This window comes from Pseudophryne corroboree, chromosome 6, assembly GCF_028390025.1.
Source record: "Pseudophryne corroboree isolate aPseCor3 chromosome 6, aPseCor3.hap2, whole genome shotgun sequence".
NCBI classification, from domain to species: domain Eukaryota; kingdom Metazoa; phylum Chordata; class Amphibia; order Anura; family Myobatrachidae; genus Pseudophryne; species Pseudophryne corroboree.
In genome coordinates, this window is record NC_086449.1 from 275523115 (window position 1) to 275595203 (window position 72089).

The following is a 72089-nucleotide window of genomic DNA, read 5'->3' on the forward strand; positions in this document are numbered from 1 at the left end:
AACTGAATTAAGAAAAAAAAGTGTCCTAGACACTAGAGATGAGCGGGTTCGGTTTCTCTGAATCCGAACCCGCCAGAACTTCATGGTTTTTTTCACGGGTCCGAGCAGACTCGGATCTTCCCGCCTTGCTCGGTTAACCCGAGCGCGCCCGAACGTCATCATGACGCTGTCGGATTCTCGCGAGGCTCGGATTCTATCGCGAGACTCGGATTCTATATAAGGAGCCGCGCGTCGCCGCCATTTTCACACGTGCATTGAGATTGATAGGGAGAGGACGTGGCTGGCGTCCTCTCCATTTAGATTATAAGAGACTGAGAGAGATTTACTGGAGCTGACTAGGAGGAGTACTGTTACTGTAGAAGTGTAGAGACTGAGTGGAGAGAGTTTACTAGTGAGGACAGTGCAGTTTACTTTATAATCCGTTCTCTGCCTGAAAAAAGCGATACACAGCACACAGTGACTCAGTCACATACCATATCTGTGTGCACTGCTCAGGCTCAGGCCAGTGTGCTGCATCATCTATTATCTATATATAATATTATATATATCTGTCTGACTGCTCAGCTCACACAGCTTATAATTGTGGGGGAGACTGGGGAGCACTACTGCAGTGCCAGTTATAGGTTATAGCAGGAGCCAGGAGTACATAATATATTATATAGTGAGTGACCACCAGACACACAGTGCAGTTTATTTAATATATCCGTTCTCTGCCTGAAAAAAGCGATACACACAGTGACTCAGTCAGTCACATACCATATCTGTGTGCACTGCTCAGGCTCAGGCCAGTGTGCTGCATCATCTATTATCTATATATAATATTATATATATCTGTCTGACTGCTCAGCTCACACAGCTTATAATTGTGGGGGAGACTGGGGAGCACTACTGCAGTGCCAGTTATAGGTTATAGCAGGAGCCAGGAGTACATAATATATTATATAGTGAGTGACCACCAGACACACAGTGCAGTTTATTTAATATATCCGTTCTCTGCCTGAAAAAAGCGATACACACAGTGACTCAGTCAGTCACATACCATATCTGTGTGCACTGCTCAGGCTCAGGCCAGTGTGCTGCATCATCTATTATCTATATATAATATTATATATATCTGTCTGACTGCTCAGCTCACACAGCTTATAATTGTGGGGGAGACTGGGGAGCACTACTGCAGTGCCAGTTATAGGTTATAGCAGGAGCCAGGAGTACATAATATATTATATAGTGAGTGACCACCAGACACACAGTGCAGTTTATTTAATATATCCGTTCTCTGCCTGAAAAAAGCGATACACACAGTGACTCAGTCAGTCACATACCATATCTGTGTGCACTGCTCAGGCTCAGGCCAGTGTGCTGCATCATCTATATATATTATATATCTGTCTGACTGCTCAGCTCACACAGCTTATAATTGTGGGGGAGACTGGGGAGCACTACTGCAGTGCCAGTTATAGGTTATAGCAGGAGCCAGGAGTACATATTATATTAAAATTAAACAGTGCACACTTTTGCTGCAGGAGTGCCACTGCCAGTGTGACTGACCAGTGACCTGACCACACTGACCACCAGTATAGTTAGTAGTATACTTATATTGTGATTGCCTGAAAAAGTTAAACACTCGTCGTGTGACTTCACTTGTGTGTTTTTTTTTTTTTTATTCTATAAAAATAAAACTCATTCTGCTGACAGACAGTGTCCAGCAGGTCCGTCATTATATAATATATAATATATACCTGTCCGGCTGCAGTAGTGATATATATATATTTTTTATATCATTTATCATCCAGTCGCAGCAGACACAGTACGGTAGTTCACGGCTGTGGCTACCTCTGTGTCTCTGCACTCGGCAGGCAGTCCGTCCATAATTGTAATACCACCTAACCGTGGATTTTTTTCATTCTTCTTTATACATACATAGTTACATAGACATCTTCTCTTTATCAACCAGTCTATATTAGCTGCAGACACAGTACAGTACGGTAGTTCACGGCTGTGGCTACCTCTGTGTCTGCACTCGGCAGGCAGTCCGTCCATAATTGTATACCACCTAACCGTGGTTTTTTTTCATTCTTCTTTATACATACATAGTTACATAGACATCTTCTCTTTATCAACCAGTCTATATTAGCTGCAGACACAGTACAGTACGGTAGTTCACGGCTGTGGCTACCTCTGTGTCTGCACTCGGCAGGCAGTCCGTCCATAATTGTATACCACCTAACCGTGGATTTTTTTCAGTCTTCTTTATACATACATAGTTACATAGACATCTTCTCTTTATCAACCAGTCTATATTAGCTGCAGACACAGTACAGTACGGTAGTTCACGGCTGTGGCTACCTCTGTGTCTGCAGTCGGCAGGCAGTCCATAATTGTATACTAGTATCCATCTCCATTGTTTACCTGAGGTGCCTTTTAGTTGTGCCTATTAAAATATGGAGAACAAAAATGTTGAGGTTCCAAAATTAGGGAAAGATCAAGATCCACTTCCACCTCGTGCTGAAGCTGCTGCCACTAGTCATGGCCGAGACGATGAAATGCCAGCAACGTCGTCTGCCAAGGCCGATGCCCAATGTCATAGTACAGAGCATGTCAAATCCAAAACACCAAATATCAGAAAAAAAAGGACTCCAAAACCTAAAATAAAATTGTCGGAGGAGAAGCGTAAACTTGCCAATATGCCATTTACCACACGGAGTGGCAAGGAACGGCTGAGGCCCTGGCCTATGTTCATGGCTAGTGGTTCAGCTTCACATGAGGATGGAAGCACTCAGCCTCTCGCTAGAAAAATGAAAAGACTCAAGCTGGCAAAAGCAGCACAGCAAAGAACTGGGCATTCTTCGAAATCCCAAATCCACAAGGAGAGTCCAATTGTGTCGGTTGCGATGCCTGACCTTCCCAACACTGGACGTGAAGAGCATGCGCCTTCCACCATTTGCACGCCCCCTGCAAGTGCTGGAAGGAGCACCCGCAGTCCAGTTCCTGATAGTCAGATTGAAGATGTCAGTGTTGAAGTACACCAGGATGAGGAGGATATGGGTGTTGCTGGCGCTGGGGAGGAAATTGACCAGGAGGATTCTGATGGTGAGGTGGTTTGTTTAAGTCAGGCACCCGGGGAGACACCTGTTGTCCGTGGGAGGAATATGGCCGTTGACATGCCAGGTGAAAATACCAAAAAAATCAGCTCTTCGGTGTGGAGGTATTTCACCAGAAATGCGGACAACAGGTGTCAAGCCGTGTGTTCCCTTTGTCAAGCTGTAATAAGTAGGGGTAAGGACGTTAACCACCTCGGAACATCCTCCCTTATACGTCACCTGCAGCGCATTCATAATAAGTCAGTGACAAGTTCAAAAACTTTGGGTGACAGCGGAAGCAGTCCACTGACCAGTAAATCCCTTCCTCTTGTAACCAAGCTCACGCAAACCACCCCACCAACTCCCTCAGTGTCAATTTCCTCCTTCCCCAGGAATGCCAATAGTCCTGCAGGCCATGTCACTGGCAATTCTGACGAGTCCTCTCCTGCCTGGGATTCCTCCGATGCATCCTTGCGTGTAACGCCTACTGCTGCTGGCGCTGCTGTTGTTGCCGCTGGGAGTCGATGGTCATCCCAGAGGGGAAGTCGTAAGCCCACTTGTACTACTTCCAGTAAGCAATTGACTGTTCAACAGTCCTTTGCGAGGAAGATGAAATATCACAGCAGTCATCCTACTGCAAAGCGGATAACTGAGGCCTTGACAACTATGTTGGTGTTAGACGTGCGTCCGGTATCCGCCGTTAGTTCACAAGGAACTAGACAATTTATTGAGGCAGTGTGCCCCCGTTACCAAATACCATCTAGGTTCCACTTCTCTAGGCAGGCGATACCGAGAATGTACACGGACGTCAGAAAAAGACTCACCAGTGTCCTAAAAAATGCAGTTGTACCCAATGTCCACTTAACCACGGACATGTGGACAAGTGGAGCAGGGCAGGGTCAGGACTATATGACTGTGACAGCCCACTGGGTAGATGTATGGACTCCCGCCGCAAGAACAGCAGCGGCGGCACCAGTAGCAGCATCTCGCAAACGCCAACTCTTTCCTAGGCAGGCTACGCTTTGTATCACCGCTTTCCAGAATACGCACACAGCTGAAAACCTCTTACGGCAACTGAGGAAGATCATCGCGGAATGGCTTACCCCAATTGGACTCTCCTGTGGATTTGTGGCATCGGACAACGCCAGCAATATTGTGTGTGCATTAAATATGGGCAAATTCCAGCACGTCCCATGTTTTGCACATACCTTGAATTTGGTGGTGCAGAATTTTTTAAAAAACGACAGGGGCGTGCAAGAGATGCTGTCGGTGGCCAGAAGAATTGCGGGACACTTTCGGCGTACAGGCACCACGTACAGAAGACTGGAGCACCACCAAAAACTACTGAACCTGCCCTGCCATCATCTGAAGCAAGAAGTGGTAACGAGGTGGAATTCAAACCTCTATATGCTTCAGAGGTTGGAGGAGCAGCAAAAGGCCATTCAAGCCTATACAATTGAGCACGATATAGGAGGTGGAATGCACCTGTCTCAAGTGCAGTGGAGAATGATTTCAACGTTGTGCAAGGTTCTGATGCCCTTTGAACTTGCCACACGTGAAGTCAGTTCAGACACTGCCAGCCTGAGTCAGGTCATTCCACTCATCAGGCTTTTGCAGAAGAAGCTGGAGGCATTGAAGAAGGAGCTAAAAGGGAGCGATTCCGCTAGGCATGTGGGACTTGTGGATGCAGCCCTTAATTCGCTTAACAAGGATTCACGGGTGGTCAATCTGTTGAAATCAGAGCACTACATTTTGGCCACCGTGCTCGATCCTAGATTTAAAGCCTACCTTGGATCTCTCTTTCCGGCAGACACAAGTCTGCTGGGGTTGAAAGACCTGCTGGTGACAAAATTGTCAAGTCAAGCGGAACGCGACCTGTCAACATCTCCTCCTTCACATTCTCCCGCAACTGGGGGTGCGAGGAAAAGGCTCAGAATTCCGAGCCCACCCGCTGGCGGTGATGCAGGGCAGTCTGGAGCGACTGCTGATGCTGACATCTGGTCCGGACTGAAGGACCTGACAACGATTACGGACATGTCGTCTACTGTCACTGCATATGATTCTCTCAACATTGATAGAATGGTGGAGGATTATATGAGTGACCGCATCCAAGTAGGCACGTCACACAGTCCGTACTTATACTGGCAGGAAAAAGAGGCAATTTGGAGGCCCTTGCACAAACTGGCTTTATTCTACCTAAGTTGCCCTCCCACAAGTGTGTACTCCGAAAGAGTGTTTAGTGCCGCCGCTCACCTTGTCAGCAATCGGCGTACGAGGTTACATCAAGAAAATGTGGAGAAGATGATGTTCATTAAAATGAATTATAATCAATTCCTCCGCGGAGACATTGACCAGCAGCAATTGCCTCCACAAAGTACACAGGGAGCTGAGATGGTGGATTCCAGTGGGGACGAATTGATAATCTGTGAGGAGGGGGATGTACACGGTGATATATCGGAGGGTGAAGATGAGGTGGACATCTTGCCTCTGTAGAGCCAGTTTGTGCAAGGAGAGATTAATTGCTTCTTTTTTGGGGGGGGTCCAAACCAACCCGTCATATCAGTCACAGTCGTGTGGCAGACCCTGTCACTGAAATGATGGGTTGGTTAAAGTGTGCATGTCCTGTTTTGTCTATACAACATAAGGGTGGGTGGGAGGGCCCAAGGACAATTCCATCTTGCACCTCTTTTTTCTTTTCTTTTTCTTTGCATCATGTGCTGATTGGGGAGGGTTTTTTGGAAGGGACATCCTGCGTGACACTGCAGTGCCACTCCTAGATGGGCCCGGTGTTTGTGTCGGCCACTAGGGTCGCTAATCTTACTCACACAGTCAGCTACCTCATTGCGCCTCTTTTTTTCTTTGCGTCATGTGCTGTTTGGGGAGGGTTTTTTGGAAGGGACATCCTGCGTGACACTGCAGTGCCACTCCTAGATGGGCCCGGTGTTTGTGTCGGCCACTAGGGTCGCTAATCTTAGTCACACAGCTACCTCATTGCGCCTCTTTTTTTCTTTGCGTCATGTGCTGTTTGGGGAGGGTTTTTTGGAAGGGACATCCTGCGTGACACTGCAGTGCCACTCCTAGATGGGCCCGGTGTTTGTGTCGGCCACTAGGGTCGCTAATCTTACTCACACAGCTACCTCATTGCGCCTCTTTTTTTCTTTGCGTCATGTGCTGTTTGGGGAGGGTTTTTTGGAAGGGCCATCCTGCGTGACACTGCAGTGCCACTCCTAGATGGGCCCGGTGTTTGTGTCGGCCACTAGGGTCGCTAATCTTACTCACACAGCTACCTCATTGCGCCTCTTTTTTTCTTTGCGTCATGTGCTGTTTGGGGAGGGTTTTTTGGAAGGGACATCCTGCGTGACACTGCAGTGCCACTCCTAGATGGGCCCGGTGTTTGTGTCGGCCACTAGGGTCGCTTATCTTACTCACACAGCGACCTCGGTGCAAATTTTAGGACTAAAAATAATATTGTGAGGTGTGAGGTATTCAGAATAGACTGAAAATGAGTGTAAATTATGGTTTTTGAGGTTAATAATACTTTGGGATCAAAATGACCCCCAAATTCTATGATTTAAGCTGTTTTTTAGTGTTTTTTGAAAAAAACACCCGAATCCAAAACACACCCGAATCCGACAAAAAAAATTCGGTGAGGTTTTGCCAAAACGCGTTCGAACCCAAAACACGGCCGCGGAACCGAACCCAAAACCAAAACACAAAACCCGAAAAATTTCAGGCGCTCATCTCTAGACACACAAGGGCTCAAGTACAATTCAATTATTGATCGCAACAGAACATCCAACAAACCAACAATCAACCAACCGCAAATAATCTACCTATTGCCTTCTAAAACCCTCAAAGTGAAATCCCCATAAATTGAAGTTTATATAGGGCTAATGAGGTAAAACTCTCGTAACTTTAAGCAGCCAATGTTTACAATGGTTTCAGATAAACACTGCCCTATGTAATGAAAGTTGCCGTCGGATTAGAGAGATTTTCACATGTTTCAACTTCTAGCTAATCGAAGGAAGTCACAGTAGTATTACGCCTTTAGCTTCTAACTCGCCTCCTACTAGACCAAGTTCCAGACCAAATTTGCCAAAATTCATGCAGTGGTAGGGGCCCATGTTAGGGGTGTGGCCAGTCTGCAGAGGAGGTGTGGCTTGCCATTTCATTGGTTTGAATAACCATTAGAGAGTGCAACGTCTGGGCCCGTCATAAATATATACAGTAAATTCAGCTGCTGCATGCATGATAATGTACCAGACTAGTAACAGCAATGCACTGTAGAAAATACACCATAATCCAGTATAAGGTAACATATGTATAATGTATAATTCAAGTGCACAGTCTGGAATCTGATCCTTAGAGCAGGAGGTGGGTCTCCAGGCAGTAGAGGCCACCGGTGGTTTCCCCTGTACCCCTGTGGTCCAGTCCAAGCCTGGCAACAGATATTCAGTCTATTACCCCCAGCCCCAACACACAAACGCACGCGCGTGCACGCACACACACACGCATGCGCACGCACGCGCACACACACACACACACACACACACACACACACACACACGCACGCACGCACGCACGCACACACACACACACACACACACACACACACTATGCTGTTTATCTTGTACAGTTTTGGTAAAGAATCAAACATCTTATATGTCTGTCTATCTATCTATCTATCTATCTATCTATCTATCTATCTATCTATCTATCTATCTATCTATCTATCTATCTATATACATACACTGCTCAAAAAAATAAAGGGAACACTAAAATAACACATCCTATATCTGAATGAATGAAATATTCTTATTAAATACTTTGTTCTTTACATAGTTGAATGTGCTGACAACAAAATCACACAAAAATTATCAATGGAAATCAAATTTATTAACCCACGGAGGTCTGGATTTGGAGTCACACTCAAAATTAAAGTGGAAAAACACACTACAGGCTGATCCAACTTTGATGTAATGTCCTTAAAACAAGTCAAAAGGAGGCTCAGTAGTGTGTGTAGCCTCCACGTGTCTGTATGACCTCCCTACAACGCCTGGGCATGCTCCTGATGAGGTGGCGGATGGTCTCCTGAGGGATCTCCTCCCAGACCTGGACTAAAGCATCCGCCAACTCCTGGACAGTCTGTGGTGCAACGTGGCGTTGGTGGATGGAGCGAGACATGATGTCCCAGATGTGCTCAATTGGATTCAGGTCTGGGGAACGGGCAGGCCAGTCCATAGCATCAATGCCTTCGTCTTGCAGGAACTGCTGACACACTCCAGCCACATGAGGTCTAGCATTGTCTTGCATTAGGAGGAACCCAGGGCCAGCCACACCAGCATATGGTCTCACAAGGGGTCTGAGGATCTCATCTCGGTACCTAATGGCAGTCAGGCTACCTCTGGCGAGCACATGGAGGGCTGTGCGGCCCCCCAAAGAAATGCCACCCCGCACCATTACTGACCCACTGCCAAACCGGTCATGCTGGAGGATGTTGCAGGCATCAGAACGTTCTCCTTGGTGTCTCCAGACTCTGTCACATCTGTCACATGTGCTCAGTGAGAACCTGCTTTCATCTGTGAAGTGCAGTGGTGAATTTGCCAATCTTGGTGTTCTCTGGCAAATGTCAAACGTCCTGCACGGTGTTGGGCTGTAAGCACAACCCCCACCTGTGGAAGTCGGGCCCTCATACCACCCTCATGGAGCCTGTTTCTGATCGTTTGAGTAGACACATGCACATTTGTGGCTTGCTGGAGGTCATTTTGCAGGGCTCTGGCAGTGCTCCTCCTGTTCCTCCTTGCACAAAGGCGGAGGTAGCGGTCCTCCTGCTGGGTTGTTGCCCTCCTACGGCCTCCTCCACATCTCCTGATGTACTGGCCTGTCTCCTGGTAGTGCCTCCATGCTCTGGATACTACGCTGACAGACGCAGCAAACCTTCTTGACACAGCTCGCATTGATGTGCCATCCTGGATGAGCTGCACTACCTGAGCCACTTGTGTGGGTTGTAGACTCCGTCTCATGCTACCACTAGAGTGAAAGCACCACCAGCTTTCAAAAGTGACCAAAACATCAGCCAGAAAGCATAGGAGCTGAGAAGTGGTGTGTGGTCACCACCTGCAGAACAACTCCTTTATTGGGGTGTCTTGCTAATTGCCTATAATTTCCACCTGTTGTCTATTCCATTTGCACATCAGCATGTGAAATTGATTGTCAATCAGTGTTGCTTCCTAAGTGGACAGTTTGATTTCACAGAAGTGTGATTGACTTGGAGTTACATTGTGTTGTTTAAGTGTTCCCTTTATTTTTTTGAGCAGTGTATATAGTCCCTTTCATTCCATGTATTTATATGCCATATGATCAAAGACAGCTCCCTCATCATGTGTCATGTGCCAATGCCCTTATGCTAACCCTGAGCCCTCTCAAGACATGTCTCTGTAATCTTTATATGCCTTCACAGCCCCAGTCACCTTTCTTTACCTTACCACATTGTGTCACCAAACCAGTAGCCAGTGTTTGTAGTTTACCATACCTGAGTCAAAACAATCTACCAGTGCCACTGCAGCCAGTACTAATTCAACCACTCACTGACTAATGAGTGTCTAATCACTGCCACTCCCCACTCCCTGACTGCAGTCACATGGCAGCTGGAAGGTCAGAGTCAGAGAAGGCGGACCGCAGGGTGGGCAGAGGCAGAGGCAGAGCTAGAGCTGTCATGATTTCCGCATGCTGCATGTAGGAGTTTGCATAGCCTCCAGACTCCGGACAGACATTGTGATTTCTGGACTGTCTGGAGTAATCCCGAACAGGTAGTGACCCTGCCCCCATTGTGTTCACTGCTTGTGCATTGCCAAGAAATGGTTGCAAAAATGATACAGTCATTTATACAGACACAGCAGGAACTTTAGCAAAAATAAATCTGTTAGAAAAAAATGCATAAATGTTTTTGAATTTGTTTTCTTTTCAAAACCTCTGAGATGTCAAGAAAGTCAGTAATTCTTTAAAAAAAAATGCAGTATTCTTTATTTCTCTTCAGCAGACTATTAACTATATTTAGATATCTGTAGTACAGGTTGAGTATCCCATATCCAAATATTCCGAAATACGGAATATTCCGAAATACGGACTATTTTGAGTGAGAGTGAGATAGTGAAACCTTTGTTTTTTGATGGCTCAATGTACACAAACTTTGTTTAATACACAAAGTTATTAAAAATATTGTATTAAATGACTTTCAGACTGTGTGTATAAGGTGTATATGAAACATAAATGAATTGTGTGAATGTATACACACTTTATTTAATGCACAAAGTTATAAAAAATATTGGCTAAAATTACCCTCAGGCTGTGTGTATAAGGTGTATATGATACATAAATGCATTCTGTGCTTAGATTTAGGTCCTATCACCATGATATCTCATTATGGTATGCAATTATTCCAAAATACGGAAAAATCCCATATCCAAAATACCTCTGGTCCCAAGCATTTTGGATAAGGGATACTCAACCTGTATTTTGAAAGGGGTACAGTAGAAACTTCTGCGCCTTATGGGGTAAATTTAATAAAGCTTCTAAAACAGAGAATATGGAGATGCTTCCCATAGGAACCAATCAGAGGCTGTCTATCCTTTCTCTATTGTCTTTTAGAAAAATATAGACAGCATATGATTGGTTGCTATGGGCAACATCACCAATTCATTGATTTAGAAACCTTAGTAAATTTACCCCTATGTGTCTCTGGTTGCAGTCAAGAGGATGTGGAAGGCCACACTGGATTTCAAAGAGTCATTGGGCTGAATGGATTCATTCAGAATGTATTGTAGATTATTGATTAGCCTAATGTGGCACAGCCTGGATCATGTATGTGCACATAGGCTCTCTCTAAATAGTGAGCAGCCTTTACAGATTCTTCTCACCAAAATATATCCATTCGTAGCAAAGACAGCAAACAGTCAAACACAGAGAATTGACATTATCTGCTATTATACTAGAAAGAGATAGAAACATACCCTGGGTATCCATTACATAAGAGCACACATGTACCTGCTGCCCACTGTGATATTGGTTACATCACGCTACGCCTATCTATTAACCTGATCTATAATATGTAGGACTTGAGCACCTTGTAGACAGCAAACTATTCTTCATTCCTAGTCCTGGACACAGATTTAAGCAAAATAGAAACCCTGCTGGGAGATTTTCGCCCGGTGAAACATCAATGTGAATAAATGAAAAGTGTTTATGTCAATAACCAGTCAGAGCAGCTTGCCTCTGATTGGCTGGAGAGTGAGAAAAGTGTTCTGCTATCTGTTTTGAAAAGTCTTCATTGATATAGTTTAGTTCATTTATAACCCATGTGGGATTTGTAAGCAAATTAGAGCAATTAACTTACATCCCAGTCAATCAAATTCAAGATAAGCTGCTCTTATCTGTTCACGGGCAGGCCCTTTCTCATTCATTTCATCATGGCTCCTCTACCATCAAGTCCCCAATAGGGTTTCTTTGTTTGTTTAACCATTGGAGTATTTCTTTATGGATTTGGGAGTACAGCAAATATCGTAAAGGAGGAAATGAGGAGTCTTTATTTTTATTAAAGCAGTTTGTATGGTGCATGTGGTTGTTTACTATAGGGAAGTAAGGACTTAGATAAGGTTTACTGTATGTGGGGCTACTGGTCTGGGTATGCCTTGGCTGCCAGAGCATACTGGTGTTTGTAGGTCTCCAAACATCAACAAAAATCTGGAAGCCACTGAGTACCATGGGCATGCTGGTGTTTGCAGTCCTACATGTGCAGTTAAGGGCTGCCATGGTTTGCTATAATTACTCTTAGTAAAATAATGTTATTTTCACATATCATAAACCCCACCAGCCTAGTATAGTGGGTTCATTTTCAGATCCCTGGACATGATTCAGGCCTGCACATGCCCCTTTATATGTAGTCGGCTCCACATGTACCTTTGTCTGCCATCAGAGCCACCTCATGCAGCTTATATACCATCAGACCTCACCACATCCCCTTTTATACCCCTTTTCCACTGACATGAGAATCCTGGGTTTTTTCACATGAACATGCACCTACCCAAGATTTTAGTCAGTGGAAACAGCTACAAGTCAAAAATCCTGGGTAAAGTGAACTAGGATTTTTACCCTGGTCACAAGCAGGGCTTTTAGCGGGTATTTCCTGGGTGAGCTGCAGTGGAAACAGTTTTTATCCGGGATTTTAGACCCAGGAATTTCCAAAAAGCTGCTGATTGGTCCCTTATGGCCCTGACAGCTGATGTCATCGCCCAGGGAGCAGAAGAGATGCTGGGAAAGGCTTGTGTACATGCTGGTCACTGTTGGGAGAGCTGGGCACACAGGCTTCAATTTGGCAATGGGCGCTGGAGAGCCTGGTTTACATGCTGGTTGCTGTTGGGAGAGCTGGGCACAGAGCTGGGCTCACTCAGTCTACAGATAGGGTGCTGGGCATAGGTGACAGAGCACAGAGAGGGTGCGGGTCACAAAGAGAGAAGGCAGAAGGAGAGTTGCTATGACAACACAGGTTTTATTGTGCTTTCCCGGGGTTTTCCTTATTCAGTGGAAACGGTGTCTACCCCGGGAAAAACCCGGGGCTACAGTGCAGTGGAAATGGGAACATTGGAGAGTGAGACCCGGGCAGAATGGCGGGTAAAAAATCTGGGTCAGACCCAGGATTTTGGTGGAAAAGCAGTATCATATGCCATCAGTTCCACTTTCCCCTGTATCTGCCATCAAAGCCACCTCATGCAGTTTATAGTCAGACCACTTCATGTGCCCCTTTATATGCCATCTGCTCCATATAACCCTTGATATACCAGAGCCCCCTCATACTCCTTGGTATGCAATTCCTCTCCTCCACATGTCCCTAGATTATTGTACATCTTTGAAAACTAATGTTACATAGAAAATATAATCTTTTGCACATGATTATTATGCAGCATCTGAACAGCCATTGGTTAGCCCTTTCAGTGTAAAGGCCTCTTTATAGCGTAGCATTATATAATAATATATAGTAATACACAATATATATATTTAACCTTCTGTCACTAAACCAGCCCAGACAGCAGCCAGTTTTTACCATCTTTTTCCAGATTAACCTCTAACACTAGAGATGTGTGCTGAGTGCTCTTTCACAGACCGCTCAGCACACATCTCTCCCCCCGCTCAGCACAATGCAATGTGTTCTGAGAGAGGGGGGGCGGGGGGGCCACTCACTTCACACAGCGCTGAAGTGAGTGACCTGCTAGATTGAGCCTGCATGCCGGCTCAATCTAGCACCGGCGATAGCGATGCGTGGGGCCGCGCATCGCTATCGCTGGGGGGCATACACACGAGAGATCCGTGCTTAAATTCTAGTCAGATTGCTTAGATTTTAAGCACGGATCTCTCCGTGTGTACCCCCCTAAAGACGGGCCCACCAGTATTCTGCACAGTGCCATTCTGGGATTAGGCAGCCTCCTGACTATCTCACAACCCTTAGGTTGGTGGTCTCTGTGAGTAGCCCAGTTAAACACAATATAGTATTGTTAGAAATTTTGGCAGGAGGATGCTTCATTTTTCCATGCATTAGCAATTACCAGCCCTTGCTATAAGAAACTGGAAGATAGGCTGTGTAAACCTCTCCTAAATTATGCAAATGCATCTCTAAAATTCACTTTGTGAGTCCCACGCAGAGTGGCCGTTGTTATGGGCATTCGTGGAAGTTAGATTTACTATTACTACCTCATGCTGGGATATGGTCAAGATCCCGGCGGCCGCAATCCCAGCAGTCGAAATAGCGATGCCAGGATTCTGACACTAATTGGATTGCCAGTACTGGCATCCCAAATAGGATCACCTGCGCTGCCCCGGAATCCCAACTGCTGGGATCCCGAACGACCAAGTGCCGGGACTCTGGACATGTAAGCCGTGGGGAGGAAGGGGGGTGTTAGGTTTAGGCTGACGGGGGAGGGTTAGGTTTAGGCTGTGGGGGTCAGGGTTAGCTTTAGGCTGCTGGAAGGGGGGTTAGATTCAGGCGCCACCATGGAGAGTGTTAGGGTTAGGCTATGGAGGGGGGGAGAGGTTAGGTTTAGGGAGCTGGGAGGAAGGTTTAGGGTTAGTGGGGTATGTGGAGAAGGTAAGTATACTTACCTTCCCCTGTTGGGATCTGATCATGGGATGCTGCGTGTGGTATTCTGACTGTCGGCATCCCGACCGCCGACATTCCCTACCGAACCCCTCATGCTAATGTGACAAACCGTAGGGCTAATGCAGGGTTTGTGCATCAGTAAGGGGATACCCATGCGGCCCACTGCTTTACTGCAGTCACTGCAACCTCTTGTGACAAAGTTTACAAGTCTATTTTGAATAACAGGAAATCAGTTGAATTATCCAACATTTACATATACAGTATTATGGTCATATCATTTTATCACAGGATACCAGAAGAGGATTCCAGTATCCTATCTATATCATTAGATGTTAATATGAAATATCCGTCCACTGGACTGGAACATGAAACACAGGACAAACAGTAAAACAAACTCCTTCACTTCCATTCAGATTGATAATTGATTTATTGATCCCACTGTCTCTTAAAGTTTCACCTGTCTTTATTTAAATGTAAAACATATGGCGAAACATGGGTAATTATGATGCATGGACTTCAGAAATGATAGACACATATAACACAAACACCTGTGCAGGATTAGTGCATAAGCCCCTATCTATTGCTCACCAATCATCCCTCATGGCTATACAGTACATGACTTGTCTTCCACACTACTCTAGTGATAGTGTATATCGGCGTTTACGCACCCGCAGGGATCGGTGACCTCATGGCCCACGCCGAGTGGTCCGGGTTTTGCGCAATGGGAAGGTTCTTACTCCAGTGGTTTTACCCCAGGGGCCCTCGGCCAGACGCCTTACTGGGCGTCGCCGTTTTCACAGGCTCCGTCCACTTGGCACGCTGGTTTTACTTCCCCGGGCACGGTTCCTCCAGCGTCTGGCGCTGCGTTTGAAATGACGGGCGTCGCGACACCGGGGTTGCCCGCACTCGGTTCGCGGCCCCCGCTTGCGGCTCCCCCTCCCCCGCTACCTCCGGTTCCCCCCCCGGAGGTGGCTGCTTTTGTGCCTCCCCTCCCCCCCCCTTCTGTTTCCCCAACAGGTGCAGGTACGGCGAGGGGGTCTCTCCCCCGGCCGGATTGTCGGGGGCCACGACGACAGCAACATCCAGCGAGGCACAGACAGGAGCGGTGAAGCAGGCTGAACATGTGGAGATGGGGGGATCTCGGGTCCCTGAAGAGGTTCCATCCGGCCCCGCCATCGCAGCAGTGGACGCGGGGGGTCCTCCGGGAACGGGTGAGACAGTTAATCCTTCTTCTGATAGCTCTTCTTCCAGCTCCTCTTCTGATACTAGGTCTTCCGGGTCCCCCAGGCGCCCGCGTAAGTTAGCTAGGCTCATTGCGCATCGCTTGCACAAGAAAGAGAGGAAGGCTAAGGGCGCAGCTGCGGCAGCCACGCCTGACCCTCCGCGTTTTACGGAAATGGTGCACTGCGCTAACACTGCGGTCACCAGGGGTTTACGAAAACGGATGAGGGAGAAGATTAAGAGAGGTAAATACGTCGACATGTTCACCCTTACGGATGACATGCGGAAGGCTTTCGATAAGGCCAAGAAGGTTGGTGGCATTGGCGAGAATGCATTTCGCAATTTTCACCAGTGGCTCCGGGGGTTTTTAGTGTTCACGGCGTGCTACGCCGAGACGAGGCCTAAGGAATATCACAACACGGTCAAGTATTTGTACCTGGTGCATGAAATGTACTTGACATCCAAGGGTTACGCGTGGAGGGATTACGATGAGAAATTCCGTCGTAACCAAGACGGTAACCCGACACTACCCTTGGGTTTCAAGGACGTGGAAGTTTGGTTAGAGTTCACTCATCAGAATAGGCCCCTTTATGAATCCCAGGGCGGTAAGCCGGGTTTAAATGTCCGGCCGAGCCCGCCCACGGGGAATAAAGGGAAATGCTTTGCCTTCAACGAGGGCAAGTGTTCCCGGGGGGCTAACTGCCGTTTTCGCCACTCCTGCAAGGCGTGCGGCGGGGGGCACCCGGCCAAAGATTGCCAGTCCCCTTCCGGGTCCAGGCCCTCTGATGCTGCCGAGGTGCCCGGAAGTGGAAAGTAAGGCGTTTTCCCCCATCAACGTCCCCGAATTGGCTAAATGGTTGGGCAGTTTCCCCGACGTCACTTCGGGGTTGTTTTTGTTGGAAGGTTTTCGTAGCGGTTTCAGGCTTCCCATCCCGGATTCGGTCCTTGTGGTCTCCAGGCGCAATTTAAAATCCGCACGGGATTTCCCCTCCGTGGTCGCCCGTAAGGTTCGGGTGGAAATCGATTTGGGGCGCATGAGCGGCCCTTCCCCCCCCCCCCTGCCCCGGCTGTGCATTTCACCGTTAGGGGTGGTCCCCAAGACAGCTCAGGGTAAATTCCGCCTCATCCAGCATTTGTCACCCCCCCGTGGCGGCTCGGTCAACGACTCCATCCCGGAGGAAGCTTGCAGGGTGCGATATCAATTGTTTGATGAGGCCCTGCGGTTAGTCCAAAGGGCGGGTCCCGGCGCCCTCATGGCCAAGCTGGACATTGAGTCCGCTTTCCGCCTCCTGCCCATCCACCCCGACTCCCTGCGTTTCCTTGGTTTCAGGTTAAGGGGTGGGTATTATGTAGACAGGTGCTTGCCCATGGGGTGTTCCATTTCTTGTGCCTATTTTGAGAAATTCTGCTAATTTTTGCATTGGTGCATAGTGTCGGCCTCCGGCCACCCGGGGGTCGCCCACTACCTAGACGATTTTCTCTTTGTGGGTCCAAGGGTGGGGTCGGCGTGCGGGGATGTACTGGGTTTAGCTCAGAGTTTATTCGGTCGCCTGGGCGTTCCCGTGGCCTCGGATAAGACCGAGGGGCTTACGGCATGCCTCAGTTACTTGGGCATTGAAATCGATTCGGAAGCCGGCTATTGCCGGCTTCCGGCCGATAAAGGTGCTCAAATTGTTGGGTCTCATAGAGCAGTGCCTCCTCTCGCGCAGGGTCAGACTACAACGGGTTCAGTCGTTGCTCGGGTCATTTAATTTTGCGTGCAGGATCATACCCATGGGCCGGGTTTTCTGCCGTAAACTTGAGAGATCCATAGCGGGGGTACGGAAACCTCACCATACGGTTTATATTTCGCGCGAGGTCAGGGAGAACTTGAGAACCTGGTCCACTTTCTTGGTTTCTTTTAACCGGGAGGTGTTGTGGCCAGCGAAACGCTGTTCCAACGCTGCGTTACAACTTTTCACCGACGCTGCTGGTGGTTCGGGCTTTGGGGCTTTTTTCAGAACACAGTGGTGCGCCGCGCCTTGGCCCACAGCATGGGTGACCCGAGGGTTTACAAAGAACTTGCTCCTGCTGGAGTTATTCCCCTTGATAGTGGCGGTTGAGTTGTGGGCACCCAGCTTGTCGGATCGGAGTATTGTATTTCGCTGCGACAATCTGGGCGTCGTGCACGCCGTTAATAACCAGCGCTCGTCCTCTCCTGAGGCTCTGCGCTTGTTGCGTTATCTTGTGCTCAAGTGCTTGAGGCATAACATTCATTTCACGGCTGCGCATGTCCCAGGGGTTGACAACAGAATTGCTGACGCACTGTCGCGTTTTGAGTTTGACAAGTTTAGGGAGCTGGTACCTGATGGGGAGGTTGGGGGTCTATTGGTGCCGCCCTTCCTGTGGAGAATCGTTGACTAAGGCCCTCCCCGGTGAGTGGGTCTTGCCCCTGCGGGCGGGATACCGTTTGGGTTTGGGCAACCGGTATTCAGTTGGCTAGGCTTGCGCCTAGTATAAGGATCCGTTAAGTATTGTTGTTATTGCGCCTGTTGCGCGAACCCGGAAACGTGTTTTACTCGTCGGTTTTTGAACGGCTAGCGTTCAGAAATGGAGGGTGTGAAGTGAATTTTTTAATTTTCCTCCGAGGGGACCGAATTACAATTGGCATTCACACACTGTTCACGGGAGGTTTTTTGAGTTTTCTCCTTCACTCGGGTTCTTACTTGCATGTTTAAGTTAATTTGTTTTGATCTTTATAATGTCTGACGGTAAGGAATTTTCTTTTTGCAGCTACTTTGGACATCTCGGATCAGATTTGGCTCATTGGCCATTCTTTTATTTTTTGGGCGGAGAGGCATCCAATGGCAGGACGAACGGGCGAACTATTTGGGGACAAGGTAGTTAGATGGTTAGGAGTTAGAGGTTTACGTTGGATGGGTTTACTTCGCTTGCTGTTTCGCCATGAGCGGAGGTGGGGGCGGCCCGGCTGGGTTGTCATTCACCTCGGGGGGAATGATATGGGGAGGGTCAAAGGCATTGATCTCATCTTGAGTATCAAAGCGGACTTAGTGGCGTTACGGGCATCTTGGCCACGGGTGATAGTGGTGTGGTCCGACATAGTGCCCCGTTTCCATTGGCGGGGTGCCATTCGTTTCTCTGCTATAGAAAAAGCTAGGAAGAAAGTTAATTCCGCAGTGTCAGTATACGTGCAGGCAATAGGAGGTTTAGTGGTTAGGCATCCGCTTTTGGTGCTGCACAATGTGCAGTTTTATAGGGAAGATGGTATTCACCTTTCCCCTGCGGGTATTGGTGTGTTCTTGAACAGTATTTTTAGAGTACTGTCCGGTTGAATCTCTGTTGTTGGTGGATGGCGGTCTGCGTTTTTTTGTTAAAATCCTTGTTGTGTCGGAAAGTCGCTACCAGCCAGCGGTCAAATAGTTACATAAGTGGTCACTGTGGGGCACCCCCTTTTGAATGAACAGCGAGTATGCCCTCCCCTTGCGGGTGGACTACGGATGTTCCCGTGCGGGTTCGTCCACGGCTCTGCTAAAGTAAGGGGGGTGAGCCTGAGCAGTGCAGGTTATGTTAAGGAGGCGGTTGTGAGGCCCCTCCTATTTTATGGTTTATTATAGTTGACTGGTGCTGGTGAGTTGGTAGCGCCTTTTTCTTGCCATCCTCCAATATTCTTAGTTTAAACGACAGGTCACCAAACAATAAATATCTGTTTGACCTTTTAAATCTAGCAGTTGGTGTCCGTGTGTTTATTTCTTAGTGATAAGCTAGCTAGTTATAAATGTTAAGTTTGTCGGAATAAAGTCATGGGTGATTTAGGCAGGCAGAGATCCGCATAGGCTCGAAGCCACATAAGCTCCCTGAATTTTTCTGACATGTGTTGAGGATAGGCAGGGCTAGCCTTAGTGATTGACAGTGGTGGTCAGGTGACAGATGGGTGCCTATTAGGGATAGGTAGGAGGAGTTTGCACAGGGGTATATAGTTCAGGGTTTTGGCAGCCATCTTCCTCTTGCCAGTTTTTCTTGGATGCCCTCCCACCCTCCCTATAAGGTTGCTTGAGGCTCGCTTTTCGGGCCTCTAATTCCATTTCTCAACAGGCTTTGATAGCCAGATGGGCGGAAAGTCGCTACCAGCCAGCGGTCAAATAGTTACATAAGTGGTCACTGTGGGGCACCCCCTTTTGAATGAACAGCGAGTATGCCCTCCCCTTGCGGGTGGACTACGGATGTTCCCGTGCGGGTTCATCCACGGCTCTGCTAAAGAAAGGGGGGTGAGCCTGCGCAGTGCAGGTTATGTTAAGGAGGCGGTTGTGAGGCCCCTCCTATTTTATGGTTTATTATAGTTGACTGGTGCTGGTGAGTTGGTAGCGCCTTTTTCTTGCCATCCTCCAATATTCTTAGTTTAAACGACAGGTCACCAAACAATAAATATCTGTTTGACCTTTTAAATCTAGCAGTTGGTGTCCGTGTGTTTATTTCTTAGTGATAAGCTAGCTAGTTATAAATGTTAAGTTCGTCGGAATAAAGTCATGGGTGATTTATTAAGATCAATTTATTGATTTGTAGTTTACCTGAGGTATTTTTATAGTACCCTGTTGTTGATAAGATGTGTTGCGAACAGCATAAAGAGCGGGGGGTTTTATAGCATAAAATCTGTTTACACATTTCTACACATTTTTTATATTTTTTATTGTTTTATTAATAATTCTTATTGACTATCACTGTTAAGTGAGTTGCACTGTTATACCTAGCACTGCTGTGAAATATCTATATATGTTTAATGTATGTTTTGTTAGTGGTTTATCTACTAAATTTGTCTCCATGGTTTCCATGGTTACAGAACGTGTGCACGTCCACAGCCGTTACAGGATGACGTCCGGGGGCATGACGGCGACACTTCCAAGTGAGACAGGGAGACGCGTCCGGAAGTGCGGGATCCGGGGCTCCGGCCGGCGTCGCCGCAACGGGGGTTGGTGCTTCTAGATTTGGTAAGGTATTTAATGTCATTCTCACACTGTTTGCACTTGTGTTTGGTTTGTCCTGAGGAAGGGGGTACGTCCCCCGAAACGTTGACGTGATTAAACACTGATTGGTTTTGTTTCACCAAATTCGTCAGTCTCCAAGTGCCGCCTTTCTTTCCTGCATTTATTGAGGTAGCAACAACCTCTAAGGAGGGCACCGGAGCAAGTAACCTGCTGGGAGCGGTGAGTGCCGGACCACACAGAGGATTGTGTATATATATATATATATATATATATATATATATATATATCTCTCTGCCTCTCTCTCATATGTATAGAGACCCCGCTCCACCCTGAAAACCCTGTGTTTGCCCCTGGGCCCTGTCATATTATTAGAAGGGGGGGGGGGTGAGAGGAGACACATTGAGAGGCATGGGGGTGGGGAGAGACACTGACAGACATAGAAGAGGGGGCAGAGACAGTGAGAGACATGGGGGGGTTGAGATACTGGGAGACATGAGGGAGAGAGAGAGACACTGAAAGACATAGAAGGGGGGAGAGAGAGACACTGAAAGACATTGAAGGGTGGGAGAGACACTGAGAGGCATAGAAGGGGGAGAGAGACACTGAAAGACATTGAAGGGGAGAGAGACACTAAGAGACATAGAAGGGGGAGAGACACTGAGAGACATAGAAGGGGGAGAGAGAGACACTGAGAGACATAGAAGGGGGAGACAGATAGACACTGAAAGACACAGAAGGGGGGGAAAGACACAGTGGGGCATTTTTATTAAGCCTGGAGAAGTGATAAAGTGGAAGGTGATAATGCACCAGCCAGTCAGCTCCTGTCATTTTTCAAACCAAGCCTGTAACATGGTAGTTAGGAGCTGATTGGCTACTGCATACTTCCACCCCACCGTTTGGTATTCCTGTGAGGTGTACCTCCACTGGTTGCACACCCTGCCAGCAGCATCTAACACAGTGCACCCCAAATGGTGGACTCTGATGGTTCCTCTGTGGGCAGGTTGTGCCTCACGTGGATTGTTCATGCAGGTTATTATATCATACGACTACACAAGTGCCCGTTCTCCCATGTATGCATTGGGCCCATGTATGGCTTAACTCCCAGTGTAACTTCCGTAGTGCGTCCAACATGGCTACCTCATCTGGTACGCTTGTGGATGGGATGTAAATACATGGACCTGATAGTTTTGTTGGTACCCTACTCTGAACGTTAGGTCGCTGCAATCACCCCCATTTTGTGTAATCTCTTCTAGGGGTGGACTATTCCACCCAGGGTAATCCTACGCAGTGCGCCCAAGATGGCTGACGCACCTGGTACCCTGTAAGGGTGGAATACACAGCCCATGGAAGTTATTACCCAAAATGCCTACACCAATCCTGCATTATGATTACTCTATGCATTCTAGGTTTTCATTTTTATGTCTGTGTGTATTGCTGTATTAATCTTTTGTATTATGGGGGTCATTCCGAGTTGATCGCTCGCTAGCAGTTTTTTGCAGCCGTGCAAATGCTATGCCGCCGCCCACTGGGAGTGTATTTTAGCTTAGCAGAAGTGTGAACAAATGTATCGCTGAGCGGCTACAAAGTTTTTTTGTGCAGTTTCAGAGTAGCTCAAAACCTACTCAGCGCTTGCGATCACTTCAGACTGTTTAGTTCCTGTTTTGACATCACAAACCCGTCCAGCGTTCGCCCAGCCACAATTGCGTTTTTCCTGACACTAACTGAAAACGGTCAGTTGCCACCCAGAAATGCCCACTTCATGTTAATAACACTGCAGCCACCAGTGTGACTGAAATGCTTCGCTAGACCCTGTGCAAAACTACATTGTTCATTGTGCCCGTACGAAGCGCGTGCGCATTGCGCCGCATACGCATGCGTAGACTGCCGTTTTTTTAGCCTGCGCTGCGAACAAATGCAGCTAGCGATCAACTCAGAATGACCCCCACTGTGCATTGTTTTGATGTCTGTAAAGCGCCTTGAGTCCTGTTTGGAGAAAAAGCGCTATATAAATAAAATTATTATTATTATTATTATTATTATTATTACCCCAAATGCCTACACCAATCATCCATTATGCTTTCTGTGTGCTCATGGTTTTTCTTTTTTTTTTTATGTCTGTGTGGTTTATCTTTTGATGTGTTGCTTAAATCTTCTGTGTTATATGCATTGTTTGAGTTCAAGATGGCACCGCGGATGGCTGCCTCGGTGCTGCTCTGCCAAGCAGCCCTCTTTTTTAGTTTTACATGTATAATATGTCTAATATGTTGAGTCTATCGTACATTTGCAATGTGCAGTATCAACTCATACGTGTAATATTTGTAATGTATTCTACGATTTTCCCCCTTCTTATGCTATGTATTCCCCCTACATGTTGCTGCTTGGCAATGCATTGTACCACAAAAAAATTCCTAGTGTACGTGAGTACACCTGGCCAATAAAGCTGATTCTGAGAGACGATGCAGAGGGAGGTGATGGGGTGCTGAGAGACGATGCAGAGGGAGGTGATGGGGTGCTGAGAGACGATGCAGAGGGAGGTGATGGGGTGCTGAGAGACGATGCAGAGGGAGGTGATGGGGTGCTGAGAGACGATGCAGAGGGAGGTGATGGGGTGCTGAGTGACGATGCAGGGGGAGGTGATGGTGTGCTGAGAGCTGATGGTGGGGTAAGGGGATGGCATGCTGAGAGACGCAGGGCGAGATGGTGTGGCTGAGAGACGCAGGGGGCAGGATGTGACACAGGGGGCAGAATGTGAGTCTGGTTGAACCGCTGTTGTATGATGCTGACCTTGTTAATATTCTGCCTTGTTGACACCCAGGCATCTTCTGGATGGGATCTCCTACATGAATAGAGAATACCAATTGAAGTCACCGTCTGCCCTAGAGGATACATTTCTTCAGAGGTTCCACAGTGTGAGAAACCAGCATACAGGTAAGGTGCATGTGAAATTGAAAAGAATGAGGCCAGGATGATGTGACTCAGGTGGCGTGTCACACATAGTTGGTTTTCCGTTCTTTGGGGGGGCGCCACTCTTCATCTTGCCCTAGGCTCCAAAAACCCTAGTTACGCCTCTGACTCTTTTGCTCATATATTGCGTGTGAATCTGGCTCTGGTACTAGTCAGTGCCTCCTGAGCAATTTACCTCACCGCACGTCCCTGGAGTGCAGGTATTTAACATTCTTGAGATCTCTTTGTTTCCTAATTTTTCTTTACATATATAAATTAGTATCAAATGATATTGTTCACTGAGCCAATAGGACACTTTGTATTTTAGGGTGTGGATCATTAGGTTGACCAATATTAGGTCAACATCACTAGGTCAACCCCTTATGGTCGACATGCACATAGTCGACAAGGTCACAAGGTAGACGGGGTAAAAAGGATGACAGTGTAAAGATAGACACCTAAAAAGGTCAATAGGTATAAAAGGTCAACACAATGAAAAGGACATCATGGAAATAGTTGACACAAAAAAGTCGATATAGGTGTTTTTTTTACATTTTTGGGCGTCATTTTGCATGTTTAACAACATGTGAACCCAATTAGTGTACCACGTCTCCTTGCATGGCTTGCTTCATAGTCCAAATAAATGTTAAAGTATGAAAAAGTTGTTAAAAATTGAAAAAAAAAAATAATGTGTGTCACCCATATGTGTTGACCATTGGCATGTCGGCCATTTGAACCTGTCTACCTTTTGTACATGTTGACTTTAAGCATAGCTGACCTTTTACAAGTCGGCCATGTTGATCCTTTGTACCTGTCGAGGATATTGGATCGCCCTTTGCCTGTTGAACTTATTACTGTCGACCTATCATCCAGACACTGTATTTTGTTTATAGAATGCTCTCATAAAACGTATGTGATGATGCTGCTGTCCAAGCATCCATTGATATGTATCAATCTTTGTCAGCATTGCTCTCTCATAGCATTGGCCCACAGTTTACTGCATCTTGATTAGTTTTCCAATACCTATCTTTTTTCTGTTCAACAATTGTGCAGACACTGCAGCTGACAGCTACAGTATGCAAGTGTTGAACCTGGTACTAACAACTAGTCCTGGGAAGGTAAGAGCTGGTGAAAGAATACCTCAAAAAAGCAATAGGTGGTCCAGTCCTTAAAAACAATTGTCACAGCATTTAGAAAATAGATAACATTAATAGAATAAGAAGCTTATGTAACACCTAATCTGAATAGCAATGTATGCTTCTAGTTGGCAATGCAATCGGGAGCTGTTAGGAAAAAATCTCTGCCTTTCTGAAAACTTTCCCTTTAAGCATCTTTTTTTTTTTTTTTTTTAATATTTGAACTAAAAACAATATATTTTTCTTAATATCAATTGATGTAGATGTATAGTAGCACAAAGGGTAGACTTAAAGTTTCTGCTGCCCTAGATCATTTTTTCACTGTCATCTTGGGTTAGATAATGTTGTATTCTTGCAATTTTTCAAGGTGGCGGTGACAGGACTGTAAGCTAGACTGTATGTAAAGAGTAAAGCAGAGAACAGGTCAAGGGTGACACTATAGCAGCAAACTAGAGGAAATTTTGATGTTGTTACAGGCAATCAGAGGGGAGACAGTGACTATGGATATAGTGAAGACAATTACAGTGTACCTTTGTTTTGGGCGGATTGGGTATGGGTGACTGGCGGTTTGGATTGCCGACAGGGGGGAGGGGTGAGCGCAACAAAGCAGCTCGCCACAGGTTCTATTGCCACTCTATGGGTGTCGTGGACACCCACAAGTGGGAATAGTCCCAGTCAGTTGGCATGACGACTGGCTGTACACCGGTCAGGATCCTGGCGTTGGTATAGTGACCAGCGGTCTCCTGACCGCCGGTGACATAACTACATCCTGTTCTGGACAAATGAGCTTTAGCTACTTAGCATTCATACATCAATGTGGAAATAGCAGAAAGACTGTAGATCACATGAGATAGTAGAAAAGGGCAGAGATAGCAAGGGAGAAGTAGGGCATTGTCAGGGTATAGATGGTACTGACGGCTAAATGTGTTATATCGGTACCATGCAAAAAGCAGTGGGCTAAGAATAGAGTCTTGTAGGGTAGTGTGATTGTTATGGAAGATGTGTTAGAGGTAAAGACAGGAGAAGATGCATAGGAACGTTGTAAACCAAGAAAGAAATGTATCACGACAGCCAATGGACTAAATAGTATGAAGATGGGACTCTCAGGTCCACAAGTAGATTGCTGATAAATTTTGTGAGGGCAGTCTAAGTGAAATATACAAAATCAAGAAGGGCATGAAGGAACAGGCGCATAGGCAATGGTAAGAGAGTTGGAGAGACATAGGACAGTAGTTGGAGGGAGAAGCTAGCTAAAGAGATTGGACTAGATGCATCATCGCTTGGAGAGTTATAACATGGAGAAAGAAAAAGTACCAGCCATTCAGGTACTAACTGCCATATCTCAGACTGTGTTTGAAAAATGGCAGTTACTTTTTCTCTCTCCATTTTATCACTTTCCAAGTGATAATGCATCTGGCCCATAGTCTTTTAGATTTCTGAGATGAGTACATGTTTAAAGGTGGATAAGAGTGTGCCAGTGAAGAGAGAAACTTTGGAGAGGTAGTGCAGTGCAAGATATGCAACAGGGTAGTGGGAGAGTAAAGATTGGAGGAGAGATGTATAAAACCTTTGGAAGAGATAAAGTAGAGAATTTACCCATATTAGCAACCAATCAGCTTCTAGCTATCATTTATCTAGAACAGTCTATACAATGATAGAGGATGAATAGTTGGGCATGTGAAGTTTGGCATGAATGTTATTGAATTTGTCTTTTAAATACTGTAGGGTACAAAATCAGACTGTGAATGAGGAAAGCAGAGGTGTGCAAAGAAGTCCATTGAAGGTAGGAAATATTGGCAGATGCCTACAAGGTAGGTGCATAGCGGATATGAGCAAAGTTAGCCTGCATGTTGACTCCAAAACAGAATGAAGAAAGAGAAAAAAGGGACTGTATTGTTGGTGCACAAAAGGAAGAGTAACCTGGTTGTTACGTCGACCTGGAAATTCATAAAATTTAACTTTTATTATTATTGATTTAAAAAGATGTGAAATTCACTAATACGAGTATAGGCGAAACATAGAGGTTAAAAATTGTTTTGACATATACAAGACATACAAGGAGTGCAATAAGAATAATAGATGTGATTAAAGATTAAAAAAAAGGTGTGTCCGCGTGTTTATTCCAAATGCCCAAACACATATAATAATGTTCTCGTTTAATGCCAGTATGTTAGTTTATCTAATTGTCAGCAATTTATCTCTAATTGTCTTCTTAGCCACTTGTACCAATACTGATAGTACTAATGATACAATAGGTTGCTGTAAACACTATGTAAATAAATATGTTTCTCAATAATATTAAACCTTCTTGGTCCCAAGTAGCCACTTGTCACAGTTTAGTATAACTATTACTCTTCTTTGTCTAGATGAGGCTCTTGTATGGATATGTATTAGGGATGAGCGGGTTCGGTTCCTCGGAATCCGAACCCGCCCGAACTTCATGTTTTTTTACACGGGGCCGAGCAACTCGGATCTTCCCGCCTTGCTCGGTTAACCCGAGCGCGCCCGAACGTCATCATCCCGCTGTCGGATTCTCGCGAGGCTCGGATTCTATCGCGAGACTCGGATTCTATATAAGGAGCCGCGCGTCGCCGCCATTTTCACACGTGCATTGAGATTCATAGGGAGAGGACGTGGCTGGCGTCCTCTCCGTTTATAGAGAAGAGAGTGAGACAGTAGAGAGAGACACAGTAGTAATTTTGGGGAGCATTAGGAGGAGTACTAGTTACTTGCTGAAGTGATAGATAGTGTGACTGTATATTATCTGACTTGTGGGGGAGACACTGACAGTGGGGAGCAGTTAGAGTCTGAGAGCAGGACTCAGGAGTACATATAACGTACAGTGCACACTTTTGCTGCCAGAGTGCCACATTGCCATTGTGACCACACTGACCACCAGTATAATATATATTGTGATTGTCTGCTTAGGAGTACTACTTGCAAGTTGCTGATAGTGTGACCAGTGACCTGACCACCAGTCACCACCAGTTTAATATATATATATATATATATATATATATATATATAATTGTATATAATATATATATATATATATATAATATTGTATACCACCTACCCGTGGTTTTTTTTTTTTCTTTCTTCTTTATACATACTACTATAGTAGCTTACTGTAGCAGTCTGCGGTGCTGCTGAGCTGACTGTGTCCAGCAGGTCCGTCATCAGTCATTACATAATAAATATATATACCTGTCCGGCTGCAGTACTAGTGATATTATATATATATATATATATATATTGATTTCATCTCATTATCATCCAGTCTATATTAGCAGCAGACACAGTACGGTAGTCCACGGCTGTAGCTACCTCTGTGTCGGCAGTCGCTCGTCCATCCATAATTGTATACCACCTACCCGTGGTTTTTTTCTTTTCTTTCTTCTTTATACATACTACTATAGTAGCTTACTGTAGCAGTCTGCGGTGCTGCTGAGCTGACAGTGTCCAGCAGGTCCGTCATCAGTCATTACATAATAAATATATATACCTGTCCGGCTGCAGTACTAGTGATATTATATATATATATATATATTGATTTCATCTCATTATCATCCAGTCTATATTAGCAGCAGACACAGTACGGTAGTCCACGGCTGTAGCTACCTCTGTGTCGGCAGTCGCTCGTCCATCCATAATTGTATACCACCTACCCGTGGTTTTTTTTTTCTTTCTTCTTTATACATACTACTATAGTAGCTTACTGTAGCAGTCTGCGGTGCTGCTGAGCTGACAGTGTCCAGCAGGTCCGTCATCAGTCATTACATAATAAATATATCTACCTGTCCGGCTGCAGTACTAGTGTGATATAATATATATTGATTTCATCTCATTATCATCCAGTCTATATTAGCAGCAGACACAGTACGGTAGTCCACGGCTGTAGCTACCTCTGTGTCGGCAGTCGCTCGTCCATCCATAATTGTATACCACCTACCCGTGGTTTTTTTCTTTTCTTTCTTCTTTATACATACTACTATAGTAGCTTACTGTAGCAGTCTGCGGTGCTGCTGAGCTGACAGTGTCCAGCAGGTCCGTCATCAGTCATTACATAATAAATATATATACCTGTCCGGCTGCAGTACTAGTGATATTATATATATATATATTGATTTCATCTCATTATCATCCAGTCTATATTAGCAGCAGACACAGTACGGTAGTCCACGGCTGTAGCTACCTCTGTGTCGGCAGTCGCTCGTCCATCCATAAGTATACTAGTATCCATCCATCTCCATTGTTTACCTGAGGTGCCTTTTAGTTGTGCCTATTAAAATATGGAGAACAAAAATGTTGAGGTTCCAAAATTAGGGAAAGATCAAGATCCACTTCCACCTCGTGCTGAAGCTGCTGCCACTAGTCATGGCCGAGACGATGAAATGCCAGCAACGTCGTCTGCCAAGGCCGATGCCCAATGTCATAGTACAGAGCATGTAAAATCCAAAACACCAAATATCAGTAAAAAAAGGACTCCAAAATCTAAAATAAAATTGTCGGAGGAGAAGCGTAAACTTGCCAATATGCCATTTTCCACACGGAGTGGCAAGGAACGGCTGAGGCCCTGGCCTATGTTCATGGCTAGTGGTTCAGCTTCACATGAGGATGGAAGCACTCAGCCTCTCGCTAGAAAACTGAAAAGACTCAAGCTGGCAAAAGCACCGCAAAGAACTGTGCGTTCTTCGAAATCCCAAATCCACAAGGAGAGTCCAATTGTGTCGGTTGCGATGCCTGACCTTCCCAACACTGGACGTGAAGAGCATGCGCCTTCCACCATTTGCACGCCCCCTGCAAGTGCTGGAAGGAGCACCCGCAGTCCAGTTCCTGATAGTCAGATTGAAGATGTCAGTGTTGAAGTACACCAGGATGAGGAGGATATGGGTGTTGCTGGCGCTGGGGAGGAAATTGACAAAGAGGATTCTGATGGTGAGGTGGTTTGTTTAAGTCAGGCACCCGGGGAGTCACCTGTTGTCCGTGGGAGGAATAGGGCCGTTGACATGCCTGGTGAAAATACCAAAAAAATCAGCTCTTCGGTGTGGAAGTATTTCACCAGAAATGCGGACAACATTTGTCAAGCCGTGTGTTGCCTTTGTCAAGCTGTAATAAGTAGGGGTAAGGACGTTAACCACCTCGGAACATCCTCCCTTATACGTCACCTGCAGCGCATTCATAATAAGTCAGTGACAAGTTCAAAAACTTTGGGCGACAGCGGAAGCAGTCCACTGACCAGTAAATCCCTTCCTCTTGTAACCAAGCTCACGCAAACCACCCCACCAACTCCCTCAGTGTCAATTTCCTCCTTCCCCAGGAATGCCAATAGTCCTGCATGCCATGTCACTGGCAATTCTGACGAGTCCTCTCCTGCCTGGGATTCCTCTGATGCATCCTTGCGTGTAACGCCTACTGCTGCTGGCGCTGCTGTTGTTGCTGCTGGGAGTCGATGGTCATCCCAGAGGGGAAGTCGTAAGCCCACTTTTACTACTTCCACCAAGCAATTGACTGTCCAACAGTCCTTTGCGAGGAAGATGAAATATCACAGCAGTCATCCTGTTGCAAAGCGGATAACTGAGGCCTTGACAACTATGTTGGTGTTAGACGTGCGTCCGGTATCCGCCGTTAGTTCACAGGGAACTAGACAATTTATTGAGGCAGTGTGCCCCCGTTACCAAATACCATCTAGGTTCCACTTCTCTAGGCAGGCGATACCGAGAATGTACACGGACGTCAGAAAAAGACTCACCAGTGTCCTAAAAAATGCAGTTGTACCCAATGTCCACTTAACCACGGACATGTGGACAAGTGGAGCAGGGCAGGGTCAGGACTATATGACTGTTACAGCCCACTGGGTAGATGTATGGACTCCCGCCGCAAGAACAGCAGCGGCGGCACCAGTAGCAGCATCTCGCAAACGCCAACTCTTTCCTAGGCAGGCTACGCTTTGTATCACCGGTTTCCAGAATACGCACACAGCTGAAAACCTCTTACGGCAACTGAGGAAGATCATCGCGGAATGGCTTACCCCAATTGGACTCTCCTGTGGATTTGTGGCATCGGACAACGCCAGCAATATTGTGTGTGCATTAAATATGGGCAAATTCCAGCACGTCCCATGTTTTGCACATACCTTGAATTTGGTGGTGCAGAATTTTTTTAAAAACGACAGGGGCGTGCAAGAGATGCTGTCGGTGGCCAGAAGAATTGCGGGACACTTTCGGCGTACAGGCACCACGTACAGAAGACTGGAGCACCACCAAAAACGCCTGAACCTGCCCTGCCATCATCTGAAGCAAGAAGTGGTAACGAGGTGGAATTCAACCCTCTATATGCTTCAGAGGTTGGAGGAGCAGCAAAAGGCCATTCAAGCCTATACAATTGAGCACGATATAGGAGGTGGAATGTACCTGTCTCAAGCGCAGTGGAGAATGATTTCAACGTTGTGCAAGGTTCTGCAACCTTTTGAACTTGCCACACGTGAAGTCAGTTCAGACACTGCCAGCCTGAGTCAGGTCATTCCCCTCATCAGGCTTTTGCAGAAGAAGCTGGAGGCATTGAAGGAGGAGCTAAAAGGGAGCGATTCCGCTAGGCATGTGGGACTTGTGGATGGAGCCCTTAATTCGCTTAACAAGGATTCACAGGTGGTCAATCTGTTGAAATCAGAGCACTACATTTTGGCCACCGTGCTCGATCCTAGATTTAAAACCTACCTTGGATCTCTCTTTCCGGCAGACACAAGTCTGCTGGGGTTCAAAGACCTGCTGGTGAGAAAATTGTCAAGTCAAGCGGAACGCGACCTGTCAACATCTCCTCCTTCACATTCTCCCGCAACTGGGGGTGCGAGGAAAAGGCTCAGAATTCCGAGCCCACCCGCTGGCGGTGATGCAGGGCAGTCTGGAGCGACTGCTGATGCTGACATCTGGTCCGGACTGAAGGACCTGACAACGATTACGGACATGTCGTCTACTGTCACTGCATATGATTCTCTCACCATTGAAAGAATGGTGGAGGATTATATGAGTGACCGCATCCAAGTAGGCACGTCACACAGTCCGTACTTATACTGGCAGGAAAAAGAGGCAATTTGGAGGCCCTTGCACAAACTGGCTTTATTCTACCTAAGTTGCCCTCCCACAAGTGTGTACTCCGAAAGAGTGTTTAGTGCCGCCGCTCACCTTGTCAGCAATCTGCGTACGAGGTTACTTCCAGAAAATGTGGAGAAGATGATGTTCATTAAAATGAATTATAATCAATTCCTCCGCGGAGACATTGACCAGCAGCAATTGCCTCCACAAAGTACACAGGGAGCTGAGATGGTGGATTCCAGTGGGGACGAATTGATAATCTGTGAGGAGCGGGATGTACACGGTGATATATCGGAGGATGATGATGAGGTGGACATCTTGCCTCTGTAGAGCCAGTTTGTGCAAGGAGAGATTAATTGCTTCTTTTTCGGTGGGGGTCCAAACCAACCCGTCATTTCAGTCACAGTCGTGTGGCAGACCCTGTCACTGAAATGATGGGTTGGTTAAAGTGTGCATGTCCTGTTTATACAACATAAGGGTGGGTGGGAGGGCCCAAGGACAATTCCATCTTGCACCTCTTTTTTCTTTCATTTTTATTTGCGTCATGTGCTGTTTGGGGAGTGTTTTTTGGAAGGGCCATCCTGCGTGACACTGCAGTGCCACTCCTAGATGGGCCAGGTGTTTGTGTCGGCCACTAGGGTCGCTTAGCTTACTCACACAGCTACCTCATTGCGCCTCTTTTTTTCTTCTTTGCGTCATGTGCTGTTTGGGGAGTGTTTTTTGGAAGGGCCATCCTGCGTGACACTGCAGTGCCACTCCTAGATGGGCCAGGTGTTTGTGTCGGCCACTAGGGTCGCTTAGCTTACTCACACAGCTACCTCATTGCGCCTCTTTTTTTCTTCTTTGCGTCGTGCTGTTTGGGGAGTGTTTTTTGGAAGGGCCATCCTGCGTGACACTGCAGTGCCACTCCTAGATGGGCCAGGTGTTTGTGTCGGCCACTAGGGTCGCTTATCTTGCTCACACAGCTACCTCATTGCGCCTCTTTTTTTCTTCTTTGCATCATGTGCTGTTTGGGGAGTGTTTTTTGGAAGGGTCATCCTGCGTGACACTGCAGTGCCACTCCTAGATGGGCCAGGTGTTTGTGTCGGCCACTAGGGTCGCTTAGCTTACTCACACAGCTACCTCATTGCGCCTCTTTTTTTCTTCTTTGCGTCATGTGCTGTTTGGGGAGTGTTTTTTGGAAGGGCCATCCTGCGTGACACTGCAGTGCCACTCCTAGATGGGCCAGGTGTTTGTGTCGGCCACTAGGGTCGCTTAGCTTACTCACACAGCTACCTCATTGCGCCTCTTTTTTTCTTCTTTGCGTCATGTGCTGTTTGGGGAGTGTTTTTTGGAAGGGCCATCCTGCGTGACACTGCAGTGCCACTCCTAGATGGGCCAGGTGTTTGTGTCGGCCACTAGGGTCGCTTAGCTTACTCACACAGCTACCTCATTGCGCCTCTTTTTTTCTTCTTTGCATCATGTGCTGTTTGGGGAGTGTTTTTTGGAAGGGCCATCCTGCGTGACACTGCAGTGCCACTCCTAGATGGGCCAGGTGTTTGTGTCGGCCACTAGGGTCGCTTATCTTACTCACACAGCTACCTCATTGCGCCTCTTTTTTTCTTCTTTGCGTCATGTGCTGTTTGGGGAGTGTTTTTTGGAAGGGCCATCCTGCGTGACACTGCAGTGCCACTCCTAGATGGGCCAGGTGTTTGTGTCGGCCACTAGGGTCGCTTAGCTTACTCACACAGCTACCTCATTGCGCCTCTTTTTTTCTTCTTTGCGTCATGTGCTGTTTGGGGAGTGTTTTTTGGAAGGGCCATCCTGCGTGACACTGCAGTGCCACTCCTAGATGGGCCAGGTGTTTGTGTCGGCCACTAGGGTCGCTTATCTTACTCACACAGCTACCTCATTGCGCCTCTTTTTTTCTTCTTTGCGTCATGTGCTGTTTGGGGAGTGTTTTTTGGAAGGGCCATCCTGCGTGACACTGCAGTGCCTCTCCTAGATGGGCCAGGTGTTTGTGTCGGCCACTAGGGTCGCTTAGCTTACTCACACAGCTACCTCATTGCGCCTCTTTTTTTCTTCTTTGCGTCATGTGCTGTTTGGGGAGTGTTTTTTGGAAGGGCCATCCTGCGTGACACTGCAGTGCCACTCCTAGATGGGCCAGGTGTTTGTGTCGGCCACTAGGGTCGCTTAGCTTACTCACACAGCTACCTCATTGCGCCTCTTTTTTTCTTCTTTGCGTCATGTGCTGTTTGGGGAGTGTTTTTTGGAAGGGCCATCCTGCGTGACACTGCAGTGCCACTCCTAGATGGGCCAGGTGTTTGTGTCGGCCACTAGGGTCGCTTAGCTTAGTCATCCAGCGACCTCGGTGCAAATTTTAGGACTAAAAATAATATTGTGAGGTGTGAGGTATTCAGAATAGACTGAAAATGAGTGGAAATTATGGTTTTTGAGGTTAATAATACTTTGGGATCAAAATGACCCCCAAATTCTATGATTTAAGCTGTTTTTTAGGGTTTTTTGAAAAAAACACCCGAATCCAAAACACACCCGAATCCGACAAAAAAAATTCGGTGAGGTTTTGCCAAAACGCGGTCGAACCCAAAACACGGCCGCGGAACCGAACCCAAAACCAAAACACAAAACCCGAAAAATTTCATGTGCAGATCCCTAATATGTATACTATATCACTGGATTAATATGGTGATGAATATTATGGGTGTACATACACGTAATTTTCCCTGCCTAAGAAATGTCACATTCACTATAATAGTTTGTGACTATGGACAGTATCAGTCAGTTATATAAGCATATCTCCAAGAGATTTCAGTTATTGTATGCATGGCTTTCATGAGATTCCCTGCAGATATATATAGCATCCTTGTCAGGCATCATACAAAATTCAATAGTGACTTACGACAACTTAATTTAACTAGTAGTAAGCACAATGTGTAAATTTGGTTAAATTCAAAGCAAATGCAGTTCTGATATATAATACACAGCAGGGGGTAAATATCTCCCTTGCTTCCCCGATATTCGTGTATGATAGATAGATTGCTGTTATGGTCAGCTAATCACAGCGATCATATCTCTGCGAGGAGAAACCCCTCCAATAATGAAATATTCATCATTTTTCCACGTCACTGGCTATAATGCCATGGTTAAAGGTAGATATGTTTATTTAATCTGTATTATATATTCTCAATTGTGACGGTCTTGAATACAGATTTTATTATTGTATTCCAAATAAAACCTTACAAGACCAATACATTCACTGTGTAGCTACAAAAAAAAATTTGCTGAAAAATATGTTGTATTTATGTTCACCAGACTGTATCATAAATGTGTCCTTATAGCACAAGGTGGCTTAAAGTGTTAGCTTTGGAACATTTATTGCATTCATGCCTATTGATTATTGTCACAAGTGCCACATACCACTCCTCAGATAGAAATTTTATTATTCTATTTCAAATAATCCTTATGAGACCAGTACATTCACTGTGTAGCTATATAGGATACTGAAACATATGATGTGTCTAGATTCCTCAGACTGTATCATAAATGTATCTCTATGATCACTGATACCCCTTTCACATCGCACAAATAACCCGGTACCGACACGGCATATTGCCGTGTCGAACTGGGTCAGTGTGCGATGTGAGAGCACACTGGCCGATTTAGCGGGTCGCCTGACCCGGTAAATCAACCCGGTAAAAAAGAAGGGTTTTACCCGGGTTGATTACCAGGTCAGGTGCGGTGTGAATGGGAGCCGTGTCGATGCGACACGGTTCCCATTCACAAGATAGGGAGAGGCGGCGCTGGAGATGAGCTCATCTCCTGACGCCGCCTCCACCCCCGCCCCTGCTGCTGCTGCGCGCTCCGTTGTTATGGCAACCGACCCGGTATATTGCCGGGTCGGAAAGCCAGCAGCGGAGTGCAAATGCCGGATCCCACCCGGTAAGTACACGTTTGTCTTACCTGGTAGGATCCGGCATTTGCAGTCTGAATGCAGCATTAGTGGCTTGAGGAGAAAACTTTGAAACATTTGTTGCATTCGTGCTTATTGATTGTTGCCACTGATGCCTAATATCACTCCTAAATCACTGACATGAATGCACAGTGCATATTTAAAAAATCTATGCTGCTTCTATCCCTGTGTACTATAGTATCAGAGCGGCTGACAGTTAATATAGCATTAGTTATATTCTCCCTCAGATAGCTGCCCAACCTACAGGAATACAGATCTCTCTCATTTGAAATGATCATCTGCCTGCTATTTGGTGCTCATAATTATAGAAGTTAGCTATATTTGAAAGTCAGGACTGGCTATACATGCAGTAATAACATGAGATAAGGGCATGGAGAACACGCGGACACACACTGCCCACACGCATGTTCCGCCGTTACTCTGACAGCTTCGTCAGGGCTGAACCCGATTGCCTCTCCTGGAGGGGAATTTGAGCTCTCCCTGTCATCCAATCAGTGTGGATCAATCAGTCACATGCGGTTATTAGCCAATCACTGTGCCGCCTTCGTGGTCACATGACCCGTGTAGCCAATCACGGAGTGTTATGATCCCCATGGCAACGGCTATTGACAGCGCCGCGTTCCCGGACACTGCTGAACGCTGGTGCCCCTTCATCTGCATATACAAATAAGTACATACTGATTCTATTCAGGATATTGATCCTGAAATCAATTCTCCGGTGCTCCTAATCTTATTTGGTTAATGTGCACGCCAAAGACTCGGGTGCTGTTCATTTGGTATAGTAGATAATTGTTTTTACCGATAATACTATTATAAATATACCTGTTCGGCGTCAGTATCACCCTGTATCTGTACAAAACAGAGAAGGTTTTATTGAATAAAACATGTGATAAAAGACAAACAGCAGTCAATATGATAAGGTATCAATCTCTCTTGGGCTAAGTACTGTACAGCCGTACAACACTGTGGTACTCCAATAACACAGTGAGAGTCTTGTGCACATGCATATACTTTTACAGAGTAAAAAAGTCTTGCACTGGAGTCTAGATAGTCTGACCTTTTAGTTTGGTAAATACTATTTACTTAGACATGTGATGTTATTTAGACAGATGAGTCATTCACAATAAAACACAGTTAAGAGACAGCACTTAGCAATTAACCATTTAACTACATATCAACAGGAAAGAGTTGTGTGGTGAATATTACAGCAGGAAGGAAGGTTTCCTTGGGAAAAGAATAAGCAGTTTTGTTAGATGAAAGGACAAGTGTTCTATGTAAGAGTAGTTTTAAAGTGGGAATACATTAAGGTGCAGGGAGTGGAGCATGAGGTAAGGTGAGGCTGAAGGATATGATTTTTATGTCAGAGTTGGAGAAAAAAGAGGGAGGATGCATCATGAGTGGGAGGTAGATCACTGAACTCTCTGTGCAAAGTAAGCAAGAAAAAGATGTTTTGTAGTGACAGTGAGTCTGTTAATGGAAACGGTTAAATCACCTAGTATGAGTGGGTGGAATTCAAATGTTATTTTTGCTGATAGTCACTAGATGGCGTTGAATGGAGCTATTCAAATGTATCTAAGTATGGGTGAGATCGGCTGCAGGTATCTATATTTCAGCTCGTACCCGCCGAGGGTGGTGAGCTGAAATGTGTGAAGAGTGATCCGCTTTTCACCCAAATGGCACTTTTTTTCAATCACGCCCATTAGTTAAGTTGGGTTTAGCTGCTTTACGTGGATAAACCCGACACTAATGGGCGCGATCAGGGTGATCCATTTAAAAATATTCTTTATTAAGAGGTAAATCCGGGTAGAGAGAATTTTGTCACTCCTGGAATAGGTAATGTTGGGAAGCATGCGCAATCTAATATACTCCCCCCCCCTCCACTGGGCCCCCCTGTATTAAGTGCCCTGGGTCCCCAAGGCTTAATCCGGCCCTGATTTCTGAGTGGGGCTTGTGGCCAATCTGCTCCTGAGTGTATATGGCAGAGGGAATTTACAGGTCTCAGCGTGTTTTATGAGGATTCAGGTGCAGGGAGAGGAGCATGAGGTAAGGTTCAGTGGTTCTAGCAGTCAAACAGCAATAGCAACAGCAATATAAGGTGACTTTGTGGGTCCACCATCTTAATACTTTACCACCACCAGCAGGGCCAGATAAATATGGGACTGATGGGACTACACTCCCAAGTATCCACATAAAAACAGGCCCATCATCATGTCAGTATGATAATGACCAGCTGCCCAACAGACCACACAGTTGGCCATGAATCATAAATACTAAAATAGTATTTCTATTTTCCTCACAAAATAATTCCATTTATATACTTTTTGCTATTAGGGAGACTTTGGGACTGATAGTGTAGGTGGTGTACACGCCCACATGGCACTGGCCACACCCACACAGCATTGTCACACCTCATCTACTTCTCATAATAGGCCCTTGACCATTTTTAACCCCTAGGCCCTTGTGGCCCTTAATTCGGCCCTGGCAACCATCTTACACAGATTTAAGATGTTTAATGAGAAAAACGTTATGAGGGAGGTAAGGAATGCACTTGAATTAACCTTGTGCTATGGCAGTCATAAGAAATAACAATGAAGCTGTTAACAAAATGTCAACCTATGTTTTTGCTTTATACATATGTAAGCCTATCAAAAAATGCCTATATACACAAAACAATATTGTCAAATATTTAATACCATCAAATACATTGCTCAGGGCAATACATTCAAATTCTAGAAATTAAAGGGGTAATATTTCTTGCAATTACAGATTTTATTCTCTCAAATGTGTCTTTTTCTGGACAAGTATTTCTAATGATTCATGGCTGATTAAAATATTTTGATGGAGCTGGCACATTTATTTCTCTACGCAGCAAGCTAGATGAAAAGAGCAGTCAGTGTTTATGATGAAACCAGAAGAAAACATAACAGCAATCTGTGCTCTGCCGCTTCCCATGAGCCAGGAATATGTATGCAATGGAATAAAGAGTAAGCCGAAAGTCCACAGCTTTGTAGTTTAGGGAATATATGATTCAGTGACCATAACAGTCTAATTACATTTTGGTCTGCTTGATTGGGATGCAGCTACTGTAGAAGTATGAAATTTGAACAATTATTATATAGCAGGTTTAAAGACTTTAAGAGCTACACGGTTGATGTAGGGAAAATAAAACAATGTAATAAAATGTGACAGCGGATAAGGACCGTCAGTTCTTTTTCATGGTCAGTCTTAGAAACTTGGGTTAATAAAGAGACCTGCAGACAGTGTAAAGTCAAACAGGAGCAGATTTAGTATTTTTGATTATATAGAAATGTAAAAAGTTTTGGTTTCAATTTTCTTAAGTACTTTTATTCAGTATTCACTAATCTAGAGAAGAACTAAAAATTGTTCTGCAGAATATTTGCCACGTTGTGCATTTAGGCATATAATTATGTATGTTCAGAGCTATTGTAATATGTAGAAACACTGGACAGCTGCCCAAGGATCCACAATTCTGCAGGCATTCAAGCAGGGGAGGATGGTGGCTACACAATCAGGGCAGTGAGGCAGCATTCTCTACCTGCCTCCCAGCCTACAGCAAGACAATGATTGGCTGTCAATATCCTCATTGGTGGATGGCTGGAGCTAGAGTGTTGGCAGCCATTCACTGTATGGAAGCATGTGGAGAGATGGAGCAGGACTGCAGGAGGGGTATGTTATGATTTTTTTCAACTGGTTCCCGTGAATGGGTGGTTAGGGGTCCCAGTGCATTGGTTTGCCCAGGGCCTAAATGGTGTTAAGATGGCCCTTTGTATGCTTGGACAGCGGGATTTGGCCTATGTTTCCTGTGCATACATTATACACCATTGAGCTCTGTTTATATACTATCCTGCTATCCCATGGGACAGCTAGGAAAAAATGGAAGATTGTATCACCTAAACTCAGGTAAAGATGCATGTTCCTGCTGCAAAATTCTAATTGAAATCTCACTGCAACTTCACTTTTCTCTATTCCTATGTAACTGTATATTGCTTAGTAAAATTGCAATATTATAAGCTAATTGGAAGACATTTTTGAAGAAAAAGAATGGGATTTACATTTATGCAGATGGAAGACAGAGAGAAGAACTTTCAGGCTCTTGGTTCTAGGTCCGAAAACTTTTGCAGTCAATGTTGGAAGCACTGACTTCTTTCACTACCTTAGTCTCTTAATTACATTATTTCTTATTCTTCATACGTTAATGAGTCATCCTGTAAAAAAAAAAAAAAGTGAAACATTCAACATCAGATTTATTTATACAGTATCTGATTCAAATTCCTCTGACTCATGACACAAATCATTGTAAAGTAATTTTAGCAGCACAGATCTATAAATACATTGGTTTAATCTTCTTCTGAGAAGAAACATAATACCTGAAATATCAGGTTGATTTAAATTCTGAATGGAGCTTTGTATAGCCGTTCTGTACCAGCCGTTCTCACTATGCTGCCCTCCTTCCCGTTTTTGTAACCTCTCAGTTAGGGGTTGCTGGTAGGATCTGACTAGACCAGCGGGGGATTGGGGATATAACCAGTGGACCCCAAACTCTAGAGTGACCCATTGCTGGAAAATAAGAATGTGATCAGCTGTGACACATTCTACCTAAGGTGGTCCTGTTTGCGTGTGTGTGTGTGTGTGTGTGTGTGTGTGTGTTTTATTTCCCTGTATAAAGATGACGGTACAGCCATATGACTAGATGGTGGTTGAATGCTGTGCTGAGTAGAGATGAGCGGGTTCGGTTTCTCTGAATCCGAACCCGCCAGAACTTCATGTTTTTTTTCACGGGTCCGAGCGACTCGGATCTTCCCGCCTTGCTCGGTTAACCCGAGCGCGCCCGAACGTCAACATGACGCTGTCGGATTCTCGCGAGGCTCGGATTCTATCGCGAGACTCGGATTCTATATAAGGAGCCGCGCGTCGCCGCCATTTTCACACGTGCATTGAGATTGATAGGGAGAGGACGTGGCTGGCGTCCTCTCCGTTTAGAATAGATTAGAGAGACACTTGATTTACTAATTTTGGGGAGCATTAGGAGTACTCAGTACAGTGCAGAGTTTTGCTGATAGTGACCAGTGACCACCAGTTTTATTTATAATCCGTTCTCTGCCTGAAAAAAGCGATACACAGCACACAGTGACTCAGTCACATACCATATCTGTGTGCACTGCTCAGGCTCAGGCCAGTGTGCTGCATCATCTATTATCTATATATAATATTATATATATCTGTCTGACTGCTCAGCTCACACAGCTTATAATTGTGGGGGAGACTGGGGAGCACTACTGCAGTGCCAGTTATAGGTTATAGCAGGAGCCAGGAGTACATAATATATTATATAGTGAGTGACCACCAGACACACAGTGCAGTTTATTTAATATATCCGTTCTCTGCCAGAAAAAAGCGATACACACAGTGACTCAGTCAGTCACATACCATATCTGTGTGCACTGCTCAGGCTCAGGCCAGTGTGCTGCATCATCTATATATATTATATATCTGTCTGACTGCTCAGCTCACACAGCTTATAATTGTGGGGGAGACTGGGGAGCACTACTGCAGTGCCAGTTATAGGTTATAGCAGGAGCCAGGAGTACATAATATTATATTAAAATTAAACAGTGCACACTTTTGCTGCAGGAGTGCCACTGCCAGTGTGACTAGTGACCAGTGACCTGACCACCAGTATATATAATATTAGTAGTATACTATCTCTTTATCAACCAGTCTATATTAGCAGCAGACACAGTACAGTGCGGTAGTTCACGGCTGTGGCTACCTCTGTGTCGGCACTCGGCAGCCCGTCCATAATTGTATATACCACCTAACCGTGGTTTTTTTTTCTTTCTTTATACATACATACTAGTTACGAGTATACTATCTCTTTATCAACCAGTCTATATATTAGCAGCAGACACAGTACAGTGCGGTAGTTCACGGCTGTGGCTACCTCTGTGTCGGCACTCGGCAGCCCGTCCATAATTGTATATACCACCTAACCGTGGTTTTTTTTTCTTTCTTTATACATACATACTAGTTACGAGTATACTATCTCTTTATCAACCAGTCTATATATTAGCAGCAGACACAGTACAGTGCGGTAGTTCACGGCTGTGGCTACCTCTGTGTCGGCACTCGGCAGCCCGTCCATAATTGTATATACCACCTAACCGTGGTTTTTTTTTCTTTCTTTATACATACATACTAGTTACGAGTATACTATCTCTTTATCAACCAGTCTATATATTAGCAGCAGACACAGTACAGTGCGGTAGTTCACGGCTGTGGCTACCTCTGTGTCGGCACTCGGCAGCCCGTCCATAATTGTATATACCACCTAACCGTGGTTTTTTTTTCTTTCTTTATACATACATACTAGTTACGAGTATACTATCTCTTTATCAACCAGTCTATATATTAGCAGCAGACACAGTACAGTGCGGTAGTTCACGGCTGTGGCTACCTCTGTGTCGGCACTCGGCAGCCCGTCCATAATTGTATATACCACCTAACCGTGGTTTTTTTTTCATTCTTTATACATACATACTAGTTACGAGTATACTATCTCTTTATCAACCAGTCTATATTAGCAGCAGACACAGTACAGTGCGGTAGTTCACGGCTGTGGCTACCTCTGTGTCGGCACTCGGCAGCCCGTCCATAATTGTATATACCACCTAACCGTGGTTTTTTTTTCTTTCTTTATACATACATACTAGTTACGAGTATACTATCTCTTTATCAACCAGTCTATATATTAGCAGCAGACACAGTACAGTGCGGTAGTTCACGGCTGTGGCTACCTCTGTGTCGGCACTCGGCAGCCCGTCCATAATTGTATATACCACCTAACCGTGGTTTTTTTTTCTTTCTTTATACATACATACTAGTTACGAGTATACTATCTCTTTATCAACCAGTCTATATATTAGCAGCAGACACAGTACAGTGCGGTAGTTCACGGCTGTGGCTACCTCTGTGTCGGCACTCGGCAGCCCGTCCATAATTGTATACTAGTATCCAATCCATCCATCTCCATTGTTTACCTGAGGTGCCTTTTAGTTGTGCCTATTAAAATATGGAGAACAAAAATGTTGAGGTTCCAAAATTAGGGAAAGATCAAGATCCACTTCCACCTCGTGCTGAAGCTGCTGCCACTAGTCATGGCCGAGACGATGAAATGCCAGCAACGTCGTCTGCCAAGGCCGATGCCCAATGTCATAGTACAGAGCATGTCAAATCCAAAACACCAAATATCAGTAAAAAAAGTACTCCAAAACCTAAAATAAAATTGTCGGAGGAGAAGCGTAAACTTGCCAATATGCCATTTACCACACGGAGTGGCAAGGAACGGCTGAGGCCCTGGCCTATGTTCATGGCTAGTGGTTCAGCTTCACATGAGGATGGAAGCACTCAGCCTCTCGCTAGAAAAATGAAAAGACTCAAGCTGGCAAAAGCAGCACAGCAAAGAACTGTGCATTCTTCGAAATCCCAAATCCACAAGGAGAGTCCAATTGTGTCGGTTGCGATGCCTGACCTTCCCAACACTGGACGTGAAGAGCATGCGCCTTCCACCATTTGCACGCCCCCTGCAAGTGCTGGAAGGAGCACCCGCAGTCCAGTTCCTGATAGTCAGATTGAAGATGTCAGTGTTGAAGTACACCAGGATGAGGAGGATATGGGTGTTGCTGGCGCTGGGGAGGAAATTGACCAGGAGGATTCTGATGGTGAGGTGGTTTGTTTAAGTCAGGCACCCGGGGAGACACCTGTTGTCCGTGGGAGGAATATGGCCGTTGACATGCCAGGTGAAAATACCAAAAAAATCAGCTCTTCGGTGTGGAGGTATTTCACCAGAAATGCGGACAACAGGTGTCAAGCCGTGTGTTCCCTTTGTCAAGCTGTAATAAGTAGGGGTAAGGACGTTAACCACCTCGGAACATCCTCCCTTATACGTCACCTGCAGCGCATTCATAATAAGTCAGTGACAAGTTCAAAAACTTTGGGTGACAGCGGAAGCAGTCCACTGACCAGTAAATCCCTTCCTCTTGTAACCAAGCTCACGCAAACCACCCCACCAACTCCCTCAGTGTCAATTTCCTCCTTCCCCAGGAATGCCAATAGTCCTGCAGGCAATGTCACTGGCAATTCTGACGAGTCCTCTCCTGCCTGGGATTCCTCCGATGCATCCTTGCGTGTAACGCCTACTGCTGCTGGCGCTGCTGTTGTTGCCGCTGGGAGTCGATGGTCATCCCAGAGGGGAAGTCGTAAGCCCACTTGTACTACTTCCAGTAAGCAATTGACTGTTCAACAGTCCTTTGCGAGGAAGATGAAATATCACAGCAGTCATCCTACTGCAAAGCGGATAACTGAGTCCTTGACAACTATGTTGGTGTTAGACGTGCGTCCGGTATCCGCCGTTAGTTCACAGGGAACTAGACAATTTATTGAGGCAGTGTGCCCCCGTTACCAAATACCATCTAGGTTCCACTTCTCTAGGCAGGCGATACCGAGAATGTACACGGACGTCAGAAAAAGACTCACCAGTGTCCTAAAAAATGCAGTTGTACCCAATGTCCACTTAACCACGGACATGTGGACAAGTGGAGCAGGGCAGGGTCAGGACTATATGACTGTGACAGCCCACTGGGTAGATGTATGGACTCCCGCCGCAAGAACAGCAGCGGCGGCACCAGTAGCAGCATCTCGCAAACGCCAACTCTTTCCTAGGCAGGCTACGCTTTGTATCACCGCTTTCCAGAATACGCACACAGCTGAAAACCTCTTACGGCAACTGAGGAAGATCATCGCGGAATGGCTTACCCCAATTGGACTCTCCTGTGGATTTGTGGCATCGGACAACGCCAGCAATATTGTGTGTGCATTAAATATGGGCAAATTCCAGCACGTCCCATGTTTTGCACATACCTTGAATTTGGTGGTGCAGAATTTTTTAAAAAACGACAGGGGCGTGCAAGAGATGCTGTCGGTGGCCAGAAAAATTGCGGGACACTTTCGGCGTACAGGCACCACGTACAGAAGACTGGAGCACCACCAAAAACTACTGAACCTGCCCTGCCATCATCTGAAGCAAGAAGTGGTAACGAGGTGGAATTCAACCCTCTATATGCTTCAGAGGTTGGAGGAGCAGCAAAAGGCCATTCAAGCCTATACAATTGAGCACGATATAGTAGGTGGAATGCACCTGTCTCAAGTGCAGTGGAGAATGATTTCAACGTTGTGCAAGGTTCTGATGCCCTTTGAACTTGCCACACGTGAAGTCAGTTCAGACACTGCCAGCCTGAGTCAGGTCATTCCCCTCATCAGGCTTTTGCAGAAGAAGCTGGAGGCATTGAAGAAGGAGCTAAAAGGGAGCGATTCCGCTAGGCATGTGGGACTTGTGGATGGAGCCCTTAATTCGCTTAACAAGGATTCACGGGTGGTCAATCTGTTGAAATCAGAGCACTACATTTTGGCCACCGTGCTCGATCCTAGATTTAAAGCCTACCTTTGATCTCTCTTTCCGGCAGACACAGGTCTGCTGGGGTTGAAAGACCTGCTGGTGACAAAATTGTCAAGTCAAGCGGAACGCGACCTGTCAACATCTCCTCCTTCACATTCTCCCGCAACTGGGGGTGCGAGGAAAAGGCTCAGAATTCCGAGCCCACCCGCTGGCGGTGATGCAGGGCAGTCTGGAGCGACTGCTGATGCTGACATCTGGTCCGGACTGAAGGACCTGACAACGATTACGGACATGTCGTCTACTGTCACTGCATATGATTCTCTCAACATTGATAGAATGGTGGAGGATTATATGAGTGACCGCATCCAAGTAGGCACGTCACACAGTCCGTACTTATACTGGCAGGAAAAAGAGGCAATTTGGAGGCCCTTGCACAAACTGGCTTTATTCTACCTAAGTTGCCCTCCCACAAGTGTGTACTCCGAAAGAGTGTTTAGTGCCGCCGCTCACCTTGTCAGCAATCGGCGTACGAGGTTACATCCAGAAAATGTGGAGAAGATGATGTTCATTAAAATGAATTATAATCAATTCCTCCGCGGAGACATTGACCAGCAGCAATTGCCTCCACAAAGTACACAGGGAGCTGAGATGGTGGATTCCAGTGGGGACGAATTGATAATCTGTGAGGAGGGGGATGTACACGGTGATATATCGGAGGGTGAAGATGAGGTGGACATCTTGCCTCTGTAGAGCCAGTTTGTGCAAGGAGAGATTAATTGCTTCTTTTTTGGGGGGGGTCCAAACCAACCCGTCATATCAGTCACAGTCGTGTGGCAGACCCTGTCACTGAAATGATGGGTTGGTTAAAGTGTGCATGTCCTGTTTTGTTTATACAACATAAGGGTGGGTGGGAGGGCCCAAGGACAATTCCATCTTGCACCTCTTTTTTCTTTTCTTTTTCTTTGCATCATGTGCTGATTGGGGAGGGTTTTTTGGAAGGGACATCCTGCGTGACACTGCAGTGCCACTCCTAGATGGGCCCGGTGTTTGTGTCGGCCACTAGGGTCGCTAATCTTACTCACACAGTCAGCTACCTCATTGCGCCTCTTTTTTTCTTTGCGTCATGTGCTGTTTGGGGAGGGTTTTTTGGAAGGGACATCCTGCGTGATACTGCAGTGCCACTCCTAGATGGGCCCGGTGTTTGTGTCGGCCACTAGGGTCGCTAATCTTACTCACACAGCTACCTCATTGCGCCTCTTTTTTTCTTTGCGTCATGTGCTGTTTGGGGAGGGTTTTTTGGAAGGGACATCCTGCGTGACACTGCAGTGCCACTCCTAGATGGGCCCGGTGTTTGTGTCGGCCACTAGGGTCGCTAATCTTACTCACACAGCTACCTCATTGCGCCTCTTTTTTTCTTTGCGTCATGTGCTGTTTGGGGAGGGTTTTTTGGAAGGGCCATCCTGCGTGACACTGCAGTGCCACTCCTAGATGGGCCCGGTGTTTGTGTCGGCCACTAGGGTCGCTAATCTTACTCACACAGCTACCTCATTGCGCCTCTTTTTTTCTTTGCGTCATGTGCTGTTTGGGGAGGGTTTTTTGGAAGGGACATCCTGCGTGACACTGCAGTGCCACTCCTAGATGGGCCCGGTGTTTGTGTCGGCCACTAGGGTCGCTTATCTTACTCACACAGCGACCTCGGTGCAAATTTTAGGACTAAAAATAATATTGTGAGGTGTGAGGTATTCAGAATAGACTGAAAATGAGTGTAAATTATGGTTTTTGAGGTTAATAATACTTTGGGATCAAAATGACCCCCAAATTCTATGATTTAAGCTGTTTTTTAGTGTTTTTTGAAAAAAACACCCGAATCCAAAACACACCCGAATCCGACAAAAAAAATTCGGTGAGGTTTTGCCAAAACGCGTTCGAACCCAAAACACGGCCGCGGAACCGAACCCAAAACCAAAACACAAAACCCGAAAAATTTCAGGCGCTCATCTCTAGTGCTGAGCGGAGTGATTGGTTGAGGAAGAAGCAATGTTCTGTTTCAAGAGATATAATTAGCTGTGGTAAAGGCTAGTCTGACCGTGCTACCTCCCTATATTCTGGATATGCGATTACCTTTTTGGATCCTTCTAGACAGAAGGGTCTTTAGATCAGAAAATCTTTTGGGTCCCCTGTAAGTGCTCCAGATACAGGTCGCAGGGAGTGGTGGAGCTGGTGAGTAGGGTAAGATGGCAGTTGCTGGGGAGGACGGCAGCAGCACTTCTCCCCCTTTGCTGAAACTACCATTGAACAACACAAACATTGCCCTCACCCTGCATTACTAACCCCTTCTGCTACAAACCAAACACTGCTTCTCCACCACATTACCACTTCACTGACTTGTACCTTCAGGTTAAACACTGTGACCCCCCCCCCCCCCCCCCAATTCTACTTAGTACCACTACCACTGTGTTATACTTTCAGGTGGTTGTTGGGGGTAGATTTTGAATGGTCAGGTACTTGAATAGCTGCTGGTGGTGACAGGATTTTTTTTACTGTCCCCAGTGGATCCTTCTTAGCGGTGTGTATCCAATTTCATGGGGAGGGGGGAAAGGGGCGGGTGGAGCTGCACCCATTGTTTATCTGGCCCTGCATAACGAGTATTGTGCCTTTTCCTACTAAACTTGAAAGTTTTGGAAAATCTTCAGCCTCTTCTCCATTGTGTCTCTTCAGCAGTCTCACTCCTCCATGTTTTCCTGCAGCCTTAGCTCCGCCCCTTCCCACTCCTGTGTCTCTCTATAGCCTCATCACCCTCCATGTCTCTCTATAGCCTCAGCCCCTCCCCAGTCTCTCAAGTAGAATCAGCTCACCACAGTTTCTCTTCATGGCCTCAGATCCCCAAAGTCTCTCCATGGCATCAGAATCCCCTTTCCTGTGTCCCACCATGGCCTCAACTGCCCCCCTCCTGTGGCTCCCCATGGTCTCAGATCCTTGCCTGTGTCTCTCCATAGCCACAGCTTGATCCCTACCTGTTTCTCTATGGCCTCAGGTCCCCATCCCCCAACATGTCACTCATGCTGTGCTGAAAACTTTATTGCATCGAGTGATGCTGGTGCTCAAGCTCCCTGGCTCCTTGCTTCCAGCACTCTGCTGATTACTCCAGTGGCAGAGGCACAGAGCACCTTTGGAAGCCCTGGACTGGCAAAGGGGGCTGATAGTGTCCTCCTTGTACTCCCGTTTAGCCAGGCCTGCATGTGTGCCATCACTAGTTCATATCAGAGCAAGCCATTGTAGAATGTGACAGCTCAATTTAATTCCTCGCTTAGTTGTTTTTTTCCACCTAGTGATTTTTAAGCCCTTATTTAGCCTAACCATGCTCAGTATAAATGAACCAGTGTGTAACACAATCTATTGCCGAAATCCTCTACTGAACACAAAGGCACTCAATATTCCAAGGTGAGCTGCTTAAGGAAAACACATTCCAGAAGTTCGATTACTTAGTAAAAACATGTCGTGCTTATCTTTTAATTAAAGTTGCAAGATATTTTGTAAGCTTAATTGAGAGGCATTTAAATGCTGACACAGCTATCTTTGCAAACAGTGTTTAATAATGTTTCAGAAATATAGCACAGGAACAAACACAGCCCAGAGTCTCGGCACAACAAAGAAAGTGACAAAATGATTCCGAGCTCAGTTGGCACTGACATGATGGTACGGGGTTTTGTGAGATCTTCATCCAAGGCCAGATGTTCTCACAGGGTCATGTTATTATGAGATTTAGTAGCTTTCAGATGGTCACTACAAATCCCCACAGAGTTTTAGACTACAACAAAATGACTTTAATTTGCATGTTAATAGACTAAGGAGCTTCCTTTATAGGTTCCTGTTCAGCAATTCCTTCTACTTAACCCCATATGTACAATCGCTCCCTGCAGGTGGTGTGCTACCCTTGCATGGGAATCGTCATCTGCTGCTTCTGCTTATTTGTTATATACCAAATGACTCTGTAGCTTCAGACCTCAATATTTTCCTTGCTCTAAAGAAACAAAGCAATATGCCCAATGTTCTTCTGCTCATCTGGACATCTGCTTGGGGTCATGACTTTAACAGATTATGTTATGTGATGCTTTTGATGTATAAACACACATGGCCTTGGTCACAAAATTAGCTCTCTGCATGCAAGGATCAGGATGTCATGCACAGGTTCTGTGAAAGCCATAAGCTACAAAGAATAAGATCATCATCTTATCCTTCCTCTGTAATCAAATATTTGCTATTCATTATTTGAAAACCTGGGGGTGGACTGTTACTGTATAAACCTTCAGGGAAATGACTGGAAATTAAATTGAAGACACAAGGTCCTTGAGCCAAGCAATGAGGTCAGACCGTTAGACTGATTCAAAGCAGAATTAAATGATATTTAAGATGTCCACATGCTTGTGGAGGATGTAGAGCTGGTTATGTTTCATTTTTATATGTAATGGAAAAGTACACCTCCGTCTCTGTCTGTCTGTCTGTCTGTCTGTCTGTCTATCTATCTATCTATCACACACACACACACACACACACACACACACACACACACACACACACACACACACACAGACACAGACCCACACACACACACACACACACACACACACACACACACACACACACACACACACACACACACACACACACACACACACACAGACACAGACCCACACACACACACACACACACACACACACACACACACACACACACACTCATTCAGATAGTAGGCGGCATTCAGGCGACTGACTGTTCAATGTGGTGTCGACAGGCAGAGGCCAAAAACGTATGTAGGATGCTGATCCATTCTGTTGTGACAAATTAGTTCTATGCGGAGATAGTGTGTAGGGTGTGACAGATGTTTGCTGATTCTGAAGTGGCTGCTAAGGGAAGCCCTGATCCAATTTTATGAACAGATCATCATTATAAAACTCATGTTTTATGAGGTCTGATGTGATATCATTTATGTTATGTGGTTAATTTGACATTTTGGGATAATAGCTGTCATAGGGTGGGATGTACTAACCTGGCGGTGTACATCCTGCCACACATCGCCAGGCATCGCACCAATACAAATCCTATATGTACTAACATATGCGATTAGTTTTGCGAAGGACAGCTCTTCCGATAAGAGCTGTCCTTTGTACTGCTCTCCCGTCCCTGGACTTTCAGGTTTATGGCCCCGGAGTCCGTTTGTGCATGGTGCATGCACAGACGGACGCGGCTGCTGCAGGGCATGCTGGGAGCACAGCACAACGCAGCAAGAAGCCCATAGACTTCTGTAGGGTTACCCGCTGCATCGGAGCCCCGGCGACCGGGCTTAAGTACATTGGGAAATGCAATAAAAACACAGAAAACACATTTTTTTACAGCATTTCTGCTTTAGTACATCCCGCCCAGTGTGAGGCAGAGATGTGCTGCTTTCCTGTGAGCAGTGTCTCTGCGAGAGCTGTTGCTCTTTAGGCTTGTGGAGTGATATAACTGTGGCTTTGTGGTGATTAGTTTAAAATTACAGTTGGAAGTAGATCAGGCCCAAGGTGTACGATCGTTGGGAAATAATGCAAGGTCATGTGATCTAATGTGCACAATCATGTTGGTGAAATCTGTATCAATATTTTATAAATGTATATCACTATCTGCCACTCTGGTTGCTGCACACACATCTGATCCCTCTGTAGGAATTCTCAGTTGTGTTCAATTGAAAAGTAAGTCTGTATTGCCAAAGTTTTTCTCTACAACCCAATCATACTATGTGATTATCTAAAGTGACAGAAGAGAGACAGCTTAATTACAGAGCATGGATTATTTTAAAATATTTGAGGACTAGTAACCTCCCTCTGTTTTTAATGTAGTCACCACTTCTGACCCATCTAAAAAAAATCTCTTACCAGTATACAAGAGTTGGAAATTTATACTCAAATTCTAGGCTTATAAGTAAGTATTAATCTTCCAAACTGATCTGTTGGTCTCACTTGATGTGTGAAGCACATGGAAGCTATGTTATTTTAGAAGATACCTACCTCTGAAGAAGTCCTCTTTGGATGAAACGCGTAGGTATTATCAGAATTCTCGTTCACCTACCGGCTGTAAGAGTTTCCACCCTAGAGCTCACACCTTTTAAGGTGAGTGTGGCTAAATGTGTCAGCTACCCTAATGTTGGAATATGTGCACAGGTTTTTATTGTTAATTTTATAACTGTTCTATAGGAATTGTGCATTGTTAACTACCTCTGAACCTGTATAATAAACTGTCTGGTATCTTATACTAATTGATTCTCTCAAAAATACTTTGGGTGACTCTTTTTGGTGAGAGGGTATATCCACAGGCACCCATTGGGGTGATCTGAAAAGGTAAAAAAATTAAGAATACCTCTGAATAAAAGCTCCGAACTGGGCTTACTTCATACATTTAGACACATCCATATATCAACGCACTCTTGAATTTATTGTTTGTATTTTTATGTTTAGTTCCCACTAACAGGGGTTCCTCCTGTGGTGCTGCTGAGTCTCAGCTTGAGATAAGGGTATACTCTTGGCTAGATTCATCATCACTTGGAGAGTGATAAAATGGAGAGTAAAAAAGTGCCAGCCAATCAGGTCCCAACCGCCATGTCACAGGCTGTGTTTGAAAAATGGCAGTTAGGAGCTGATTGGCTGGCACATTTTCACTCTCCATTTTATCACTTTACAAGTGATGATGCATCTGGCCCTTTGTTATTTATATATATATATATATATATATACACTGTTCAAAAAGATAAAGGGAACACTTAAACAACACAATATAACGCCAAGTCAATCACACTTCTTTGAAATCCAACTGTCCACTTAGGAAGCAACACTGATTGACAATCAATTTCACATGCTGTTGTGCAAATGGAATAGACACCAGGTGGAAATTATAGGCAATTAGCAAGACACCCCCAATAAAGGAGTTGTTCTGCAGGTGGTGACCACAGACCACTTCTCAGCTCCTATGCTATCTGGCTGATGTTTTGGTCACTTTTGAAAGCTGGCGGTGCTTTCACTCTAGTGGTAGCATGAGATGGAGTCTACAACCCACACAAGTGGCTCAGGTAGGGCAGCTTATCCAGGATGGCACATCAATGCGAGCTGTGGCAAGAAGGTTTGCTGTGTCTGTCAGCGTAGTGTCCAGAGCATGGAGGCGCTACCAGGAGACAGGCCAGTACATCAGGAGACGTGGAGGAGGCTGTAGGAGGGCAACAACCCAGCAGCAGGACCGCTACCTCCGCCTTTGTGCAAGGAGGAACAGGAGGAGCACTGCGAGAGCCCTGCAAAATGACCTCCAGCAAGCCACAAATGTGCATGTGTCTACTCAAACGATCAGAAACAGACTCCATGAGGATGGTATGAGGGCCTGACGTCCACAGGTGGGGGTTGTGCTTACAGCCCAACACCATGCAGGACGTTTGGCATTTGCCAGAGAACACCAAGATTGGCAAATTCGCCACTGGTGCCCTGTGCTCTTCACAGATGAAAGCAGGTTCTCACTGAGCACATGTGACAGACGTGACAGAGTCTGGAGACACCAAGGAGAACGTTCTGCTGCCTGCAACATCCTCCAGCATGACCGGTTTGGCAGTGGGTCAATAATGGTGTGGGGTGGCATTTCTTTGGGGGGGCGCACAGCCCTCCAATGTGCTTGCCAGAGGTAGCCTGACTGCCATTAGGTACCGAGATGAGATCCTCAGACCCCTTGTGAGACCATATGCTGGTGCGGTCGGCTCTGGGTTCCTCCTAATGCAAGACAATGCTAGACCTCATGTGGCTGGAGTGTGTCAGCAGTTCCTGCAAGACGAAGGCATTGATGCTATGGACTGGCCTGCCCGTTCCCCAGACCTGAATCCAATTAAGCACATCTGGGACATCATGTCTCGCTCCATCCACCAACGCCACTTTGCACCACAGACTGTCCAGGAGTTGGCGGATGCTTTAGTCCAGGTCTGGGAGGAGATCCCTCAGGAGACCATCCACCACCTCATCAGGAGCATTCCCAGGTGTTGTAGGGAGGTCATACAGGCACGTGGAGGCCACACACACTACTGAGCCTCATTTTGACTTGTTTTAAGGACATTACATCAAAGTTGGATCAGCCTGTAGTGTGTTTTTCCACTTTAATTTTGAGTGTGACTCCAAATCCAGACCTCCATGGGTTAATAAATTTGTTTTCCATTGATAATTTATGTGTGATTTTGTTGCCAGCACATTCAACTATGTAAAGAACAAAGTACTTAATAAGAATATTTCATTCATTCAGATCTAGGATGTGTTATTTTAGTGTTCCCTTTATTTTTTTTTAGCAGTGTACATGCAAATAAGAAGAAAATGGAGGGCGTGTTAGGCGCCGGGGTCCGCTCGTCGGTGCGGCCCGGCGCCTAGCAACCAGGGATGCCGTACGCGGACAGCCGCCGGCTCCCTGGCAACGCTGGACGCCGGGCGCACTGAGCCGCACGGACCCTAGCAACGGGGACGCCACTGACGGACCGCGTTCCCCGTTGCTGGGTCCAGGGTTTAATGAACCTACACCTGTTTCCTGGCCGTGCAGCAAGGCAGCTGCACGGCATGTAGGTAATTAGCCCTGTCAGCACCTGATTGGAGGACTCCTGTTCATATGCACTCTCAGGGCTTCTCACAGACGCCGGTAATAGCTTCCTGCATGCTGTCTCTGTTTGCTGAGAGTCTGTTCCAGTCTTGCTGTATCCGGTCATTCCAGTATTCGGAAGTCCTGAACTCGGAAGTTGTCATCTTATTCCTGGAGTCCTGACTAATCACCGTATAACATCCAGTGGTGTTCGTGAGTCGCGGCTTTGCCGTGTGTTGCGGCTTGTCCGCTTTATTATTTATTATTTGTGTTTTGGAGCATTTCGCGGAGGGTTCCGCTTCCACAGGTCCACTCTGGTATCCAGCGGTGCTGGGTAGGAGTATTGGACAAGTGGATTTTGGTTGTGCTTTTCCCTGGCGGGTTTCCGCACATACTTCAGGTTTTGTTAGTTAGCTTGTTGCCCCTGGCCTGTTGTCAGTCAGAGGTCCTCTTGTTATCATCCTGCCTCGGATTTCCCTTTGTCTCTCACTAAGACCGGGGGGCACCGGAGTTGGGCAGACATAATCCGCCCTTCAAACGTGGCTGCCAGGGGCTCAAGAAACCATAGTCTCGCAGGGGATTTCCGATAGCACGGGTGAGACAATAGAGTCAGGGCGCCAGGGGCAACTAGTCTTTCCTGCTCCCGTTACCTGCATTCCATTCCAGCGCTCTGGTCCTTGTCATAAAATCTCCTCCGGTCAGGAGTGCTGGAATCATAACATTATTACCGGCCATACCAAAACTTAAAATTAAACGGAGTTTAATTTTTTCTTATTCAGTTTTTGTAAGAAATTGTCGGCCTCATGAATCCAACAGGGTTAGGACCAAATCCTGGTCAGCTCTTAGTCAGTCAGATTCAAGAACTTACTCAGATGGTTCAGGATCTTTCCCTTCGGGTGAAGTCGCAGGAAGATCTTTTACGAACTTCCCCGAGGGTAGTTCCTGAACCAAAAATGCATTTGCCTGACCGTTTTTCTGGTGATAGAAAAGAGTTTTTTAATTTTAAAGAATCCTGTAAACTTTATTTTCGTTTAAGACCGATCTCCTCGGGTACTGAATCTCAGCGGGTCGGGATTATTATTTCTTTGCTCCAGGGGGATCCCCAGACTTGGGCATTTGGTTTAAAAGCAGATGATCTGGTGTTTTTGTCAGTAGACACTTTTTTGGGGTCTTTAGGACTGTTATATGATGACCCTGATAGAGAGGCATCCGCTGAAGGTCAATTGCGCGCTCTCAGACAGGGTAGGAATCCTGCAGAGGTTTATTGTACTGAGTTTCGCCGGTGGTCGAACGACTGTGGCTGGAATGACCCAGCCCCGTCAGTTTCGCCTCGGCTTATCAGAATCTATTAAAGACAGTCTCCTCCAGTATCCCGCTCCTAAGACTCTCGATAAACTCATGGAGCTTTCTATTAATATTGATCGTCGTCTCAGAGAGCGGAAGGCTGAAAAAGGAGCATCGGTCAGGTCATCTCCATGTGTATATTCCATCCCTGAGGACATAGAGGAGCCCATGCAGATGGGTCTCTCCCGGTTGTCTCCTGAAGAGAGAGCCAGAAGGCAAAACTCTGGTCTTTGTTTGTACTGTGGGGGTAAGGGACATTTTGCTCGTAATTGTCCGAATAAGTCGGGAAACGCCTTAACCAGGTGAATTGTGAGGGGGTTCACCTAGGTCTGCAGCTTATCTCCTCGAATAACTCCCTTTTAGTCCCAGCTAAGGTTTCCTTTGGCAGCCTCAGTTCCTCGGTGTCGGCTTTTGTCGACAGTGGAGCCGCAGGAAACTTTATGGATTTAACTTGGGCTAAGGCCTTAGGCATTCCTCAGTTATCTTTGGGTAGGTGTGTCACCATGCATGGCTTAGATGGGAGTCCACTGTCCAATGGGGTTATTTCCCTCTGTACACCCCCTGTACTACTTACGGTAGGAGCTCTTCATTCTGAAAAAAATCGAGTTCTTCCTTACCCATTGCCCAGCAGTTCCAGTGGTTCTGGGTCACCCTTGGCTGGCCTTTCACAATCCCACCATTGATTGGCGGTCAGGGGAGATTTCTCAATGGGGTGCCTTCTGTGATAAGGAATGTATTTCGTTTCCAGTCAGAATAGCTGCTGGCATTCCTGAACTCATTCCCGTGGAGTACCAGGAGTTTGCTGATGTGTTCTCCAAGGGCAATGCAGACATTCTGCCTCCCCATCGGCCTTATGATTGCGCCATTGAGCTAATTCCTGGTGCCGCATTGCCAAAGGGAAGGTTATATGCCTTATCCGGGCCAGAAACTGCGGCCATGAATGACTATGTTAAAGAGAGCCTAGGGAAAGGATTTATTAGGCCATCTAAATCTCCTTTAAGTGCAGGCTTCTTCTTTGTGGAGAAAAAGGATGGCTCGCTGAGACCTTGCATTGACTATAGAGCCCTAAATAAAATCTCAGTTAAAAATACTTATCCTCTGCCGCTGATTTCTGTCCTCTTTGATCAGCTGCGTTCGGCTGTGATTTTTTCCAAAATTGATCTAAGAGGAGCGTATAACCTCATTCGAATCAGGTCCGGAGATGAGTGAAAGACAGCCTTCAGTACTCAGTCGGGTCACTACGAGTACCTAGTGATGCCGTTCGGCTTGTCTAACGCTCCAGCAGTTTTCCAGGACCTCATTAACGATGTGCTCCGTGACTTCCTAGGGAAATTCGTGGTCGTTTACTTAGACGACATCCTGATTTATTCTGACTCTATTGAACAACATGTTACCCAGGTGCGTCAGGTTCTTCAAAAGTTACGTGAGAATCATCTATATGCCAAACTGGAAAAATGCGAGTTTCATGTCACGGAGGTATCTTTTTTAGGGTACATTATTTCCCCTCGGGGATTTTTCATGGAACCAAAGAAGCTCCAGGCCATCCTTAGTTGGGCGCAACCCACCAATTTAAAAGCAATTCAGCGCTTTTTAGAGTTTGCGAATTATTACAGGAGGTTCATTCATTCTTTTTCCGACCTGGTTGCTCCCATTGTGGCCCTGACAAAGAAAGGAGCGGATCCTACCAACTGGTCGCGTGAAGCGGAGTTGTCCTTTCGGGCCTTGAAACAAGCTTTTGTCTCGGCTCCAGTCCTCAGACATCCCAATCCAGGATTGCCCTTCGTTGTGGAGGTTGATGCCTCGGAGGTTGGAGTAGGGGCTATACTATCTCAAAAGGATCCAGAGTCTCTGGAACTACATCCTTGTGCCTTTATGTCCAGGAAATTCTCCTCCGCTGAATCCAACTATGACGTTGGTAACCGGGAATTACTGGCAATAAAATGGGCTTTCGAGGAGTGGAGGCATTGGCTGGAGGGAGCAACACATACCATTTCAGTATTGACTGACCATAAGAATCTGCAATACATCGAATCAGCTAAGCGGCTGAATGCCCGGCAGGCTCGTTGGGCTTTGTTCTTTACTCGTTTCAAATTTATTATAACTTTCAGGCCAGGTTCCAAGAATACCAAGGCAGATGCTCTGTCACGCAGTTTTCTTCCGGTTCATGATAACAGTCCTGTTACTCCCATACTTCCATCTTCAGTCATTTGGGCAGGCCTCACACAAGATTTATTTACCCAGTTAAAACAGCTTCAACACCAAACTCCTGGAAATACTCCTGCTGGTCGTCTTTACGTCCCTGAGTTCTTGAGAACTACTGTTTTGACTGAGTTCCATGATAACAAAGTTTCCGGGCATCCAGGGATCTCTAAGACATTGGAGTTAGTCTCCCGCTCAGTATGTTGGCCTGGTCTTTCTAAAGACGTTAAGGAGTTTGTTTCTTCATGTCAGGTTTGTGCACAGCATAAGGTTCCCCGTTCCTTGCCTATCGGGCAACTTATGCCCTTGAATGTCCCTCTCAGGCCATGGTCTCATATTTCCATGGATTTTGTGGTGGACCTTCCCCTTTCAGCTGGATGCAGAGTCATTTGGGTGGTAGTAGACCGTTTTAGCAAGATGGCTCATTTCATTGCCCTTCCCCGACTGCCATCTGCCCAAGGATTGGCAGTGTTGTTTCTCCGCCATGTTTTCAGACTTCATGGGTTGCCCACTGATATTGTTTCTGATCGGGGTCCACAATTCATTGCACAATTCTGGAAGTGTTTTTGTGCTTCATTAAAGATGAGATTGTCATTAACATCTGGTTACCACCCACAGTCCAACGGGCAAACCGAGCGAGTTAACCAATCATTGAAACAGTTTTTGCGTTTGTACTCAGCCAAACTCCAGAATGATTGGTCCGAGTTTCTTCCATTGGCGGAGTTTGCTTACAATAATTCTTGTCATTCCTCCACCAACGTGTCTCCATTCTTTTCAGTTTTTGGTTTTCACCCCAGAGCTAATTCTTTTTTTCAACATTCCTCAGTTTCCTCGCTAACCTTAACCTCCCATCTCAGAGCCATTTGGAAAAAAGTGCACCTTGCTCTCAGAAAAGCGGCCTTTCGAGAGAATTTTTTTTCTGACCGGCTCCGACGTCCTTGCAATTTTAAGGTGGGCGATAGGGTATGGTTGTCGACTCATAACATTAGACTTCGACAATCTTCAGCTAGGTTGGGACCCACATTTTTTGGACCATTTCATATCATTAAAAAAGTTAACCCAGTTGCTTTCCGGTTACGTTTACCAAAATCTCTTCGGATTGGTAATACGTTTCATTGCTCCCTGTTGAAGCCATACATTTCTTCCAATAAATTTCCTCGGAAGATTTCTCAGGGAAGATCTCCAGTGGATGTACAGGGACAACAGGAGTTCCTGGTGGAGAAGGTTCTCGATTCCAAGTTGTCCAGGGGCCGGCTTTATTTTCTGGTTCACTGGAGAGGTTATGGTCCAGAGGAAAGGTCCTGGGTCCTGGATAAGGATCTTCATGCCCCAAGGCTCAAGAGGGCATTTTTTCAGGAATTTCCTTGGAAGCCTGGCTTTAGGGGTTCCTTGACCCCTCCTCAAGGGGGGGGTACTGTTAGGCGCCGGGGTCCGCTCGTCGGTGCGGCCCGGCGCCTAGCAACCAGGGACGCCGTACGCGGACAGCCGCCGGCTCCCTGGCAACGCTGGACGCCGGGCGCACTGAGCCGCACGGACCCTAGCAACGGGGACGCCACTGACGGACCGCGTTCCCCGTTGCTGGGTCCAGGGTTTAATGAACCTACACCTGTTTCCTGGCCGTGCAGCAAGGCAGCTGCACGGCATGTAGGTAATTAGCCCTGTCAGCACCTGATTGGAGGACTCCTGTTCATATGCACTCTCAGGGCTTCTCACAGACGCCGGTAATAGCTTCCTGCATGCTGTCTCTGTTTGCTGAGAGTCTGTTCCAGTCTTGCTGTATCCGGTCATTCCAGTATTCGGAAGTCCTGAACTCGGAAGTTGTCATCTTATTCCTGGAGTCCTGACTAATCACCGTATAACATCCAGTGGTGTTCGTGAGTCGCGGTTTTGCCGTGTGTTGCGGCTTGTCCGCTTTATTATTTATTATTTGTGTTTTGGAGCATTTCGTGGAGGGTTCCGCTTCCACAGGTCCACTCTGGTATCCAGCGGTGCTGGGTAGGAGTATTGGACAAGTGGATTTTGGTTGTCCTTTTCCCTGGCGGGTTTCCGCACATACTTCAGGTTTTGTTAGTTAGCTTGTTGCCCCTGGCCTGTTGTCAGTCAGAGGTCCTCTTGTTATCATCCTGCCTCGGATTTCCCTTTGTCTCTCACTAAGACCGGGGGGCACCGGAGTTGGGCAGACATAATCCGCCCTTCAAACGTGGCTGCCAGGGGCTCAAGAAACCATAGTCTCGCAGGGGATTTCCGATAGCACGGGTGAGACAATAGAGTCAGGGCGCCAGGGGCAACTAGTCTTTCCTGCTCCCGTTACCTGCATTCCATTCCAGCGCTCTGGTCCTTGTCATAAAATCTCCTCCGGTCAGGAGTGCTGGAATCATAACAGGGCGCAGGTATGAGTATAAAAATAAAATTCCATTTTATCATAATACATGCTCACATACATCTTAGCTTCTGTAAACAGGCTCTGTGATCCCGTGTGGTAGTTTGAGCACCCGGACAGCTCTCTCCCGCACAAGTTCAAACGACTAACCTCTAGCGCCGCAAGCACAGCTCGTTGCTAAGTGATGACCGACCAGGTGATGTCAACATGTCCAATGTTCCGTTAGCCACGCCCAACGCATTTCATTGATGGACTTTGACAAAACGCATTGGGCGTGGCTAACGGAACGATGTACGTGTTGACGTCACATATTCGGTCATCGCTTAGCAATGAGCTGTGCTCGCGGTGGTAGAGGCCAGTCATTTGAACTTGTGCGGGAGAGAGCTGTCCGGACGCTCAAACTACCATACGGGATCACGGAGCCTGTTTACAGAAGCTAAGATGTATGTGAGCATGTATTATGATTAAATGGAATTTTATTTTTATACTCATACCTGCGCCCTCCATTTTCTTCTTATTTGCATGTACAATTGAACCAGTGGCTCTGGTTCTAACACGGAAGAAGCGGCAGGATACATCTCAGAGCGGGACACAGACTGCTTATTGACAAAACTAACCCATGAGACTGAATAGGATCAGAATGTGCGACTTTTCAAACTATATATATATATATATATATATATATATGTAACAATAGAAGAATTGGCTCCCAGGGGTCGTATCAACACACAATAATTAATCAAACCCTTACAGGGTTTCACAAATTTAACTGATCAAACATTAAAACATAATGGTAACATGTTCCTTCATAAATGTATTATAAAAACACAATGACAAATTCAATGTCTGTAATTGCACAGAAATAATGTAGTGAGTTTCTCCCACAATTGACATAAATCAGTTGCTGCACTGAGGAAAAATGTAGGTGAATCTCTACAGTCTCCTCTTTCTCCTTATTGTAATTTCGGAGGTACTTTCATAAATATAGATAAAACAACGCGTTTCGTCTTGTTTTAAGACTTCATCAGGGGTGAATCTACAATCCTAGGACAACTTATCAGGACATTTTACTCATACAACAGCTTTAGAAACTCTAATTAAAAGGAGGAACATATCAAAAAGAAACGTGGAAGACATAGCATAACAGAGCAAAGAATAAAAGGAAGAGGAAGACATCAGAAAATACCATGATTTCGTCATAAAACATACCTCAATTGATTGGTAAGTATTGTCAAATGAATAAATAAAACAACGAAAAAAAATCATTCTTCAATGATTGAAAAAGACCCAATATACCACTGGGACTTTTGATGCGTAGTCAGTCAAGCCTAATTGGAAAATATTTAATTTAATTACGTTACATACGTCATTAACTTGATAATGTTAAACACTTCATGATGACCAATTAATACGTCTGAGTGGTATAGCACGTACCTTGTAGATCAAATACTTGAGTGTGAAATTCAGATACTCAGGTATGGGAGAAATTCATATGGGTATGGAACCTGGCAAATTCATTAATTGATGTTAATTGATATTAATGTTAGTAGGTGGGACCTCACCCACAACACATATTTAAACCATACTTCGGGCTAAGGGGTGGTCTCATAATAAAAATAATCTCCATAGATATAATTAGGAGAAATGTATATAACACCAATAAAGGTTGCTAACCATGACTTTGTCATATACCCCTTTTCCCGCCAAAAAATAATAAATAAACATGTATACATCTCTAATGTTGTATACATATTTATTTATTATTTTTGGGTGGGAAAAGTGGTATATGTCAAAGTCATGGTTATCAACCTTTATTGGTGTTATATACATTTCTCCTAATTATATCTATGGAGATTATTTTTATTATGAGACCACCCCTTAGCCCGAAGTATAGTTTAAATATGTGTGGTGGGTGAGGTCCCACCTACTAACATTAATATCAATTAACATCAATTAATAAATTTTGCCAGGTTCCTTACCCATATGAATTTCTCCCATACCTGAGTATCTGAATATCACACTCAAGTATTTGATCTACAAGGTACATGCTATACCACTCAGACGTATTAATTGGTTATCATGAAGTGTGTAACATTATCAAGTTAACAACGTATGTAACGTAATTAAATTAAATATTTTCCAATTAGGCTTGACTGACTACGCATCATAAGTCCCAGTGGTATATTGGGTCTTTTTCAAGCATTCAAGAATGATTTTTTTTCATTGTTTTATTTATTCGTTTGACAATACTTACCAATCAATTGAGGTATGTTTTATGAAGAAATCATGGTATTTTCTGATGTCTTCCTCTTCCTTTTTTTCTTTGCTATGTTATGCTATGTCTTGCACGTTTCTTTTTGATATGTTCCTCCTTTTAATTAGAGTTTCTAAAGCTGTTGTATGAGTAAAATGTCCTGATAAATTGTCCCACGATTGTAGATTCACCCCTGATGAAGTCTTGGAAAAAGACGAAACGCGTTGGTTTATCTATATTTATGACACTACCTCCGAATCTACAATAAGGAGAAGGAGGAGACTGTAGAGATTCACTTATATTTTTCCTCAGTGCAGCAACTGATTTGTGTAAATTGTGGGAGAAACTCACTGCATTATTTCTGTGCAATTACGGACATTGAATCTGTCATTGTGTTTTTATAATAAATTTTATGAAGGAACATGTTATCATTATGTTTTAATGTTTGATCAGTTAAATTTGTGAAACCCTGTAAGGGTTTGATTAATTATTGGGTGTTGATACGACCCCTGAGCGCCAATTCTTCTATTGTTACATATTTCCATTCTCTTAGTTCTTCCTAACAGGGAACTTAGCAGAATTAGGCAGCCTGTTCTAAACCTTTATTTATATAATCTAATTAGCGCAGAGGGAGAGTATTTGTATGATATATATATATATATATATATATATATATGAACATACACATATATAGAGCTAGTTATAAGAATTGAACACAAAAAAAAGGTACCAATAACCATTATAATCTAAGTAGTTCCTCTAATTATATCACTGGAGGTTTAATTATATTTTTTCCGGGTACTGAGATTTGTTAAATAACTGGATCATTCACAAAACATCCAGTGACATTTTTGTATAGTTCATACATCAGCACATATTTCCTTAGCCTGAATTAGCTCTAAGAAAGATTGGCAATCATTATAGGAGGTCAGCAGTAATGCTAAGGGTTGGATCTTTATAAGAACAGTTAAGTTCAAATTTATTTCATTGTATTTTTATAGTAAATCTATTTTTATAGTAATATTATCGTACCACTAAATGAAATACGTTTGCTAAACCAGAAGCATATATGAAGTCTGACTGAATAGTTAGGAAACACATTTTTACAGGGCTCCGCTGACAGCATTTTGGGTGAGACTGGACAATATCTTATTATTAAAATACAAGCATTGGGACAGTTCATTTTACAATACTTCATTAGCTAAGACATAAGAATTGTATTTTATTAATGATTAGTAAAATATATGGAAATCTATTTATCTTGTTTTCGTTTAGAACAATGGCCATGTTGGTTTGGAGATTACAGGTTATAAATAGAAGTATCATTGGTACAATGATGTGTTAGTTATTGATTGGTCCTGTGTTAGTATAGGCCTGTATAAAGCAATAAAATACAAAGATATAACCACATCACTGATGAAGTTTGCATTGGTGGTTACTGCTGGTATGATCAAGTTTGATTGGTAGTTATTGCAGGTTTGGATTAATTGGAACATCCATTTGAAGCTCAAATCTGCAATCAGGTGAAATGTTAGTATTGTATAATCTAATTTCCTTTACCGATATGGGGTGCAGTATATTTTGTTTACATTCATCATGCCAATATTCAAAATGTCAACATTAGAATTTCGATACTTGGGTAGTGCCGACATGCAGCTTGTCAACATGCTTGGCATGTTGATATTAACTACTTCAACATACACCATGTTGACACGGATTCCCATGTCGACATTCTGCAAATGCTAGTATGTTCACTGTCGACATTTCAACAATGTCAATATTATAACTTTCGACATGGTGCCAACATTGTAAATGTTGACTCAATGACTACATCCCTAGATAAGCATATAAGCTTTTTGTCATGTATAAAACTATATTCAATTTTTATTGTGTTTTTTTTTCTACACTGTGGCAGGCCTTGTCTCTGTGCAGAGCTGGCCCTAACCAATATGATGCCCTAGGCAAGATTTTGGCTAGTGCCCCCTTGCACAGACGCTAGTTCCGTCTCTCACTCTGTACCCCTTTCCCAGCACCATCACCCCTAAACCATAGCAGTCCTCATTTTGGTGCTCCTACCCCCTATATTTTAAATAGGAACAGTGTGTACATTCAGTGCGCAGCCCAAAACGGTGCATGTTCTTGCTGGGAAGGGGCATGGCCACACAATAATACCCCTAGTTGAAATTACGCCACACAGTACTGCAACTTTATTCACATTATATCATGCAATAGTGTCACTTATTCATGTTACATCACACAGTAGTACCACATTACTCCTCACAGTAGTGCCCCTTATTCACATTACACCACACCATATTGCTCTGTATTCACATTAGACCACACAGTAGTGCCCTTTCTATACGTTTCGCCACCATGTACTGTAGTACACCTTATACACATAATGCCGCACATTAGTAATGCATTTCGTATGCAGATAGAGCCGCAGTCACACACAGAAGATAGGCATGCTGTGTAATGTCAGCCCCTGTGATGGTGTACTGTCGTACCAGTGCTTCCAGATGACGCCTGCGGATTTAGGATCTCTCGTAGCTTCTTCCCCAGGAGAATGGTCACCCCAAGGAGGACCCCACATATAAAGGAAATGCAAATGGATGGTGACAGTACGTTTATTAAATCAGGGAAAAGAAAAGTCACCGTTTAATGTATTCAAGTGTCGGCTAGTAAGTCAACTCTACCTCAGAAGGCACATTGCGGAACATCACATATCATTTGCATAATAGGCATGTCACAACATCGACATAAGTGCTTTTCAGAACATAGAAGAACATCCAAATGTCACTTAACCAGGAGGGTTCAGGAATGTTCAAACAGTATACTAATGCACCACTAGGTGGCGATAGGAACTTAAATAGGGAAGTTTCTGACTCTATACACAATCCTGAAAAGTCCAAGTAAAAGTTTAAGTGAATCACAAAAGTCACCTTGTTAATGGTAATGTAGTAACAGTTTGTGGAAAAGTGTTAGCGTTGGACTTTGTAGAAGAGTCAGGCATTAGGATGGTAACATGCTGATAGCATCTGGGCTTTTTTGCTCCCGGCGGCTGTGGGTAGCGGCTTGTCTCTCCTCCTCCTCTTCCGGCGGCCTCACAGTGCACGGCTGTGGCTCGATTCCTGGCTGGGTGCTGATGGCGGCTCTGTCCCGGCGGCAGCAGATCCTCCTCAGTGCCGGTGCCCCGCTCTCTGTCTCACACAGCTGTGGCTCGTCCCAGCTCTCTACTGCCCACACACTTGGCGGCGGTGGTCAGCGGTCCTCACCCCCTCTGCTGCACAGCAAAAAACCTTTTTGTCACGGCCCTCCTTCTTCTTTCTGCACCCAAAACCAGCCAATCACACAGGACCCCCCAGGCTTCCTGCTCTCTGGTCACTGACGGACGGTCCTGGGTCCCAGTGCCCCAGCTGTTTACAGGCATCAGGTAAGGGGGTTTTAACTGTAACAGTGCCTCTTAATAAAACGTCTCTCAGGCAGCACTGGCTGCCATTATCCATTAACATGCAGCAGTGATACTCAAACGTGGGTATCACAGCTGCATATCATTTTAATCAGCAGAAGCTGCTTGTGCACCTAGGCATTCCAAATGCCCTAGGCATTTGCCTAGTTTGCCTATGACCACAAAGGTAAAAAACAAACAAAAAATGGCAGTATTTTAAACCATTCATTTTAGTTATTCCCCTTTAAACAATGCATCTATGATCTTGCCTCCAATATAGTCCTGCAGAGCAATGATAATGAACTAGTGCCTGTTGTCCTCCTCCCAGTGTTAATTGTGTTTACGAAAATTTTGTCGACTACAGATTATTTCAGAACTAAAATTAGACTAAAATGAAAACTGACATCCACTGACTAAATCTTAACTAAAACAAAGTAAAAAAAAAGTGACTAAGACTAAAACTTAATTTAAAATCCTTGTAAAAATTAACATTGGAGGTAAGTTTCACATTTTTAAAGAACAATTATGTATTGTAGATATTTTCAGAAAATATACCTGTTGTGAAGGAAATATGATTGTGTATTGCACTTGTTTGTTCTAACAAACTTAAGGCATTCATTTATATATGATATATGGGAGTACTACAGTAAGTCAGACTCAGTATTTAACACATCTTCAGCCTACTGAGCCTAGATTACTAATCATATAGTTAAAGATATGCAAACTTTCAAGGGAATATTAAAGAAATGTTCTTCAGCAAAATCCATTACGATATTATTACACTGTTTGCAACAGTTACGACTAAAACATTGACTAAAATTAGACTAAAATGAAAACTGAGATCTACTGACTAAATCTTGACAACAAAGCTAAAGACTAAAATGTGACTTTAAACCAACTACAATTTTACGTAAGCGACTAAGACTAAAACTTAATTGAAAATCCTTGTCAAAATGAACACTGCCTCCTCCGTGATGTATGACTCACTGAAGACATGCATATATTACCAGTAAAAATATCACAGCCAGATTGGCCTGATAAATAATATACAGTAACTATGACACACAGGTCAGAATGCCAGAAGGATCCAGGTATCATCTTATTTCCAGGGTGGGAACAGGCAGTTTTTTTTCCATTCTTTTCCCAGCAAAGTGCAGGCTTCCTGTGTTAATATTATTAGTTAGCAAATGCTCTGAGTAATCATCAATCACAGTCCTAAGTCATTCTGCTAGCAAATTGGATCCATCTGCTGGGAGTGCATTTTGGTTATTTTGGGACCTAAAAAAAAATGGATTATATTTGGCTGAGATAAAGAAAATAAAATTGACCTTCCCCGGTTGGTAGTGCACGTGCCAACCTAAATTAGCAACTAATGAGCGTAGTTTGTATTTAAAGGATTTTAATATAATTTAAGTTAATGGCAACACACTGAAAACAGTGCACTCAAATCAGTTTGTAATAACAGGGTAACAGATGTTGGTATTTTTATCATTAATTATACATTTCATTAACATATGATTTTTGTCAAAACATTATTTAGTGAAAAAAAATGTGCTTGAGTGATTTCTACAGATCTGGAATATAACAACAACTGGAAATGTCTGTTACGGTTAATGTTTAGACTTTAACATGCAGATGTAAAATAATGATCTATCCAGGATTCAAAGAATGTATGAAGTCTGCAGAGAATCTTAAATGTGGTTGTCCATTATCCCCTCTTAAAATATATACAAGAGAACAAGATTCACCATTGTGTTTTGATACTGTAGAAAGAATAAACTTTAATGAGCCACAGATGTTCAGGTAATGTACTGGAGTTCCATCATTTTGGCAAAGGTAATATTTCACCTGACCAGATAAAGATCTTGTTTCCTAACAATAAATGAGGCTTGGTTTAGTGGCTTCATGCTAGAGATGAAAGACATGACATTAACATTTTGAGCAAATGAAGTTTTGCTGCGGAACAGGCCTTTTCTCAGAAGTGCCAAGCCCAGGTGATACGGTATTTAGGCTGCACTGTGCTTTGCTATTCAGCACTGTATTTGTGAATTTGGGGTTGGCTGAATTAAAAGGCCCGATTCTGAGGTGGGAGCAAAGCCGAAAGAGCAAGTAACTGTGCACCTTGTTAAAACCATGGTGCACTGCAGGTGGGGCAGATGTAACATGTGCAGAAAGACAGACTTGGGTGATAGTATGTCCAACCTGAAATGTATATTACAATGTAAAATAAAGCTGTCCAGCATTTGTAGGCTACATGCGAACTCAGCCATTATTTACTCTGCATGCAAAAACAAAACAAAAAAATGCATTTGCTTTGCCTCCAACTCAAAATCAGGCACATGGTCTATAAAGAGCTGAACCAACAATGGTCAGTTTATTTTGCTGTATGTTGTGGTTGGTGCATGACAAATCAGATTTGCCTACCCTCCAGGAACAGGCGGGAGGTTGCTGAAAATTGTGTGACCCTCCTGGACCCCCGGAAAGGCAGGCAAGTGTTTTGGATCTGGCTCGCACCTTGCATGCCCTCTTCAGCTTTTAGTAAAATTGGTCGGTGCAGAAGGGCCGATGACGTGATTGCAATGAATCATCATAGCACCTCCCCCTGCTCTTCAGTGCCTGTTTCCTTGGCCATGTAGAGCTGGGGGGTTTGGGGGCCAGAACCACGATTACATTTTCTCAAAACCACACCTCCAGCATGCCCACCATCCTGCCAACTACTCCCCAGCAAGACCAGCACCTGCCAGCCACGCCCCCTATGCGCGGACCAGGCTGCCCCTCCACAGAAGAGGTTGGCAAGTATGGGACATATACCTGTGAACATATGACTAATTTAGAAAACTTTGCTCTAATTTACACACAGACAAGTCCAGTGGTGCTAAAGGGAAGGGGGTTGGGCTAATATTTACACAAATCTTCAAAAGGAATCATTTTCACAGCAGCCATGGCCACACCCCCATGTTAGGCCACACCCCCTTCTTTAGCACTAGGGCCCCAAGATGTCTTGGTAGCACTGGACAGACCCTATATGTTGCTGCTCTATTTTACATTCCATTCTGAACATTGGTGGTCATTCCGAGTTGTTCGCTCTGTAATTTTCTTCGCATCGCAGCGAATTTCCGCTAATTGCGCATGCGCAATGTTCGCATTGCGACAGCGCCAAGTAAATTTGCTAAGAACTTTGGTATTTTACTCACGGCATTACGAGGTTTTTTCTTCGTTCTGGTGATCGTAATGTGATTGACAGGAAGTGGGTGTTTCTGGGCGGAAACTGGCCGTTTTATGGGAGTGTGTGAAAAAACGCTACCGTTTCTGGGAAAAACGCGGGAGTGGCTGGAGAAACGGAGGAGTGTCTGGGCGAACGCTGGGTGTGTTTGTGACGTCAAACCAGGAACGAAACTGACTGAACTGATCGCAGTGGCAGAGTAAGTCCCGAGCTACTCAGAAACTGCAAAGAAATTTCTATTCGCAATTTTGAGAATCTTTTGTTCGCAATTTTGCTAAGCTAAGATTCACTCCCAGTAGGCGGCGGCTTAGCGTGTGCAATGCTGCTAAAAGCAGCTTGTGAGCGAACAACTCGGAATTAGAGATGAGCGGGTTCGGTTCCTCGGAATCCGAACCCGCCCGAACTTCAGCTTTTTTTACACGGATCCGAGCGACTCGGATCTTCCCGCCTTGCTCGGTTAACCCGAGCGCGCCCGAACGTCATCATGACGCTGTCGGATTCTCGCGAGGCTCGGATTCTATCGCGAGACTCAGATTCTATATAAGGAGCCGCGCGTCGCCGCCATTTTCACACGTGCATTGCGATTGATAGGGAGAGGACGTGGCTGGCGTCCTCTCCATTTAGATTAGAAGAGAGAGAGTGAGATTGAGACAGAGACACTTGATTTACTGGAGCTTAGGAGTACTAGAGAGTGCAGAGTTTACTAGTGACTGACCACTGACCAGTGACCACCAGTGCAGTTTTATTTAATATAATCCGTTCTCTGCCTGAAAAAAACGATACACAGTGACTCAGTCACATACCATATCTGTGCTCAGCCCAGTGTGCTGCATCATCTATGTATAATATCTGACTGTGCTCACACAGCTTAATTGTGGAGGAGACTGGGGAGCAGTTATAGGTTATAGCAGGAGCCAGGAGTACATATTATTAAAATTAAACAGTGCACACTTTTGCTGCAGGAGTGCCACTGCCAGTGTGACTGACCAGTGACCTGACCACACTGACCACCAGTATAGTATACTATATTGTGATTGCCTGAAAAAGTTAAACACTCGTCGTGTGACTTGTGTGGTGTTTTTTTATTCTATAAAAAACTCATTCTGCTGACAGACAGTGTCCAGCAGGTCCGTCATTATATAATATATACCTGTCCGGCTGCAGTAGTGATATATATATATTTTTTATATCATTATTTATCATCCAGTCGCAGCAGACACAGTACGGTAGTTCACGGCTGTAGCTACCTCTGTGTCGGCACTCGGCAGTCCATCCATAATTGTATACCACCTACCCGTGGTTTTTTTTTTCTTTCTTCTTTATACATACTACATCTCATTATCATCCAGTCTATATTAGCAGCAGACACAGTACAGTACGGTAGTCCACGGCTGTAGCTACCTCTGTGTCGGCACTCGGCAGTCCATCCATAATTGTATACCACCTACCCGTGTTTTTTTTTTTCTTCTTTATACATACTACATCTCATTATCATCCAGTCTATATTAGCAGCAGACACAGTACAGTACGGTAGTCCACGGCTGTAGCTACCTCTGTGTCGGCACTCGGCAGTCCATCCATAATTGTATACCACCTACCCGTGTTTTTTCTTTCTTTCTTCTTTATACATACTACATCTCATTATCAACCAGTCTATATTAGCAGCAGACACAGTACAGTACGGTAGTCCACGGCTGTAGCTACCTCTGTGTCGGCACTCGGCAGTCCGTCCATAATTGTATACCACCTACCCGTGGTTTTTTTTTTCTTTCTTCTTTATACATACTACATCTCATTATCATCCAGTCTATATTAGCAGCAGACACAGTACAGTACGGTAGTCCACGGCTGTAGCTACCTCTGTGTCGGCACTCGGCAGTCCGTCCATAATTGTATACCACCTACCCGTGGTTTTTTTTTCTTTCTTCTTTATACATACTACATCTCATTATCATCCAGTCTATATTAGCAGCAGACACAGTACAGTACGGTAGTCCACGGCTGTAGCTACCTCTGTGTCGGCACTCGGCAGTCCGTCCATAATTGTATACCACCTACCCGTGGTTTTTTTTTCTTTCTTCTTTATACTTACATACTACATCTCATTATCAACCAGTCTATATTAGCAGCAGACACAGTACAGTACGGTAGTCCACGGCTGTAGCTACCTCTGTGTCGGCACTCGGCAGTCCATCCATAATTGTATACCACCTACCCGTGTTTTTTTTTTTCTTCTTTATACATACTACATCTCATTATCATCCAGTCTATATTAACAGCAGACACAGTACAGTACGGTAGTCCACGGCTGTAGCTACCTCTGTGTCGGCACTCGGCAGTCCGTCCATAATTGTATACCACCTACCCGTGGTTTTTTTTTCTTTCTTCTTTATACATACATACTACATCTCATTATCAACCAGTCTATATTAGCAGCAGACACAGTACAGTACGGTAGTCCACGGCTGTAGCTACCTCTGTGTCGGCACTCGGCAGTCCATCCATAATTGTATACTAGTATCCATCCATCTCCATTGTTTACCTGAGGTGCCTTTTAGTTGTGCCTATTAAAATATGGAGAACAAAAATGTTGAGGTTCCAAAATTAGGGAAAGATCAAGATCCACTTCCACCTCGTGCTGAAGCTGCCGCCACTAGTCATGGCCGAGACGATGAAATGCCAGCAACGTCGTCTGCCAAGGCCGATGCCCAATGTCATAGTACAGAGCATGTCAAATCCAAAACACCAAATATCAGTAAAAAAAGGACTCCAAAACCTAAAATAAAATTGTCGGAGGTGAAGCGTAAACTTGCCAATATGCCATTTACCACACGGAGTGGCAAGGAACGGCTGAGGCCCTGGCCTATGTTCATGACTAGTGGTTCAGCTTCACATGAGGATGGAAGCACTCAGCCTCTCGCTAGAAAAATGAAAAGACTCAAGCTGGAAAAAGCACAGCAAAGAACTGTGCGTTCTTCGAAATCCCAAATCCACAAGGAGAGTCCAATTGTGTCGGTTGCGATGCCTGACCTTCCCAACACTGGACGTGAAGAGCATGCGCCTTCCACCATTTGCACGCCCCCTGCAAGTGCTGGAAGGAGCACCCGCAGTCCAGTTCCTGATAGTCAGATTGAAGATGTCAGTGTTGAAGTACACCAGGATGAGGAGGATATGGGTGTTGCTGGCGCTGGGGAGGAAATTGACCAGGAGGATTCTGATGGTGAGGTGGTTTGTTTAAGTCAGGCACCCGGGGAGACACCTGTTGTCCGTGGGAGGAATATGGCCGTTGACATGCCTGGTGAAAATACCAAAAAAATCAGCTCTTCGGTGTGGAAGTATTTCACCAGAAATGCGGACAACATTTGTCAAGCCGTGTGTTCCCTTTGTCAAGCTGTAATAAGTAGGGGTAAGGACGTTAACCACCTCGGAACATCCTCCCTTATACGTCACCTGCAGCGCATTCATAATAAGTCAGTGACAAGTTCAAAAACTTTGGGTGACAGCGGAAGCAGTCCACTGACCAGTAAATCCCTTCCTCTTGTAACCAAGCTCACGCAAACCACCCCACCAACTCCCTCAGT